This window comes from Mercenaria mercenaria, chromosome 1 (genome assembly GCF_021730395.1).
Source record: "Mercenaria mercenaria strain notata chromosome 1, MADL_Memer_1, whole genome shotgun sequence".
NCBI classification, from domain to species: Eukaryota; Metazoa; Mollusca; class Bivalvia; order Venerida; family Veneridae; genus Mercenaria; species Mercenaria mercenaria.
This window is the reverse complement of record NC_069361.1, coordinates 67,685,041-67,752,818: the sequence shown is the minus strand read 5'-3', so window position 1 is coordinate 67,752,818 and position 67,778 is coordinate 67,685,041. Positions and strand designations below refer to the sequence as shown.

General features: G+C 33.9%; 2 protein-coding genes across 5 annotated transcripts in view; one reads left to right on the top strand and one right to left on the bottom strand.

Annotated features, from left to right (window-relative positions):
* The window catches only part of LOC123535232 (kelch domain-containing protein 3-like), a 24,190-nt gene extending 16,506 nt beyond the window's left edge, over positions 1-7,684 (bottom strand). For 2 of the 3 annotated variants that reach the window (XM_053550031.1, XM_053550048.1), the window contains exons 1-3: positions 7,586-7,684; positions 330-512; positions 1-31 (exon numbers count right to left, since the gene is read on the bottom strand). The exon at positions 1-31 is cut by the window's left edge and continues 158 nt beyond it. In XM_053550031.1, the coding sequence (XP_053406006.1) occupies positions 1-31; positions 330-483 (185 nt within the window). In that variant the 5' untranslated portion in view covers positions 484-512; positions 7,586-7,684. Of the gene's footprint in view, positions 32-329; positions 513-7,517; positions 7,537-7,585 lie in introns of those variants that run through there. The other variant, XM_053550037.1, reaches the window with a different exon arrangement.
* A 19,326-nt stretch (positions 7,685-27,010) lies between these two features.
* On the top strand, positions 27,011-30,707 carry LOC123535222 (hepatocyte nuclear factor 3-beta-like). 2 transcript variants are annotated; one of them, XM_045317798.2, is made up of 2 exons: positions 27,011-27,026; positions 28,524-30,707. In XM_045317798.2, the coding sequence occupies exon 2, from the start codon at positions 28,548-28,550 to the stop codon at positions 29,841-29,843; it is 1,296 nt and encodes a 431-aa protein (XP_045173733.1). In that variant the 5' UTR covers positions 27,011-27,026; positions 28,524-28,547; the 3' UTR covers positions 29,844-30,707. The 2 variants fall into 2 exon arrangements, with proteins under 2 accessions (XP_045173733.1, XP_045173727.1); XM_045317792.2 differs by lacking the exon at positions 27,011-27,026 and adding an exon at positions 28,082-28,184.
* Positions 30,708-67,778: the final 37,071 nt, after the last annotated feature.

Sequence of the window (67,778 nt, the reverse complement as noted above, 5' to 3'; positions counted from 1 at the left end):
GGTACAGGAAGCAACTTCCACCGCAAGGAAACTATAAGAAAGGTGAAAGTCAGTTTAGAAGTTTCCTTATATCAAAATTTAACTATAGTACCGTTATCTAAAGAAGGAAGGACTTAAAGAAATATACCAACATATCCAACAATAATATGCAACAAATTCTTATTTCATGTGCGGCCTTCTAACATAAAAAATAAACAGTAAAATCAGACATTATTTAAAAGATGATATCCCACTAAAAAACATATCTGTTAAAGAATATAATCACAAACCATGAATTTTTCAACTAGCCATTAAACTATGTTTTCATCATATCTAAAAATATATCTTACTGATATCTAGCACATGAACATCTATAGGTAGTCTAGTTTCATAGTCCTCGCCAGTGCAGTATCCTCCAAAACTGTAGATTTTTTCCCCGATGGCGACTGCTGCATGGTTTACTCGTCTTGGACCACCTTCAAGATGAACAGTCCACCTCAGCATCCTGCCTTCACTTCATTCATTACAACAACCTACATCAAACAAGATATTCTGAATTTTATTTTGAGTCATTGTTTTCTTTGGTTTTCAGTCAGAGACACCAACACAGTTCATATATGACAATTTTACATTATAGTGGCAGAGATTCCAGTTGCCCCACTGGGCATTATTTCAGGCAGAAGCATGACCTGGGTAGAACCAAAGTCAAGACCTTCAATAAATCCAAATGGATGGCTTCCTTAAAAGATAACCAAAACAGGGCTCAATCTATGTTGTAACATCAAGGCATGTGATTCAATGCCAATAATCTTAAATATTAAAAAAAAACTTAGTTACTTCAGAAAATCGAAATTAAATGTGAACACAATTATTTTTCCTTAAATCTCAATTTTAAAAAAACAAGAGCTGTCCATAAGACAGCCAAGCTCGACTATTCGAAATATTGTCACAGAAGCAGGAAATTATTACCCAAAATGTTAAATATCAAAAGAGTTTTAAGTTCGAAAGGGGACATAATTTGACCAAAATACATATCAGAGTTATGGGACTTGATGCTATCAACTAGTTTTATAACCCCGAAGAAACAAGTTAAGTTTCAATTCAATATCTGCATTAGTTTTGGGGATAGTAACTTGCATGTAAAACTTTAACAAGAATTTTCTAAGTCCAAAAGGGGGCATAATTTGCTCAAAATACATGTTAAGAGTTATGGAACTTGACCCAGTGAGGTTGGTAATTGACCTAGAAAAAGAATAAATAAGTTTCAAAGCTATATGCATTTTGGTAATAGCTGTATGTACTTGCACGCAAAACTTTAACCAGGATTTTCTAAGTCCAAAAGGGGGCATAATTTGCCCAAAATACATGTCAGAGTTATGGGACTTGGTGCTATCAACTAGTTTTATAACCCCGGAAGACACATGTGAAGTTTCAATTTAATATCTGTAGTAGTTTTGGAGATAGTTACTTGTATGTAAAACTTTAACCAGGATTTTCTAAGTCCAAAAGGGGGCATAATTTGGCCAAAATACATGTCAGAGTTATGGGACTTGACCCAGGGAGGTAGGTAATTGATCTAGAAAAAGAAAAAGTAAGTTTCAAATCTATATGCCTTTTAGTAATAGCTGTATGTACTTGCACGCAAAACTTTAACCAGAATTTTTTAAGTCCAAAAGGGGGCATAATTTGGCCAAAATACATGTCAGAGTTATGGGACTTGACCCAGTGAGGTAGGTAATTGATCTAAAAAAAGAAAAAATAAGTTTCAAATCTATATGCCTTTTAGTAATAGCTGCATGTACTTGCACGCAAAACTTTAACCAGAATTTTCTAAGTCCAAAAGGGGGCATAATTTGGCCAAAATGAAGGTCAGAGTTATGGGACTTGGTGCTATCAACTAGTTTTATAACCCCGAAGACACATGTGAAGTTTCAATTCAATATCTGCATTAGTTTTGGAGATAGTAACTTGCATGTAAAACTTTAACCAGAATTTTCTAAGTCCAAAAGGGGGCATATTTTGCTCAAAATACATGTTAGAGTTATGGAACTTGACCCAGTGAGGTTGGTAATTGACCTAGAAAAAGAATAAATAAGTTTCAAAGCTATATGCCTTTAAATGATAGCTATATGTACTTGCATGCAAAAACTTAACCAAGGTGTGACGCCGACGCCAGGGTGAGTAGAATAGCTAGACTATTCTTCGAATAGTCAAGCTAAAAATTTACCACTGACACTCTGGCCTTGAGCAAGTGGCAACACTTTGAAAAATTTCCCCATCAATCGTTCACAGTCCAATCATACACATTTTAAAATGAAAGATCTTTCTTAAATTGAAACAAGCAAATTCGATGAATTGGTATCCCCCGCCGAAATGGTTTGTGGTGAGGAATGGCAAAAAAATATATCCGGCATAAAGTTAAGGATGTTAATAAGAAGCAAATAATTTCATTAGTCAAAATCAATTTAACAGAAAACAAATGTTTAATTAAAGAGTACATAATAAATGTATGATACTTTGATCCTGACTAAAGAATTTATTTTGAATGGGATATGCTTACTGTAATAAGCTTAGCTTTTAAAATTAAATGCAGTTAACTGAAATGTGAGCTTGAAGTTTAACTGGAACGAAATATTGTCTTTGAGTGGTTTGGCACCAGGTGTTGCTGTTTAACATGTACATTTGAACTTAAAAGAACAGAATGTCCTTAAGAGAACACAGGTAAGATATCTTGAACATGGCTGAGGGCAAGGTTTGTGTAGTCACAACTTAACATGTTGAAGGTTTGAACATTTAAAAAAAAAAAAGGAATGGAAATATATATATGTATATATTTATTTTTTTAGGGGGTAGGGGTGCAGGGGAACGGGAGAGGAAACAAAATTTCACATGTTGATTATAAATATTGGTGGAAAATTAAAAATGAAAAACAAAAAAGGGGTAAAAGGGTGAAGTGGGGGGGGGGGGGGGGGTGCAGAGGATGCATGATCAGTGGTGGGCATGACTGGGTGGGGGAGTGAGGTGGGGGAATGGTACAACTTGCATGTTGATAAATATCATGAGGAAGTTTGAAAAATCAAACATGAATGAAGTATTGCAGCAATACAAAGTCCTACTGGAAGCACCTATTCTTATGCAGTATAACATAATGAATGATATTGTCAATGATGTTAAACATATGTATATTACAATATAATACAATCTGACTAAAGTACATCTCTATTCGCTACGATAGGATCTGGAACGCTATTCATAGCCTCGTTGACGACCATTTCGTAGCAATCGGCTTAACTTACAATTTAGCAATCTACTGTAGCCTTGACTTTGATATTTACAATTTTATGTCGGAATGAGTCAGATAGCGTTAGCTCAGTCGGTAGCCATTGCTAGTATGAGGGTCCCGAGTTCGAGTGGAATAACTGCAACTTCTTACTTTGCATTCTAACAAGTCGTTTATTGGTTAAATAAAATAGCAATATGGAAATCCAAATTACAGAAGACGTATGTAAATGGTGTTCTCAGACTTCGTTAGAAGATCAGTACTTCAGTCAGATTGCATAATATAACAAGCACTTGATTAAATTGCATATATAAAACGTACAGTTGTTTTCATTTGGAATTTTTCTGGCCAATTATACAAAAAGTTATCATAAAAGTTATTTATAGTAACAACAAAGTGAAATTAATCCTAAAAAAAAATCAATAAAAAAAATCTATATAATGTAAGTCCAAAAGAAAATCTTTACCAAGTAGAGATAGATCAAAATACACCTAAATATTGGATGTAACAAGCATGTTGTACCACAGAAAAGTGGTCTCGATTTTTCCCTATGGCCAGTAATAAAAAAGTTACAATATAATCTATTTATAGTAACATCAAAGGGACATAATTCTAAAAAAGTGTGCCTCATGGTGGTGAACATTTGTGCCAAGTTACATCAAAATCTCTCCATGCATGAAGAAAAAATGGTCCGGACAAAGTCATCTTTAAATTTGACCTTTGACCTCTAAGTATGACCTTGACCTTAGACCCAGGGACCTGGTTCTGGCGCAAGACAATTCGTCTCATGATGGTGAACATTTGTGCCAAGTCACATTAAAATCCCTCCATGCATAAAGAAGAAATGCTCCAGACAAAGTCATTCTAGAATTTGACCTTTGACCTCTAAGTATGACCTTGACCTTAGACCTAGGGCCCGGGCTTTGCACACAACATGTTGTCTCATCCAGGGGAATGTGCCAACTGGTATTTAAATCCTGTTTTGCATCACGAAGTTATAGACTCGACAGGAAAAAAATCCGTTTGACCTTTGATCTCAAATTGTGACCTTGACCTTTAAGCTAGGGTTCTGGGTGTTAAGCATGACACGTCGTCTCATCATGGGGAACATTTATGCCAAGTAATACTGTAAGTATATTGATGGATGACAGAGTTCTGGACCAGACAGGAAAAAAACCCTATTGACCTTTGGCCTTTAATTCATTGTGACCTTGACCTTTGAGCTAGGGGTCCCGGTTTAGCGCACGACACGTTGTCTTATCATTGGGAACATTTGTGCCAAGTAATATCAAAATCCTTTCATAGATGGCAGAGTTATGGACCGGACAGGAAAAAAGCCCTATTGACCTTTGACCCCCAATTGTGTCTTTGACCTTTGAGCAAGGGCTCCGGGATTTGCGCATGACACATTGTCTCATCATGGAGAACATCTGTGCCAAGTTATATTGAAATCCCTTAATGAATGACAGAGTTATGGACCGGACACGAAACAGACCCTGTTCATGCCATGTTAACATTTGACTACTAAGTGTGACCTTGACCTTTGAGCTAGGGGTTGTGAAAGATGTGCATGACACATCGTCTTATTATGACGTACAATTGTGCCAATTGATATTAAAATCCCTTCATGGATGGGAGAGCTATGGACCGGACAGGAAAAAAGCCCTGTTGACCTTTGACCTCCAATTGTGACCTTGACCTTTAAGCTAGGGGTCTAGGTTTTGCGCATGACACGTCGTCTCATCATGGGGAACATTTGTGCCAAGTAATGATAAAATCCCTTCATGGATAAAAGAGTTATGGACCGGACGAAATTGCGGACGGACGGAATGACGGAAAAGCGCATTCCTTTAGTCCCGAAACTGGTTTTCAACCAGTAGGGGACTAATAAGAAATGAAAAAAAAAATATTATTTTCTTTTTTTTGGGGGGGTGGGGGGGAGGGGTGTTGGGAGGGGGAGGGGGTGGTGTGACCAAGGCAAGTGGGTGACCAGGTGTGGGTGCTCAACTTCACATGTTTATAATAAATGTTCACAGAAAAGAATGAAAGAAATTTAATGAAATTCTGCCAAATGGTAAGTTTGTTATGTACAAATATGTGGATTTTTAGACAATTAAAGGGCAATAACTCTGAAGTTACAAAAGAAATCCGTACGAAATTGTGTGTGCACAACCACATTATAGTGCTCTAAATTCTGTTAAAGTTTCATAGTTCAAATACATCAAAAGTTATGATGCAGAATATCTATAGATCTATAGTACCCTATATAGTTAACACTAGAAACTTCTAAGGGCCATAACTCTGGTGTTACTTGGGCAATCTGTCTGAAACTTGATGGGCCCCATAACCACCTAGTGGTGAACATGTATATGAAGTTTGTTTGAAAAAAATCTAAAATAAGGAATGATTTTTTTTATTTTTTTTGGGGGGGGATGGGGGGGGGATTGGGAGGGGGAGGGGTGTGATCAAGGTATCGGGGGTACACAACTTCACATGTTTACAATAAATGTTCATGGAAAAGAATGAAAGAAATTTAATGAAATTCTACCAAATGGTAAGTTTGTTATGTACAAATATGTGGATTTTTATACAATTAAAGAGCAATAACTCTTAATTTACAAATAAATCCGAACAAAATTGTGCGTACACAACCACATTATGGTGATCTAAATTCTGTTATTAAAAGTTTCATAGTTCTAGGTCAAATATATCAAAAGTTATGATGAAGAAATTGCCATATTTATAGTACCCTATATAGTTAACACTAGAAACTTCTAAGGGCCATAACTCTGGTGTTACTTGGGCAATCTGACTGAAACTTGACGGGCCGCAAGGACTCATAGTGGTGAACATGTATATGAAGTTTTAAATAAATATTCCCAATCATTTCCTAGATATGGCTCCGGACGGACTGAAAGACGAACGGACAACGCCAAAACTATATCCCTCCGACTTTCGTCGCGGGATAACAAGCCCAGACTGACGTACTCCTGTTTTACACAACTGTAGCTCTTATAAAAACAATTTAACTATCTATCTATCTTCCGTTGACGTCCAATCCCTTGCGGGAACGTAGACGTTTTGCGCGTCAAAATCAAAAAGAGAAAGAATATAGTGATAAAAATTTAGAGTGGAAGAAACTAAAAAAAAAAATTTGGTGATATAAAAAGGTTAAAACTTGAGTTTATCCACTATTCCCAATATTATTAACCAAGAAAATCATAATTATTTTCTAAGTACAAAAAGGGCCAAAATTCTGACAAAATGCATATTAGAGTTATGTTTGTTGGCCTACATAGTCATCAAATGATGATAAAAAAAATTGCAAAGTTTCAAAGCTGTAGCTCTTATAGTTTTTTAGAAAAGGTGGACCTAAATTGGCTAAAACAAAAATTTTAGGCAATTTAGCCAACGACCAACTGATGACAATACAGTGCTTTAGGGTATAGCGGATAGCTAACTAATTTTTCCTGCATTCCAATTCAAAGAAATGAAAATAGTAAGTAGTGCTTTTTTTTCAGTATATCAGACAGAAAACATCTATTCTTCTTAAAACATTCAGCTTTTAATAGAAATTCATGTGTTTTTTTCTCTCCAAGCCAGTGTTTACATATGCCCTGATTTAGGATGTACCGGATAGCTTTGGTCGTTTTTTCCATTATTAGTTTAAAATCCACATCTTAACAAACTTTCCAAGATTTCTTTACTATAAATCAGAATAATAATGTATTCTCTTTTCAAAAACATTCAGCTTTTTAAATTACTATCAAATACTTTTCATTCACTGACATTTTTTACATATACACTGATTTAGTCTATAGGGGATAGCTTTATTTTACATTTGATGACATGTATATGAAAAATAACACAACAAGCAAATATTTAAAATGTATGTCAGAGTGTCGTTTGCATGCCAGTAAAAGAATGATATGAAAATTTATACAATAATTCAAGTATAAATATAAAATTTATCAACCTATCATCTATACCCTAAAATCCGCTATACCCTAAAGCACTGTACTTTGCAGTATTTTTTTTCTGTGGTCAGTAATGCACAGCTTATCAGTTTAATTATCACTGTTTGATGTTCAATGACTTAAGGTATGTGTCTATGTACAGGTCGCTAAATCTTTTTGCATTCAATATAGACAATAATAAATGGGAAAAGCTCTTATTCCCAAATTATATTCTTAGCCAAACAAGTTTAACAACAACAACAACAAATTCATTTTAGAGTTTTTTTCACTGGCATACAAACAAGTGCATATTTTTCGGACATGTAAGCTTCCTTTAATTGTTTATAAATTGGTGAAAATTGATATTAACTTTATCGTCGCTTCTTTGCAAACTGCTGTTTTTTGTTTTTTCTTCTTTCCGTTATAACCGGTGTTGAGACGTAAACTTCACAACGTGATTCGATTAAGCGCGGGTTTATACCACCAAATTATTTAGGCTGACCTCACGGGGTTATAACACACTAAATAGCTGTTCTTTATTCTATAGGTAAATTGACCTATTTCCAATGACCGCAGCACGCATCAGGACCCATTTTAAATGTCTGTAACTTACATTTTCTTGAAGAATATTGTCAGTGCTAAATAAAAATCAAAAGAAAAGTGGGGGTCATGTTTGATGCAAGAAAGATATTTTTCAGTAAAACACACAAACTGCAAAATCAGCTAAAAATGAGACCAAAAATTATAGTGGTGGTGTATGATCTAAGTTTTCATGAAAATTTCTGTAATGTTGTTATTTCATTATGAAAATGCTACCTACATGTCAAGCATAGATCTGTCATGTGATTTTAGCAAAAAAAAAAATGCAAAAGAAAATAAGGAAAATATCTCTACAGAGCAAAAAACTGAGGACTATTTGTATCCGCCATTATGCGACTACCATTTTTTTTCGCGCCATTTTTCTATTTAGTGTCTGTATGCCACGAGTCATACCGAAAATATTCTTTATCGTGTCATACCGATTTTTTTCGTTATTATGACGACTAAACACAGTGTATATCCCTACATAATTATGTACAGTTAATTATTTTTTATTGAATTAAATACACAATCATTATAGAAATCTATGAAAAGTTAGAAACACGGAATTAAGGTATTATAATTAAGTTATTAAGGTATGTAGATTTCAGTATTCTGTGCATTCTTTTCATCAAAAATACAAATCAGAGTTATGGGGATTGTTACCACACATTCAGATGATGATGATGAATATGCATTTTAAGTTTCAAGTCGTTATCTTATATCATACTAAAGTTATATCCAGAAAGCGAAGATTGCCAAACAAACTTTAAGTATGAAAGGGGCATAATTCTGTCAAAAAATACTATTAGAGTTATGGGGATTGTAAACACACATGTAGTTGATGATTATAAAGAAATATATTTAATTTCAAGTCATTATCTTTTACAGTACCAAAGATATGTCTATAAACGAAGCTTTCGAAAAAATTCAACTTGAAAATAATTCCAAGTATAACAACTTGGTGACCTTGACCTTGGGTATAATAAGTCCAGTCCCTGTACATACTTTGTTTGTATGCTGGACAATGTTTATGTGAAGTTATAGTAAGATATAAGCAATAGTAACAAGGACATGACAGAAAAACAAAGGTTGTCGAAAAACTTTTACCTTAAAAGTAACCCAAGTGTAACACCTTGGTGACCTTGACTTATGTATTATGGGCCCAGCCCGTGCGTATAGTTTGTTTGTATGCTGGGCAATGTTTATAGAACTTACAGTAAGCTATTATAAACAATAGTAACAAAGATATGACCGAAAAACAAAGGTTGCCAAAAAACTTTAACCTTAAAAATAACCTAAGTATAACACCTTGATGACCTGACCTTCTGTATTATGGGCCCAGCCCCTGCGCATACTTTGTTTGTATGCTGGACAATGTTAATGTGAAGTTGCAGTAAGATATAAGCAATAGTAACAAAGATACGACAGAAAAACAAAGGTAGCCGAAAAACTTTAACCAAGAAAGAAAGTTTACGCCGACACTGAGCCCGATGCCGACGCAGGGGCGAGTAGAGTAGGGCCGCTATTCTCAGAATAGTGGAGCTACAAAGGGAAATTGTATACACGTAGACAATACAGTAAACTTTTAATTACGTACTTTATCCACGACAGTCAATAGGCAAATTAACTTAGATTGTCGGTAGACTGAAAAAAATGCAAAGCTAAATAAAAAATGAAAATATCTTCGAAGTCTTGACACCTACTGACGAGCTTCAATGAAAATTTATCATCAAAAGTTGAACTGTTATATAAGTTATCCCAGTGACCATCTTGTGAAAACTCTGTGAAGAAAAGCATTGAACAGAGATATTTTTCCAAAGTTGTCTGTTGTCACTATCAAAGCTTTTCATAGTTTATTCAAGGCGTCACTATCATATGAAACAGCCATCAGCCAATTGATGTATGCTCCCCAAATACATCTTAAACACAGACGGTAGGCTAATATTTCCGTATAGGGCATAAAACAACAACAAACAAACAAACACACACACACAAAAAAAGAAAAAACAACAACAATGGAGGGGAATGTAAGTTAGCGTCTAAATTCAATACTGATCAGTTACTAAACCAACTATTATTATATCAAGCTTTAGTCAATTTCAAACTTCAAATCGTTGAACATTTAAGAGTCAATATGGCACTTTGGAATTTATTAGGCTTGTCCAAATAATTCATCTTTCAGCTTTCAAGGGACCTGATCCAAACTTAACCTTTAGACTGCTGGTGGCAAGTAATTTTGCCTTTTCGACCAGTGAAGACCAAGATCAGCCTGCAGGCTGATCAAGGTCTGCACTGTTTGCTATTCAGTCTATAAATCTTTAATGAACACCCCTTTGAATCATAAGTGGTAGTGCCACGTCTGAATGATAGACCAGTCCATTTTAGAAATTTAGCAGGGGTGGAGGTTATATAATTATGTAATTACGAATTGAACTTGCGTATATTGTCAAGACATGAATATACCCTGTACGTTTTAGGAGTTATGTCCCTTTGCCCAGTACTTGTATATAAGTTTTCAAATGAGCTGGCCCAGTCCTGCAGAAACGCACTACTATGAAGGTATATTGTTCATATTGCCAGGATGTATATGTACCGTGCCCGGTGTATGAGTTAGGGCCATCACAAGGATAACATGACTTTGATATGACGTGGCCAAGGATCAAACACCGGCCTCTCGCACTCAAATAAGACATTCTGTATACGGTACGTACAGAGCAATTAAAACAATTCATTTCCTTATGTCCCCAAGCGTTAGTATTCTGAAAATATGAAAGCGGCTGTGTAAGGGGAAGGAAAGGATGTGAAAGAATGGCTAGAAGTTGGTTATTGATTAAAAAACAAAGATGGACACACAAAACAATTCTTCAAGAACTTCTCTCCCTTCTTTTACCATACCCTTCGTTTTATAACAATACCAATACTTGGCTCAGATTAACTGATTTCAGTCAAAGGTCGTCAGATTTTGGAGAAATTGGTCAAACTTTTAATAAAATATTTTTAAACCACTGTCATGGTCAAAAAATTGTCCGAAGGCCCGCGCTTTGTTGAAGGAAAATTTTGATAGTTTTAACGTTTAAGTTTATCCCAGTCCTTTATAGTACTGGTAACCATTCAATCCATTTATAGACATTTGACAAGTAAAGGAGGGTAACTATGTCGAACTTCCAAAGCGTAGAACTGATATTTGTTTCCCTTCAATAAGCCGAAACGACGATTCCACCCGTATGAATTCTTTTTAGGAAAGGTCTAAGAGGACGTCATCCTATTGAGTCAAGATGTTTGGCTCGCTCCGCCCGCAAAACTATATCTCAGTAGTATTAATACTTGCTGAAGTGGTGACCCGTAGAAAATATGCGATATATATAAACTTGTGTCCGTGAAATATTCTAATGCATTTCAACATCTTGCAACTTCTTTTGAGTATGTGTAGAAATTCTTCCTTATTCGACAAAGATCTGATGACTTTCCGGTGCGTCGCGTCATCTTTCGACGTCACCATTTTTACAAGCTGCATGCATGAATCGAGCACTGTTCAACAATTAATGATGTCTGAAAGCATGACGTCAAAAAGATTTAGCGAATATGCGTTGTTATTACAATTTTAATACACAAATATTATATAGTTGCGCTGTAAGGGTTGCGCCGCTCACATGTATCGGACCTCAGTAAAAACTCAAAAACATTTTTGTATAAAAACGTTTCTAAGGCCTTGGAAATAGGCAATGTATACGTCTGTTTAAAAAAATGCAATCGGATACCGATAAAAATTAATTATTCACAGTGTCCACGATTTATTTGGACATCCCTCGTATACAAAGAAAGTGACCATGTCCTCTGGCTGCTGTAATTCTTTAAAACTTGAGCAATGTTAACAAAGGGTCATACAAGCATCATTTGTGTAAAATTATTTCATAATCGAACCAACTCTTTCTGCCAAGATTTTTAAAGTATCCGCTGCAAATATTTTAGGAAAAGTGTCACTGCCATAACTCCCTCCCCCATCCCCCACAACTACCCTGACGGCCATATTTTTGACGAATTTTGTGAATTCATTTCAAAATATAACCAGCAGTGTTGTAACAGGGTCACCAAAGGAACAATAATGTGAAATTATTTTTAAATCAGGCGAATAGTTTCTGACAAGAAGATTTTTAAAGTTTTTCTTTGCCGTTCCCGTTTCAGTTGGATTTCTGCATAGAATATATTTCTTTGAAAAATTCGAAAGAGACCCACCCAAAAAACATGTGAAGTTTGTTGATTTTGATTGCGTGGTTCAGGAGGAGATGTCGTTTGAGAAAAATGTGGATGCATGGACGTACGACGGACGGTGGTCAATAGCTCACCCCGAGCTCTTTGTGCTCAGTTGAGCTAAAACACATACAAATTGCTTTTATTCTGTAAACGTTTTAAAACACTAGTTATTGCATCTGTATAATATAGATCTATTATACAAATTAAATAAAGTATATTGCTGTTTCAATGTAACAAACACTGTATAATGGTCTTTAGCCTATAAATTAATGATACATATAATTACTGTCATCAGACTTTGAAAATTGTTTGTTTGTTTGCTTCCTTTACTTTGCATTACATTACTTCTCTTTCCTTTCTTTTCATTGTTTGTTTGTTGATTCATTGCTTCCTTATTTACTTACTTACACTTACTTACCTACTTACTTGCTTTCTTGCTTGCTCCCTCTTTCCTTTGTTTGATCTCTTCATTGCTTACTTCATTATTACTTCATTACTTACTTACTTACTTCATTACTTACTTACTTACTTACTAGCTTATTTACTTACTTTCTTTCTTTTCCTTCCTCTTTTCTTTGTTTGCTTGGTTAGTTAGTTAGTTTCTTTCTTATTTACTTACTTACATTCTTGCTTGCTTGCTTGCTGCCTTGTCTGCTTGCTTAGTAATTTACTGTCTTACTTACTAGCGTACTAAAACACTTATCCACTTACTTATTTAGCAAGTGAGTGAGTGAGTTACTTACCTACTTCACTTACTATCTTGCTTGCTTGCTTTCATGTCTGCTTTCTTGTTAGTTAGTTAGTTAGTTAGTAAGTAAGTTATTCAGTTACGTTCTTACTTACTAGCTTATTCACTTATTTACTTACTTACCTACACATTCACTCACTCGCTCACTTTCTTGCTTGCAACTTACTTACTTACTTAGTTACTTGTCTGCTTTCTTAGTAAGTTACTTTCTTTTTTACTAGCGTACTTACTTACTCACTCACTCACTTACTAACTTACTTATTTACTCACTCACTTGCTCACTCACTTATCCACTTACATATTTAGTGAGTGAGTGAGTGAATTACTTACTTACTTTACTTACTTTCTTGCCTGATTGCTTCCTTGCCTGCTTGCTTGTTAGTTAGTTAGTAAGTTAGTCAGTTACACTTTTACTTACTTACCTGCTTTCTCACTTACTTACTTACTTACTCACTCACTTACCAAAATTACTTACTTTGCGAGTGAGTGAGTGAGAGAGTGAGTGACGGACTGGCTGGCTTGCTGCCTAGCTGGCTTGCTTGCTCCCTTCCTTGCTTGCTTGCTTCCTTCGTTGCCTGCATGCTTATTTGCTTGTTATTTAGTTAGTAAGTTAGTCATGTACATGTATACTTACTAACCTAATAGCTTGCTTACTTACTTTCCGACCGTCTGACCGACGGACCTACCTGACACACCCATCCACTCACTCATTCACTCACTTCCACACTCACTCACTTCCTCACCCACTCACTCACTCACTCACTCACTCACTCACTCACTTACAATTGAATATTGTAGCAGATTTGCTCGATAAATTATAAGTTAAAAGAATAAGCTTGAATTTCGATTATGTGTCATACCCAAAATTGAAACAGTTTTTAAAAGCAGACGAAAGAAATATTTCAATTTGCACCGAAAGAAAATCGAAATTCGCGATGTAAAATGAAACTTTTATGACGTTTTGGGGAACGCTATTAAAATCCATAACATTTCAATAAAATTAAAAGTACTAATTAGGCCCGATGCTGCCCTATACAACGAGCGGCCAATAAGTGACTCGTACCAGTATATAATAGCCCTTTTATAAGGATGTCAAAAGTTTTGTCTTTCAAGAATAAAATACATTTTATAACCCGCGAAACAGGAACTATGAAAATGAAATACTTTTTTTATGAATGGACGGAGTTAAAGTGTTTCATTCAAAACACAGGTGTTCACGGGTTTAATTAAAAACCCACAATTTAGGAACTGAAAAGTATGTATTAAACATTACGCCCGTTGCCACATAATTGACGGGGTGTGTAAATCATTAATATAACAATTACAAATGATATACAATATAGTTAGAAAATGATTTAAAAGTCAACAAAAATTTCCTTCCCCGTATCGTGTTCTTTTTGCCCTGTGCAGGGAGGCTGGTGGTATTCATCCCTATATATGAGTCAGTAAGGGAACGACAAAGAAATGAGGGTTTTACTTATTTGTTTCAGGACTCAGTCTCCTGTCCAATTTGTTTTTCTCCTTCAGTGCAAAAGCCACAGAAAAAAAGAAACAAAAACAAAAAACATGACTCTGAGGTAAGCATTTTTTCGAAGACACTTCTTAGAGCATTGGGATAGTCGCGTGGTTTCTGTATATAAGAGTAGAAAGTGCTAGGTACAACTTGTTGAACGAAACTTCCGTTAAACGTTGATATCAAATGTATGGGGATCGGACCTTGGAGTAGAGGGAGTATGGAAATTTGATAGAAAATGCGCTGTCATTTTTTCTCTATTGTTTTACAGACGTGATGTCGTAACAATTTTCAGAGTTCAGAGAGTAGGGCTACATTGTGTGCAAGAGCAGAGCATAGCATGTGTTATGACATGGTGCTTGTTCTTATAATCCACGGTAGCCCAAGTTAGTCATTTGGTTATCAAAATGTACGTTTTTATTCTAGTAATACTTGGCGCAACTGATTTTGGGCCGGTTAGAGAAAAACTGATATGATTTAGGTCATCATGAGCATGTTTTTCCTTGAAACAAATTACTTTGACACCGGTTCTTGTCTGCGATCTTTTGATGAACTTTCCGATAAGAAGGCGAGAAAATTAGATTTCAGTAATACCATTGACAACCTCATTGTTGCTTGTAATTTTCATGCCGAAAGTTATTCCTCTCTTCCGGATAATTTTAATAAAGTCTCATGACAAACTTTATTAGACAACAAATAATTGAATGAAATTCCTGACTGGTCAAGTTTTCATTGTAAGTCGAGCCCCTTCAGAATCACTTTAAATGCATTGTCATCGTATCTTGCAACTGTCACCCTACGGGACAAAACGGGATGTTAGTGTGAGATATTGGTAACTTTCTGAATTTGTACCGTTTTGTTGTTATTTCACTAAGTTTGTTCCGCTTCGTTTTTTTTATGACTCTTAAAATTCTGTAGAAAATTTGCATTCACCCGGGTGCTACGGATTTATCTCTCTATAAACACATTTGGGTAAATCCTACGTGCAAAAGGGAGATTTTGAATTGTATATATATACATTTGTAATTGTGTATTTCTCAGTATTACTCGAAGTTAATGTAGACTTAATGAGGTTTAATGAGCTCCAGAATTAACGCAGAAAGACAAAAAATGACCTGTTTCATTTTCTAAAATCAGTTTTATTGTTTAAAAATTGTTAAAACTATGACACATACTCAAATAATGCCGAACCTGTCTTTCGACATCATGCAGGACGTATATTACAGGTTGTTCGAATATCCAGTCTCATTTTTTTTTTCACAGGCATAACCTGGGTATCTTTTATATACTACGAATGTTCGGTCTTAAATGCAGAATGTATATTACTTATGAATACAAGACACACGACGGATACGGAAAAAATATTCAATGGTGGCACTACTTGTGTTATTTGCGATGTTCCATGCATTTGAAAGGAGTTTTAAGCCATATTTGTCTAGAATAACAGTCCATTTTGGCTGATATAAAAGTAGAAATAGGTGTATGTAACGAAAGGGTCATTAAAGCAGTATCTTGATCTGCAATGATGCATTCGGCTCGAGTGGATTTGCCAGAACGGAGCGCCTCGTTGGCTCCAGGCCTGGCGCAAATTCACTGTACTTTTGTAATAACCCCATGAAATACAACCAGAAAATCTGCAAAAAATCTGTCAATGAGTTACCTGATATGACAAACTAAAAAGGACATTCAATGTTAAAAGATTCTGCTAAACAAATCTGAGACTGATACTATTCTGGGTTGCTTTTCATTCTAAAATGTATCTCTTAAACACATTTATTGCCATTTAAAGAGCGACAATTTTCACACGATCGCCGCTTGTCGAAATGAAAATGATAGGCTAATGAAGACATGCCCTCGTTATTTAAAGCAATAAGATTTATGACAGTGCAAGCATCATTTTTCACGGCCGAGTATCTAATCCCAGATGCGTGCATCGATAAGACAAGAGAATCGAAAGAGAACAGCCCTAGATTGTTCCCAAATAAAAATTCCTTATTATTGAATCCTGACATCAAACAATACAAAATAATACACGAACAGCAGTGTATGTTTACTCTAGAAGGCATCGCTTGTATAGGCTTAAGGGTAAAACACATTAAATTTTCAAGTGGCCAAATTAGAGCCCAGAATCTTTATGAGATCGGTAATTAAATTCCAGCAAGGAGCTGATTAATCAAGCGCCCCTCAAGTTGTTGTTCCCCTTGTTGACCACTGCAGTGAGAATCGAGCAGGGCTTTGAAAAAACTTTCTTGAGAAGGTCAGCCCCTAGATATCAAACGTCAACTTTTTCATGTGGGTATGACAGAGTTATTAAAGAAAGCCCCCAGTTTCTTCTGCAGATATTTCCAAATTTTATTCATAACTGTTTTGTCTGATTTTCGACATAATCTTAAGCCGTTAACATTAATAGTTTCCATAAGGACTTTGCATTTTGCGACATGCACTATAATCCTGGTTTATGAGACAGCGCATTGCGGTTGATGACTTTTATTGGCTATAAACTGCTTCACAAGCATCTCGTTATTATTATTCATTCAAAATGAGGAAGAAAAAATGTTATGCAGGCTTTGGTGTTGAGCATGGAACTTTAAGGTATTCATGCATGTTTGTGGAACAGGAAGTTATGTAAATTACGTCATGAGTTTCTTTAATAAAACTTTATTATCTTCTTTAATATGTGTCCGATTTTGAAAATTGTTTTGGTGATATAATTGGTTGGACAATGACTTTCATATTAAATATGTAGATTCAAGGCAATCTTTCATCTTTAATACCGGTAATCACCTGCAGTATTATCCAAAATTGGCTGCTTTCACATTTAGAAAGATGTTGCAAAACGTACTACTTGTACCATCAGTCAGTAAGGTACGTCATGACTTGAAGTACAAGTCGGTAAGGTACGTCATGATTTGGAGTACAAGTCAGTAAGGTACGTTATGACCTTACCTACAAGTCGATAAGGTAACTTAAGACTTAGACTACAAGTCAACAAGGTATGTTATGACTTTGACTACAAGTTGGTAAGGTACTTGATGACTTGGACTACATGTCAGCAGGGTATGTTATGACCTGGACTACAAGTCAACAAGGTATGTTATGACCTGAACTACAAGTCAGCAAGGTACTTTATGACTTGGGCTACAAGTCAGCAAGGTGTGTTATGACCTGGACTACAAGTCAACAAGGTAAGTTATGACTTTGACTACAAGTCAGCAAGGTATGTTATGACCTGGACTACAAGTCAACAAGGTATTTTATGACCTGAACTATAAGTCAGCAAGGTACTTTATGACTTGGGCTACAAGTCAGCAAGGTGTGTTATGACCTGGACTACAAGTCAACAAGGTATGTTATGACCTGAACTACAAGTCAGCAATGTACTTTATGACTTGGACTACAAGTCGGTAAGGTATTTTATGACTTGGACTACAAGTCCAGCAAGGTATGTACTTGGACTAGAAGTCAGCAAGATACTTTATGACTTGGACTACAAGTCAGTAAGGAACGTTATGACCTTGCCTACAAGTCGCTAAGGTAAGTTATGACTTGAACTACACGTCAGCAAGGTACGTTAAGACATGGACTACAAATCAGTAAGGTATGTTATGACCTGGACTACAAGTCGATAAGATACGTTATGACTTGCACCATTAGTCAGTAAGGTACGTTATAACTTTGACTAGAAGTCACAGGTACGTTATGACTTGAACTATATATCAGTTAGGTTCGTTATGATTTGGACTACAAGTCAACGAGAAAAGAAAATAAATCAAACATATATTGTAACATACAACCTGGTAAACCCCCCCCCCCCCCCCCCCCCCCCAAAAAAAAAGTTTGATACAGTTATCTTAAACTGCTTGTTGTTTATGATTTGAAACCAGTCATTTGAATAAATGTGTTTATAATTGATGAATAAACACGACAAATCCCCATTTTATACTTGTTAAGAGGTGTAGCATCTTTACACATTTTGAAGAACCTAAGAAATTCAGTATGTGGCAAATTAATCCTATAAAAATTGACAATGTCACTCGACCGGTTAAATCAACTGTGAACAAAGTGATAAAATAATCAGTATTATAGGCCCCGCAATACAAATCCCATCATTCCTTTTGCAAGAAAACCGTTGTAGAGGCGTGAAATTTCACCGGTTCGCATCAACTTTTGGTGTTAAAAATCAATTAGCCGGAATAAAAGGCATTATACGGCTAATGCGTTTCTCTCGCTCTGTCGCATCGAGAAGGGGCCGCAAACTTGAATGTGCCACCGCATGACAAATCACGATATCTAAAATTTTCGTCTGAAAGCCGGACGGAAAGAAAACTGCAGAAATGTGCCCTTTCAATGGAATGGTAAATAATAAGGAAACACGGAAATTTTATATACTTATATCAAAGTATGATGCCCATTCTATCCGTCCAAGTGCAACATTGAGGGGTATCTAGAGCTTTTTAAGAATTTACGGAATACACCGAGTCTATTTAAATTCAAAATTCAAAGACCCCGTTTCACTCAATTGTCCAAAATATAGGTTGAAATTAACGTAAAATTTGCAATAATGTTACAAAACACACGCATACATCGTTTTTCAACTGACATAAGATTTTAAAAAAAAAAAAAAACATTGCCAAAATACGTTCAGCATACATTAAAGACATTTGCAAATGTAAAATATTTGTTCGCTATAATATCCCAAATCATGTATATTAGTTCCTTTGGGTCAAGACAATGATTGTCTCGATACATTTTGTATTAGTTGTGTATTCATACTCTTTATAAAACAGAAAGTAGCTGATCAAATTATGAATTTTATTTACTAGCCCACGGCCCGGAAGAGGGTCTATTTTCCAACGTTAGTATTTTACAGTTACCTGCAACAACTTTAATGCCATGAGTAAATACAATTTTCTTCTTTCTTCATTTTGGTAAAGATAACGGATGAGATTACATGAATCTGATGACACTTGCCAGAGGGAATCCCCATCTTTGTGTACCTGTATTATTGTCCCGCAAAATCAAAACAGTAAGCTGCTGGCACACATCACCCTGTTAATCCACATGCTTAATTTAGTGGTGTCTGTCCCACCACCCAAATATACAGTTTCCGTTACATTATTCTCGTAAAGAGTGTTGACTTTTGAGCTAATGAAAATGAAAAACAAATACGACATTTAAAATTATGAACTTGTTGACATTTAACGGCAAACGAAACTTTCAGGATGTAACTATAATTTTCGTTAAATCCTGCCCAAAGGGTATTCGACCACCATCGTCCCATGTTGTGGTAAATGGATCTACCACTGCAAGCAGTTTCTCCATAATTACAAAATCAAAGATTTCACAGGTGTGTTCCTTAACACAATTAACTCTTACGCTGGACAAGTATCTAAAGACGGACTCTCCATTCACAAAATCTCCTTTTTCTCAAAGCTATCTCCTAACCGCAGAGTTTACGGACAACCCCTATTTTCGTCTTCTTTTAAGACAAGTTGATTTGTCAAGTACCTGTGATATAATGGTTATTAGTCGACGTGGCCTCACAAGATGTCGTGGTACTAATTCAATAAAATGAAATCCTATACTTTTGGATGTCGTATCCAATTAAAAATACCTTGAAAATAGCTAATTAATAACGATATCATTTCGTTATGTCACGATGCTCATATGAATTTTTTGATTTTTTTTTCAGACGGAAATGATAATGTTATTCGTATCTATTTTCTTTTAGTACATGCAAAGTACACTGTATGTTAGTATGAGGTACAACATACATATATTTTTTTAAATGGCTCAATACCCGAACATTACACAGAGTTTGTCAATATGAAGTATCAACAAAAAGGTTTAAGACCTGCCATGTATATTATATATATCTATATGTCAGACATTATTATTATGTAGATATGCTTAGATCTTTCAATGTTTAATTTATTACTTATTGTTTGTATATTTCATGTACGACGAGAAACTGTGTACAGTTTAAGTCAAATAAAACATTCTTCTTCTTCTTCTTCTTCTTCTATATTGACATTCTACTCCGTACGCACGGTAACTCGTGCGCAACACTTGATTGTGTCGTTACAGTCGTGCGCATGACGCAACATTCAATCTCGTGCACAAGAAATACTAAATATCTTAAATACGACTTAAAAAAGTCATTCACATTTCGTTCCATTTAAGCTGTCTTAAGTACAAACTACATTTGTATGCTGTTTTTATTTTACTTATTTTTTGCAGAGTAACACCGATATCTGAGGTTATGTTTTAGAACAAAAATATTAAATGGATAGCTCAGCCTAAAGAAATGTTAATCGGTGGTCCTCACCTACTTTTGAACAGTATACATCCTTGGTAAAATGCAATAAAATACGCTAAATAAGAAAGATATCAAAACTCCAATCTTCACAACTTTCAAGTTCATTATTCACTGAAAACCAAATCTAAAATTGAAAATGACAGTGGAACGAGATCAGTATAATATGTGACTAATGATACAAGAAAGAAAATACACATACAGTATTTGATTTCACTGCAAAAACCAGGCATTTTGCGATGAATGTATTCAGCAATGATATGTTGATTTATGTGTAGGATTTCATAGGGATAGAATTGTTAATATTCTGATAATGGCCGGTATAAAAGGTAATCGGTAGCTTTAAGTGTGCTTTGATGTTTAAAAATCATTAACACGTAATCTGCACTAATACAGAAAATGTGTTTATTTTTATTTTCAGGATTCAACTCCTTGTGTGGTTCCGGAAAACGGGCAAACGGGCTTTATCCTAGACAAAATCTCACGTATCATATTCAAGATATTGTTGCTGTTGCTGCTGCTGTTGTTATTTTCATTTGTTATTTCAGGTTTCTTCAGCACTTACTCTTTCGACATTTTGCATATGTCTCAGTTTTCCAGTAAATTCAATGTAATTGATGTTGTTAATGCCTCAAATGAATTCCGAGAGTTATGGGTAAAGTATGTGCTCATGGTTTTAACATGTTTACTAAATTCTGCGTTGGATATGAATAAAACAGAAATGGAATACTGCAAAGAAAGAATTCGATATCTTTGTAAAACATTTAGACATAACTAGTCACTTGAGGTAGGGCAATGTTAGTCCGGGTCATCGTGTAAATTGTCATTTATTAAACGAACACGTGCGCAAAATTGTTTCCGGGTGCAAAGAATGGTTTTATACCAGAAAGATACGATAGAAAATTTAGGACATGCTGTAAGCTTATATATATCGTCAAAGTTTACTGACAAAACAAAATACATCGATTTGTTCCAGAATAGAAAATTAGCATATATTTATGTCAAATCATTAGAAATGACTTTCGAAAGTATAGCTGTAAATGTCAGTTTGACAAACGCATGTCCTCAATCAAAGATTTTGCGAAAACTTCAGAATATCAGTCGTCATGGCAACGAAAGCAACGCATACTGGTATTCATGCATACATTTAAACCTCCGCGTACAAAAGAGCTCTTCACATTGATGATGGCGGTTGTAAAAGTCATGAATGTTTCAAATACTTCCAGTGATAGCATTTCAAATCTTTTTTGTATCCAGGTGCAGAATTAAACTGTTCGATTCTCTCGTTGGCTGGGTTTTCGAGGGCCCATGAAGTGTCATATGCAAGTGGTTCAATGCACAGGACCGAGAATGGGGAGTTTGACAGCATGTTCGGTTGACATCGGGCTTCATCGTTCAACGTCATGTGTGGCGTGCATCTGTTTTTCCAGTTTTATTAAGATCCTTCGTGGATCGAGACGCGGGTTGTTTTTCCACGTCGTTTCAAACTATCAAATAAGAATGTTTTAAAATAAGTATATTTTGCAATCAGATGAAGGAAGGATTTTAAATATATAGATGGCACAGACATTTAGATCCCGTACGCATGTGTCGAAGTCTTTACGCCTTCTTTGCTCAGGAAAATTAGTTTACTGAACTATTTACACCTACTGTAGTGACTATGAAATCAATGACGTAAACTGGCGTAGATATTTACGTCCTTGGTGAAATTTAATAGTGTTCCAACATCAAAGGGAATTTCAAGCAAACTATTATATCACCATTAAAATGAAATAAAAACATATAGCATCACTTTCTATAATTGAAGTTGAAAAGCCAATGTTTTTATCTCAAAATAAATGAATTAATTCTTTAAATTACAAAAATATCTCTCCACAAACGTTAAAATGATGGACTGGATTACTAGACAGTTAGGATACCCTTAATTAGGGAGAAAATCGGTTCAATATCAAATTCATTTTACAAGCTGCAATTTAGCTATGATAAAGCACCTTTTCAATAAAACAATAAAATCAAATCCAATCTCGTAAATTGAGCACGAGGATTCAGTGTCATAATCTGTTTCCAGGTAACCGGTGATCCTTGTCACTAGACGACTACTTAATCGAAAATATTGATCATCTCGGGCAGGTGCTTGACAGTTTTATTGAACTTTATTAATTTGCATGAAATTTTATTCATTTATATCACTTCACGTAACTGCGCTACGGGATTGGGCTTATTAGATAATATAATAAATTAATAAAAGTGTACAATCGCACAAAGACTGAATATTCTCATGGAGCAGATAAATCTCGTCAGTGCCGTTTCTTGTGGCGCCGGACACTCACTATATTAAATCGGACAAATGTTGTGTTCGCGGTTTCTAGTGCGAACCCATGCTCAGCATTTTTGTCAATTTTTAGAAAATGTCATACACTGTTCTCCTTTGCCTCTGAAACTCTGCTCTTATATCGTAAAATGTATGTTTATCTCACATATACCCGTAGGAGTATTACCTATGTGATATAGGTGGACAGTTAACCATTTTATGATAAATGTATTTTTTCAGTAAACTTGACCTGATCTATACAAGTTAGAAATTCAGTGTGCCTCCTGATAAGTTAATTCATATAAGTATAATAATTAGTAGAATTTAAAAAATGCACGAGTAAATCAGCCGGAAATCGCACGTGATGACTATAATTCATTGCAATGAGGCGGGAGATGGATTTATTTCAAAAGAATACGCCTCCAGATTTATAAAGCCAGTAATTCTAAATATAAAGTAAAACCCAAACGATTAAGTAGGTTATATGCAGTGTCTGCCAAGTTAAAACAACGACAACAGCATCACTTATCTAGCATTTTTAAAAAGCACTGAAAACGTTTGTTAGACATGGTTTGCGCAAACACTCGTCTAGTATCTAAAATATGTAGAAATATATTTTCTGCGTCAGTCACACAGTAAATTATTTTTCAGGACGTTCTTGTTTTCAAAATTCGGACAACGTGGCGTAAACCTTTAAGGCCTATTTATTTTTATAGCATAGTTGTATTAGCAGCAGTTCCATAACCGTTTTTTTTATTTTTCTATGAAGATTTGTTATAGAGCTGTATAATATATTACAGTATAAAAATCCTCTTATCAAAATGTCCCCAGGGATGCTGAAAAAAAATTCGTTCAGCGTAGGACTATTAAAATTAATTCGCAGATTTTGTGAGTAAAAGTGCATATTTGATCATTAAAATTCAATCGAAGTTTTTTTGCCCTATCAATCATTATTAGACCTGAAAGTGATAGCTGCATGATAGTGTTATGATACGTTATACATCACGCGTGATTTCTCGTGACAATTGTACGCACGTGCCAGTCGTTCAAGGCATTTAAGGGATGCAGAATAATGTCACGTGACTGCCGCTTTGTTGTCGTCTGCGATCGCCGTTTAAAATCTGCAATCAGGTGCCTGCAGTTAGTGTTTTCAACTAATTGATACTTCAAAAGGTGTTAACGCAAATCAAAATACATCTTTCTGACAAATTAGCCTATTTTTTGCGATAGCTCTTTATCCGATTGCATTGATTCAAATGATACGGAATCGGATAAACATTATATAACGAAAATAAAAACCATATTTACTTCCGAATGCAGCACTTTCCATTTTTAAACGGACTTAAACAAAACAGAATCTTACATATTCGGGACTGCGCAGTAAGCTTGGAGTGCCCTACACGCACTCACGCACGCACACGCGCGCGCACGAACACACGCACGCACGAGCGCATGCACGCACACACCACCACCACCACCAGACCCCACACATTACTCCTCAGCTATATTATTTCTAAATTTCGCTACTTCCTTATTTACCCGTGAAACTTCGTTTTAAACAAGGGTCACATAGTACATCTTTTGCACATATTAGCTAACAACAAAAAAGAATATATGTATTAATATTGCATTTTGTTTTCAGGTTAATGTAAAGTAGTCTGCATGAATTGTTAAATCGTGTGAGCGTTTTATTATATAAAGAATCATTTGACGCAATATTACATTACATTTGTGAATACGTTCTAATGGAGTACCTTGCACGATGGCAATGTATATTATAGGCTTCTTTCCGTAACAATTAATTAAATGTAAAGAGAGACAAAATATTGTAGTAACACCGTAAACTTAATAAAACATAAAAAGAAATGAATGACAAAAGAAACCTTCAATGACCAGCAATCCAGTTTCACAACAGATGTTTTATACTACATAAATGAAAGTGGTTTTATTATTAACTAGTTCATTTTCTTCTTATTCATTTACAGCCTTCACTATGTTTTTATTCTGCTAGATTTTACTTATCTGAAAACAAACCCTTTGACACAGCCCGTTTTAATGTTTTCTTTTAGCATTTGTCTAGTGAAATAATGTAATTTTGTCAACAATTTCTTGTATTCGAGTAACTGTTCTTATCGATGTATACACTGTCTATCATTCATTCAGATTTTTATTGTTTGAAAACGTAATTTATTAACAACTGATTTATTTTTATTATCTCCCTTTTAGCATTTGATGATAAAATTTATGCAAGTATTTTAGTGAAAATCACTGTGCCGATGTAAAATTGTCATAAACTTGTCATCCATAAATATGGGACTTACGGGGTAAAAAATCCAACATTCTGTACACCTATTCAAACAAGACATTCCTAAACATCGCATGCATGTACAATAACAACAAAAATCCAAAAACAACAATGTCTTAAAATCCAACAACAAACAACATGCTTTACGGAAGAGCTTGTTCTCAAAGCGAAAGTAAACAGGGTAATCCGATAAATCACTTCTTATTTGTAAGATTGTATTTAAATTAAATCGAGCCACTGTATAATGATGTTATTTCAATATAGAATGGGCACTAGATTGGGCAAATCTATTTAAATAATTATTTACAAAACGTCAAATTGTTTGAATATCATCATGTTTATGTCCCAACTCTCAAATATTTGTTTATTTCAACTATTTAACATGATTTATTAATTTAACATGGGTTTAGATAACAATAAAGTAAAGAAGTTAAAATCGGACGAGCATTTAACAATATTTGTACGGGGAATTATTCAAACATAGTCGTGTGTATCAAGACCTTAATTTTGATAAATGTATGTCAACATAACACAACCAAAATTTCCCAGAGTTTTCAATGGGCCAATGAATAGACAACACACAGTTCTGCATGTTGCATGTATTTGTTAAACTAATTAAAAAGCAACAAACTTGAAATAGCAAACGCGAATGGCGTTCATTCATGAATGATGAAAATGGTCGTAGCAAGTTCATTTCAAATCACATACAATATTTAAGAACTTTGCCTATGTGTTTATTTCGAACGAAAGGGTATTTATATACGTATACGAAACTTATATTTATGGTAACTTATACATTTGAGAACACAACAACAAAATAAAAAAACACGGTTATAGTGTTGTTAAAAATGTACTTTTGTCGTACTTTTCCAACAGATTTAGATAACAAGATGAACGGTTCCAGTAGAGGTCGAGAGGTTCGGAACAAGGGCAGCTGGTTGCACTGTCGTCAAATGTTACGTAATATGAAAATGCCTATTTTAGGCCTGCGTGCACCAAATTCAAGCAAGGATAACGTTAATGTTCTTTAACTTAAAATTTGATGGTATATAACCGACTGGACTCGATGCAAATTTTTTATATATATTTCTGTGCGTAATTCAGTAAAAACTATAGTCTGTAGTAAAACGATGCACTGTCTCTTTCCCCCGTCTTACAGGGGTTAAAACTATCACTTAGATATTTAACTAACGTTAATAATTGCTTAAAATATTATATATTACAGTAAATGGAAGTAGACTATAAGAATTAACCTTGTTTATCAATTAACATGCCCTTAAATATGAAAAAATAATAACTGCACTCTTGATATAAACGAACTATCAACCTGTCCCCGTTTCTGTTCTTTTTTATCATTGTTTGGTTAAATGGATTTTCATTTATCAGACCCCGGTCGTGAGCAATTGTTTTAGTATCCCGCAATTACACTGAAAGTGATACGAGAAATTCTAGAAGATTGAAATCCTACCCGGCACATATTGTACTCCATCTTGTTTAACTGATGTATTTACAATACAGTGCCTGAATACACTATTGTTCTTTAGGAAACTCAAACAAATAAAACCATTTACAGCATAAGCGTCGGAGGACGTGAAATAAAGACTGGAGTAGCGGCGTTTTCAATGAAAACATTGATTTGCACTGCACTCGCAAAAGATGAAATCTCTGTTTTGTCTCTATATATCTCTTCTCATATATTGAATGGTTCTATAAAGTGTTTCATATTATTTTCTATGTATTGTACAGGAACTTGATTAAATAAGGTCGAAAAGCTGTGAAGATAAGGTATTTCTATTTTTTATTTAAGAGTAGATAAACGTGGGTTTTTAATTATTTTTGCTAATAGGGTTTATCGTAAATTCCGTCTAAGCGACTGACACTGTTTTCTCTATTTAGGATTTCTTGTTGAAAGAGTAATAGTACTTTTTAAAAATCCGAATGTAATTACATGACTTTATACGAAATGAAATATTTGATCATGTAAACTCAGAATTGAGAGAAAACCCACGATATGTTCTTTGTTTCGTTTCAGCATGAGGCTTCTGTTGGAAGGTGGCAGGGGTGGGGTGAAGTGGGGAATAGGTTTAAACAAACATGTATATATTTTCTCCTGTTAACATTTATCAAACGCGTTAATCCAAAAACGCTAATTGAAAATGCATTTCAAATTGAATGGGTGATGTATAAGTCTGTGTTCTGTACTTTTAGCACAGTCACCGGACAACAGTTTCCGAGTCCGAGGTTCGCATTGTATCTTGATATAAATTTTATCTGATAAACATAAAGTTGTACAACCATTTTATCTGACTTCATCGGATGGGGATGATAGTAACTATTATGTATAATATTTAAGAATAGATTATACTAGATATTTAAGTAATTTCAGACCACTGTTTTAATAGAGAATGAATCTATCAAACGTATATTGCTTACACATTATTTATGTTTTAAGGAAAAATGGGAAATATGTTTACAACTTGTGTATTTAGAGGTTCTGTGACATAGCAAGGTTTTTCTTACATCTTTAGTTGTTTCAATACGTTATTTTTAGCAATTTTACACAAAATGATGTTTAAAGCTTGCGGTTATACGAAGATTTATAGCAGTTTTACACAAAATGATGTTTAAAGCTTGCGGTTATACGGAGATTTATAACAATATCTTTCTGTTTGTATGAAAATTAAATTAATAGATCTATAAACGGTTTCCAGTTTCCAGTATTCAACTGTCCTCCGACCATTCCCGTTCCTGAAACAAGCAGACGTGCAATTAGTCACCGTGTAAATTTAGAAAATATATAATGAGATATACACCCACGACAAGTCAAAACCTGGGACACAGGACATTAGAACGTGTAAAATGCATATTAGTACATGTATTTCGCAATAAAAGTTTAAGTTCGAAAGAAACTATGTGATAGGCTGTTAAAATTTGGAATTGGCGGTAAGACTGTTTGCATTCAACTTTTTATTTTCATAGGAATCGTAAAAGCAGCAGAATTCGATAACAAACCCAAATACGGCATTGGTGAAGGCGTCAATAAGAGGCGGGACTATAATACGCGCGCACAATCAGCGCGCAGTCCATAACCGAGTGGGCGGGATTACTTTAATCTCACGTTGATTATACCTGTTTTCTTTTCTATCTTAGGTATATTTACCCAGAAACTTGGTTCAACATACTAGTCAAACTTTGTTCAGACAATCGTTTGTGTATCTTTGCGACAATTGAAGGACTTTAACTTGATTTGAGATCTTTGATTTGTGTTTATTTGTGTTGTAGTGCCTAACAGTAAAACTGGCATCGATGTACGACAAACAGCCGACGGGAGCGGAGTATCCGCCGGCGGGGGACTATTTGACGATGTTGTCAAAGTCTACATATGACCCTGTCAAAACAGCATATGATCCGACGGGGTATCCGATGGCTAGTGTAGCGAGCATGAACTCTATGGGAGGTATGAGTGGCATGGGATCGATCGGATCTATGGGCATGAACAATATGAACTATTCATCACAGGCTATCACGGGTATGGGAGCGCCGCATGGATACGGTATGAGCATGGCACCAACCGTCGGCATGCACACCGGAATGTATGGAAGTATGAACACTATGAACACAAATGGGCACATGAGTGGAATGACAAGCCCAGTGCCTATGAATGGAATGTCAGATCCCATCTCTCCAATGCGAATGGACTTAAACAGAGCCCAGGCTATCAACAGAGCACGTGAGAAGACATACCGCCGGAGTTATACGCACGCAAAGCCGCCATACTCGTACATTTCACTCATCACCATGGCTATTCAACAGTCACCAAATAAAATGTGTACGTTGAGTGAAGTATATCAATTCATAATGGACTTATTCCCGTTCTACCGACAAAATCAGCAACGCTGGCAGAATTCTATACGTCATAGTTTGTCGTTCAATGACTGTTTTGTGAAAGTTCCCCGAACGCCCGACAGACCGGGAAAAGGAAGTTACTGGACATTACATCCCGATTCTGGGAATATGTTTGAAAATGGTTGCTATCTAAGACGTCAGAAACGGTTTAAATGTTTAAAGAAGGAAGATCTACGATCAAAAAATGGTTTAGGGGAAGATAGTGGTGACGAAGGGCATTCTGGAGATGAAGGCGATAGTGTTTCACAACCAGGGTCTCCAGAGGACCATCACGCACAAAATCATCAACAACTTCAACAGCCGCCGCCACAACCACCCCCTCAACAACATCACATGGCGGGTCAACTCGAACCTATACCTAGCAAAACAGAACCAAACCCAGTTGGAACACCAACGTCTGGATCAACGCCGGGGCCGGACCTTCGGCAACTCCAACATCAACACCACGACGTGATGTCAATGGGACACGGATACCCAGGTGTGAATCCCGCGCACTCATTTAATCACCCATTCTCAATAAACAGTTTAATTACAGACAATGCGAAAATGGACAAACTTTATGAAATGCATGGGATGTATCCAGGTTATAATAATATGCATCCAATGAACATTCCGACGAAAGTTGAGGGGTCAGGGATGGCTCCCGACGGAGGATATTATAAAACCTATACTCCACACAGTACGGCGAGCCTGTGAAAGCTTAAAATTAACTCTTAGTTGATAGGCAAAAGTGACTTAAATGTGACACACACTTATAGCTGATACCAAAGATGTGTTTTTATCAGGAAATCATGTTATTGTGACCATGTAAGTCGTATTTTTACAGGTTTTACATATATGACCATTTCATCTTAAGATTATAAATTTGAAATTTCAATTTTCTGAAAGATAAGAGTACGCGGATTTTTAACATAAGTTGAATGCTTTAAGCTATATTGCGTCCTCTAGTAGGCCAATTTCAATACGAATCTGTTGTCATGAGCGGGTGAAATATATTTGAAACCTAAGATGTACTACTTTGTTAATGGATCGAATAAACCTGTGTTCATATTTCATCAAAGATTTTACAACGTTTCTCATAAGTTTCCAACTCACAAACAATTAGCCGAAACGCTAGTGAAGGACATTATGCTATGAATAGGACTATGGATTCATTATTTCGCCCCATTATTTATTCGTACTCAACACCACTTAGCTGTCATTTTTGACAAGTTTATTCCAATTTGTACATTTCTTTCTTCAATTTTTCAGTGTTTTTTTCCATGTTAATTTATTTTTAGAGTAGAGTTTTTGCTCAAGATTCTTTTAGAATTGATCAATTAGCGCGGATAATCATTTGTTTTTTTGTTATTTAAAGATAAAATTAATGTAACTCTAGAAATAAGTTACTTTAACATTTCTCTGGCGTTTAAGGCCATTTGCATCTGTTTTCTTTTGTCTTAGATGAAAATCTTTAGTGATTCTATAACTTTGCTTTATTTTATTTTCATACGACATTGTAAAAGATTTAACTGATCTGTCGGTTTATAGATATTAAATATTATAAATTATGAAATTTAACCATTTGTCTTTTCATTTTATTTACTTAACTAACTACCCTTATGTACCTATAATAGAATATTCTGACTTACTTGATGAAATCTTCTACTTACAGATACAGGGATAATGGAATTAATTAAAATAGGCTGCTAAAATTTCACAAGAACGTGTATGCATTTTTATCAAAGATTATGATATTGTTTTCTCAGTTGCATTTCTTTTCCTATTTCCCCACAAAATATATAATTTTCAAAATTGTTTGCGCCCAACAAATTTTATTTGACATTTCTTCATAATAATTTTAAATTAATAAATATTTTTTGCTTCAGAATTTAAATAGTTTCTGACCAAAACATTCACGAAAAAAATATTGTTCATAGCCTTCGAAACTTTGGTCTTAAATAGTATTTTAGTTGTTGTTTATTGTAATATTTTAGCAGCTTCTTTTTAAATAGTTCTACTCGTTCTGTGACACAAATATGGTAAACTCTATGTTTCAAGTTTCAAGTTTATTCATTTAGTCATGGCATATTACATGCATGAGACTATAACAGTATAACATAACAAATAAAACATCAGTGTGTAATGCATTCAGTTGGCTGCTATAAAGTACATAATTGGAATAAGTAATTTTACAATAGTTGCCAATACTTCTCAATGTTTCTTTGAACACAACATTTATATTTATTTCCTCCAGTGATGAAGAGTATATCATCAAATTTAAGGATTGAGATTCTTTGAGGAATGTAAATTTTACTGTATTTTAGAAGTAATAGCTTTCAGTATGTTTAAAAACAGAGTGCAAAAGCAAGGTCGAAACCCAGATTCAATCATAGTTCATTAATTGAATTGTTTATTTATATAAAATTTTAATCCACACAAACATAACACTCGCTTTTAGACAAACTTGCTCTCATGTTTAAGCGATCGGTGTCTCGGAATAAATGTCAAACTGTACTATTCAACAAAATGAATTTTGCAGCTATGAGATAATTCATTAATACATACATGTTTAAATTTAAAGTATAAAAATCCGTATTATCATTAAACACAAAATTGAAATAGGCCAGATAATATAAAGATATTTCAGTTGACGTTGGCATTTATTTCTCTGGCGGTTACACGAAATTTTAGTGAAAAACTAGAGTTATCTAAAACCCTAAAATCTCCAGAAAAAAATATGAATGAAATAAAATCAGCTCTTAGATAATCATGACAATTAAATCTTAATTTCAAAACAAGGCAAAGTTTTATATGCAGTCTAAGTATTATGCTAGCTGAAAATAACCCAGTCTAAAATCTGTCCAGATATCGCGTTGCTACGAGTCGGACACTAGGGTACTCGGAGCTTTAAGATAACAGGCAGATAAAATCATAGTAACCAACCAACGTTGGATTTTAGAGGTGACGGAAATCCCCATTTAGCCTATTTTGCCTTGGCCCCTATCAAGGGCTTAGGGAAGAGATGGCAATTTCATAATTACTAAAGTGTTATAATCCAGTTTCAGAGGGATTCCTGGGATTTGACGTTTTCCGTTATATTACTAGGCATCGGAAATCACTAAAATGTCAAAGATAATATATTTCTGAAATTTGACAATTTTCTTATTTTTTTCTCTCTTTAAAAATATCTCCTTTTGCGAAATATATGCGATTTCAGTACTGTATGATGGAATCCGAATAGGGATATCGAGATCCAGCCGTACAAGGTCTTGGAGGGAACCTTTTTGTATAATTTTGTGCGAAATATTCTCACATAAATGAAAGGCAATGAATAACAAAGTAAATGCATTTAATTTAAAAAAAAGATTGATTTTCTATGCAGTTTCATGCTTAAACACATATCAAAAACAACAATGTACATAATAGTTATTCAAAATAGATATTTTACTACGAAACAGCCTAATCTGCGATATGACGATACAAACTGAGAATGTCTTTATCCCAGAATTCAGGAATTTTAATGCACACCTACAAAATTTCATCAAAATCACCGACAAGTGATTAGTTATAAAACTATTTTGCATTTCCTTTGTGGCTCCTAGTTGCATTACAATTCTAAAACGTTGCTGTAAAAACATTGTATATCTGTCGGGCGCTATCATCCCTTTGCTAATTAATTTAGAAGGGTAATATAAGTGTCATTCCTGTATGGAGTGGTTATTATTATTGTACAATTAAACCAATATTTCCCTAAATGGGATTTTCCTAATCTTCACTGCAACAACAATTACAAAAATCGACAAAAATCTGGATAGAAGTGTAATGTTGTTACAAATCATTGTCGCTTTTCTAAATGGTATTGTAAACTGACAATCGCCGTTTACGATGATGATAAATACCCGTACAAATCTTTTGATTGTCTTAAACTAAACTTTTTACACTAGGATTAGGAGAAAATGGGATTTTGGTGCGTATCAAACATTTAGTTTTGATACTGTCTTTAATCCGATACATTTTTTTTTCCCGACGCGATTTTGTAATGACAGTGATTCTCACAGGTGCGAGTTCTCACGAGACAACTGTCAATATTTCTAAATATGAAGATTATTGTTTGTGCATCTTTTAAATGGTATAGATATCAAAGTTTACAAATATTCTATTTAAACAAAATAACAACATACACATACAATGGATCAATACATCATTTCAATTAATGTTTATAGTATTTTTTGTCGAAAATTTGAATTTGGTTAAAGTTATAGCATGCACTTTCTTATAAAATCTGGTCAAATTTGAAGAAAATATCTTAAACTTTGATATGCAACAGTACAGAAATTTGAAAATCATCAAAACTGTAAGAAAAAAGTTCCCATGAAGACCTCATTCATTTTGTTGAAAAGCGGAATTTGTGAAGAAGAAAGAACGATCGAAAATAACATAATTTGGTATAATAAATTTGCCGTCTTATTTCGGCTCGTATCCTAAATAATAGTTGAAGTATTATTTCAAAAACTGGGGTCTTTTCAATTCAGAAACTTGTGAATTTTCAATGGTTCAATAGTGGAACCAGTGTTGTAAGGTTTTTCGGTCACAATGAAACTATTCACTACTAGGTCCTCACAACAAAATTATTATATTTCATACACAAGATATTCACTGCGTCTACAGTATAATTCTTATTTCAATGCATATTGAATTTTCAAGACTCAAAGGAAATTTGAATGACCTTTGAAACCTTTTTTTCTTTAAATGATTCTCACCTCTACGCAAAAACTAATTACAGACGAAGTGTAAGCGCTATTTTCATATAAATTTTGAACTTTTCAGTAGCCGTCGTGTAAAAAAAACAGGAGCCTGCAATTAAGATTTAAAAGTTAGATCCAAAATGGAACAACTAAAAATGTTATTATATGGAAATAAATTATCCATTATGAAAATAGTGAAAATTAAAATGACTTTATTGAAACATAAATTAATGCGCGTGCACTTCTTTACATCAAAGTTATAGTAATTAAGTTTTTTTGCTAAATATAATCAAAAATTATCTTGTACGTATTATAAACCTTTGATCTTTTAGAATTGTTTTCTTGAATATGCAACAGTCAAGTCATTCCTAAAATCATTATGAGTAAGAAGCCATTGCTCTCAAGACAGAATTTAGATAGAAATAAAATATTTAAAAAAGAACACAGGACAAATGCCTATTCTAGCAATATTTTTTTAGCAAAAACTTAATACCTTCGGTGATCTCTTTCACAAAGTACACACATTATGTGTCATAGGAGTAATTCACTTTCACAATCAACTTTTCCTGACATGTCAGTTCCAGTGAAATAGTTTCATAGCATGTACAGTATAAAAACGCCAATAAGCGATTAAAAGAGTTGCAAGTGCCTTTCTTAAGAGAGCTATGAGACACGAATAAAATCAACACTATTAATATATATCATTTTCACAGCAACACCACTTTGAAACGAAAAACAAAATATGAGCCGCGCCATGAGAAAACCAACATAGTGGCTTTGCGACCAGCATGCATCCAGACCAGCCTGCGTATCCGCGCAGTCTGGCCAGGATCTATCCTGTTCGCTAACAGTTTCTTTAATTTCAAGAGGCTTTGCGCAGGCTGGTCTGGGTCCATGCTGGTCGCACACGCACTATGTTGGTTTTCTCATGGTGCGACTCATATATAGTTATAAAAATAAATAACTCATATCTACTGTATTTCAGTTTTGTTTGGAGGTGCATTCTACGAGTAAAGCAGTCTTTCTTAATTTATTCAATAAAATATAAACTAAGATAAGAAGCGTGTGTGATAGAAAGTCTGTGTTCACCCAAACGGATTTTTTTATCTGTAAAATATGAAGCATTTACAGGGTTCAAATAGGACGGAGACTGTATGGTATTAATCTTAAGGACGTTGCGTAACTAGTCCTATTTTTTTTTACTAGAAAAAAAACTTCCGACAGATGTACAATACAGTATTTTACAAAAATGAATAATTATTCTAAATGCAACGATTTAAGGAAAATATGATGAAATGACGTTCTGTTACACATGAAACTGTACTTCGCAGCATACTGATAAAATGATTAATTTAAAAGTTAATTCCGTTGTGGACAGAACAAAATCCAGTGGTTTCTTTCTATTTTCCGTATTATAAAATTCATATAATCTAAAAACAGTGGGTAAATACACTTAATTGCGTCAAATCCAATCAGTTTTCTTTATTTTCTGGCTTCAACAAAATTGATTTCACATTTCGCTATCGACACGGACAAAAATGAATTTCAACAATGGTCATGATTGGCCTAATGATGGGAAGATATAAATTTTACGAGACAGTGTCCCGTTGAGTATTAACTTCCCTCAAACATCCTAATGTAATCCTAACCATAAACTCACTAATCGCAGGAAAAAATAACGACTGGATATCACGTCACTGTTCACGAGCACATTGTCACGTAGAAAATGGACCTTTATGACAATTCTATGAAAACTCGCACTTTCATGTTGACGAAAATATAATAAATATCTATGTATGTTTCTTTTAGCCCGACGGCTTACAAACTAGAGCTTATATTATACGTAGATATATATACATTTTCCTGCTTCCAAATTCCGATCCTAAATCAAACTTTTAAGTTTCGATGTGCAAGAATGGTAAATGCTGGCCACACCATCACCGTGACAATGAACCCAAAACTGTAGTCCCAGTAGACAAACTTTGAATTCATATGTATATTTCAGAAATAAATGTAAAAAAAAAAACTATTCTTTTTATTATTGAAAATGGGTATACAATTAGACAAAGAGTTTAGCCCATATTAAGTTAATAACCGTAAGCAGGAAGCGTACCTTTAATTACACTCTGGGTCATAAATCATTTTTTCAAATAACTGTGTTTCCATTCCCGAAAAAGCAAATATTTTGAAATTTTAAACTAGGTCAATATTGTGTTGTATTTTCCTTCAATAGATATATAGGAATGGGGTAAACAATTTTATAGCTGTTAACATGTGTCTCAAACCTCTGTTTAATTTAATAGCAAATATAGATAGATAAATTTGTCAATTTAGGAAAGAGATTTTCGATTTTCACTCGCGAATGTATTTGCTTAAGCTTATCTTAAGCGTGTGTCTTTTGCAAACATCATTCAAAATGTGTAACTAAATAAGAGACAAAAAATGCATTTCCGAACATAAGTACAATTTAAACGGTCCACACTGCAAACATAGCTTTTACTATCTAACGCAATTAGAAAGAAAACGTCTAACGGTCTAGTCTGAATGAAGGTGGAAGAGAAGACAACATTTTAGAGCAAAGAGATTCACTTTCATGCGGAAAAAATATGTAGTATAATTATATAAAAGGCAGAAGGCAAAACAAAGGCATTTCTAAATGTCTTTTCAAGAGAAACACGTTCAACCTCAAAGCAACATACAGTTGAACCCACTGGCACCAGACCAGAATGAAAATGCCACTGTACATGTTATGCCATACCCCTAGTTAAACCATGGTTCTTATAGCTTACCAGGGGTAGGGTATAACATGTGCAGTGGCATTTTCTTTCTGGTCTGGTGCCAGTGGTTGAACCTACTGTAGTGTCCACATGTATTAAGCTGTCGCTAGCATTACGCTGCAAGTCAGTTTTCTTCCCAATTTGACATTTTATTCTTATTATATTTTATTCTTATTATCACTTCTCTTAAGCGACCATCTGTCTTTAGCAGCCATATTTTGTCACTCCCCTAAATGGCTGCATAATAAAGATTCTGACCGTTATCATTGTAGTGACATACGCACTGGTAACACCGCAAGTAATGATGCACTGTTCCGAATATCGGCATCGTATACAATATTTTCAACTCAGAGACAAGTAGGGAAAACTGAAAATAGAATCGATTGAAATGTCATTAATTTTTTTAGAATACAGTAAATATAATAGAGTTCCACAAAACTGAAACTTCAAGATAATAATGCTAGAAAAAACTACATGATTGTTATGTATTATTAAAATATGTAAAATATTTAAGTGCTTTGCAAAAATAGAAAAAGCAATTGTCCTGCACATAATTCCATACTGTGCAAATACCGCGTACAGAATTCCAAGGAGTGAATGAAATGTGCAGAATAAAACAACCTGAAAGTGATGGCGTCTTAGGTTTAGAATTAATTCTCTTATTTAAAATTTCCTTAAAATGACAGCTTTTATATGAACATATTTGGTCTTTTTACATACAGAAAACGGAAGAAAAATAGATAGAAATACGGCATGTTATATAGGAGCTTTTGACATTCGAAATATATAAAACAAAAATCAGTAAAGATATAAGATACAATTAAACTCTACTAAAAAATCAAATATGTATACATCTGGTGATTTTAAAAAACGTTATATCGATCTGCGGTCCATTTTATACACTTTTAGCATGTCGAAGAGCATCTCAATTCGGACTTTCAGTGCTTACAGTCGCACGGAAATCTTATAGCTCTTTCACTTGTTGAGATTTGAGCGTATTAGCCATTTGATTGAAAGCTTCTTTTCGCTAAAATGGCAGGTGCATGTAAAAGATGAAAAGAGTACGGAAATATGATGTCTCTTTCGGAGCTATTTTATCTATGATTTAATCCCATCTCCATTAAAAGACACAAATGCTTTTACATAAAGCTTATATGGTGAATGCCAAACAAACACACTCGGGAAAATAAATGTTATATTAGACAGTGATGTGTTGATATTGAGATTGTACATTTGTCATGTATTTAAGTCTAAATTCTATAGAAAGTGAAATATATATATCGGGATCGTGTATGTTGAACAGGCGAACAAATGATGTGGTGAAAAAAAGTAGGACCATAATTTTCTGAGACGTTGGATGGTTTGTTGCAAATGCATAACCCAGCTTTTAGTGTTTTGGCAAGTTGCAAATGTATAATCCGATTTTGGGGTTATTTTTTGGCTAGTTGAAAAATGCATAACCCGATATTTCAGACACACACTGTTTGGCTAGTTGCAATAGAAAACCATATTATTTTAAGATACTGTTCGCTAGTTTCAATACAAACCTCGAATTTTCAGAACTGGCTGTTTAGTTTGTTGCAGAATAGATCGCGATTAATTTATGTAGACATTCGCTAGTTGCAAGGCAAACCCCGAATTTTTAGACACTAGTTGGCTGATTGCAAACAGATCTCTGTTTTACAGATATAGGTTGGATACTTACAAGACAGACATGGAACCTGTTTGGTGAGTTCTCAATTTTTGAGACATAGCTTGCCTAGTTGCAATACACACCCTTTATTTATTTTTAGCTCGGCTGTGAAGAAAGATTATTAAAATTGTATATGAATGGCTCTCGAGAACATATCCTGGATTAAAAAAATCTGTAACTGGTGTCATATGAGGTTTTAAGACACGGATTTGGTAGCTACAATGGCCGTATTAACCTATTAAATAGATACGAAACCATTAAACATTTAAAAAGAAACAACTAACAGTTAATATTGTTGCAGTTTTCATTCTGTAACACCAACAAAATCTGCCATTACAGCAAAGTATAAATTTACACATTTAATTTTTTACTTAAACACTTTTCTCTCAACATTCTCTCTCAACGCGAAAACTAATCAGTTGCCTTTTAACCTCTGTAGACATTCTTTAATTTCAAAATCTAATCTGTTGCATTAAGATCGCTTTTCTGTTTCGAGCATCCGGTATGTCCGAAGAGTATTGACAAAAGGTGACAAAGTTATAATCCAAATTACGTGACAATCACACATTTGACAGTTTGTGCCGTATCTTTTGGGTTACGTGGTCAAGCCTTTTCTCTGATAACAAAAATGGACAAATTGAAATTAAATAAAACTCCAATAAAATGTTGGAGGAAGATTTGAAACTTTAAAAATGCAGTGACACTAAGCCTTTCCATTTAAATCAAAATGTCACATTTGTAACGTTAGTGTGTCTGCAAACAAACTTTTTGTCACTTTTCGTTTCTTAATGGACCCATTCGCGTAATAATCATCGATAGATATGGGTAAAGAATAGGGAAAACTTATTGTTACTTCTTTTCAATGTTTCGCACTATTAGAGTTCCATTGTTACCGACTTGTCCTTTTGATGGTTTCATTATTGTAGTATTGGTGAAGGGAAATGGTCCATTGTTGAAGAAGGCTGAACCTAAATGTGCTTCGATAGCTAAATAAACAATTCTTCTTTTCACACACTTGTTGTAAATTTGGACAATATTAATTGCTCTTAAGTGGGAAAAGTTGCAATTTTTCGACATAGGAAGTGAGATAATTTTGCCTAAAGAAAATGTCATTTTTATCAACGAGATTGGATTAAAAAATCCATGCATTGCCTAAAAGAAGCTGTTGGGTACTTCCTCTTTCAAGGAAGTTCCAATTTCTGGCAATTTCGAATGCAAAATTACATTTGCAGTTTTACATGAAAATCATTTTGTATTGATATAAAGTAATGGAGGAAATCAACTAGGTGTAATTTTAGTAAAATGCTAGCAGACGAAAATACAGGGTACTTTATGAATTTCTTTTTTTATAAAGCAAAAACAGATAAAGAAAGAAAGAAAGAAAGAAAGAGAAAAAACGCGACAGGCTGATTATTCACACAATCTATTAAAGTTCACCTTTTCTCACTTATATTTGTCCTATAGAGAAAAAGATGCAACACACTTGAACACAAACATTTCAAATACAAAGGCAATTCTTTCTTTGTTGCAGAAAATAAGAAAAGGACTTGGCGGCGACGCCTTAATTCAGACCTTTTGGACTATTTCTATTTTTATAAATAACAGTCTATTGAAAAGTCCCAGATATCAATGCAGAATAGACCCATAGAAATCGCAAGTCGATAATATGTTGATAATTTTATTCCCATATTCAAAGAAATTCTATAAGCATTGAAAATGATCGAGTCTCGACTGCTTTGCCCAATATATATGGCAATACCGCATATCTATTTTTCAATGATAACGTCGTTCGGAAACCTAATGGACGCGGAGTATTGATTTGATACAGGCTTTATGATATCGCCGAGCTAGGTAGTTTGTCACATGAAATTTATAAATTGCAATGAAATAAGGTATGTAATAAATAAGACCCATATATCTTTACTATTTCTACTTAATCAGGGGGCATATTGAAGGGTTTATTTTGGGGATTGTTCCATGAATCATAGGGTGCGGTATTTGGTGACAACTTAATCTTTTTTCCAAAGGACTATCAGAACACGAGGACCGGTTTTGATTGCGATGTGAAGAGGCCTCGAAGGATTTCAAAGAGTGCCACTTGTTGAATATGAAGACGCATTATGATAAGCTAAAAGACAAAGAGGGCCTTGCACTATCATGCCATAGTTACTAGAGGCTTTCAGAGACAGTAATCTTCCTCAGCTAGCTAATTACCCCTGTAAAACACTAAATATTGTATTTCCTCCATTAAAATATAGAAAATTTATAGCAACTCAAATAAAACTCAAATTAATTAAATGGTTAAAACGGTTGGGTAAAGAAAGGTTAAAAAGTACCTTTCATGAAATAACTAGTTCCGTAATGCATATAGAGAGAAACATGATGTACTCTGGTAAAACACACAACTGAAGCATTATTGCAAAACGATTCTAGACAGTTTTTCCTTGCCCTACTTTCAAACAAAGAAGTATAGGATACTTTCAACTTGGACTGTTGTCTGGTGACGTAGAACGTTTAGTTGAGTCGGAAAATAAGCGAGGTTTCCAATTAAATCTGCTGATACATACTCTGTTTGTTCTACATTAAATTCCAGGTACTAGAGGCCATAGATCGATCCGTGTAACAATGTGTATCTTGCACCATTTTGAACAAACGGTTTGCAGCCATAGACCGCACCAAAGCACTATTAAAAGTTCCAAAGCAGACCCGTCTCTCAATGTATAAATACACTAAATAGCCAAATTAAATCCCAAAATGGTAGTCATAACTGCGGATTCAAACGATTCTTAGTTTTAATTTTCTTTCATTTGAAAATTGTTGCTGAATTACAAGGCAGGTTTGGAAGGATCATAACCTAAATTTACACTAGGCAATTGGATCACAGAATTATGATTTGGGGTCTCAAGTTTTGCTTTTTTGTGCCACTATGCTCTTCTACTCCTTTTCTTTGTTTTTTATAATTGTGGGCTGCCACTATTTATCACATGTAGAATAAAGCAGTCTGAATTTCATTTTAGGCACTGACTATTTAGTGCATTTATGCGTAAAAGTGAATTATTCCTTCTGGGTTGCTATAAATGTATGTTTGGGCATGTTTTGGAGTTATTTGTGTGTCCTTTGTTCTTACAAGTGACATCAACATCCCCATCAAGATAAATAACACATATTTACGACACAATAACTTTATTTCTACATGCAAAGATTTGGAAACAATAAAATTTTGAAGTCGCCATTTCTTTTGATAATCTTCTCACCTTCTATATTGAAGAGTATTTAAGAGCAGGTAAATGAGTTCACAATAGACCATAACGGATTTATTACTTGGGCAGATTTTGATTACTGTTTTACGACCAAGATTATGCAGTTATAAACATACCCAAGTTCTGAGAAGAAGTGCTTGCCAGTCGATATTATGACTTTGTGAGTGCTCTGTCAACAAATAGTTTAGTTCCCATAAGTTGCATGGCAGCCGGTTATAGCTCGGTTAATCGGACAATAAAAATGTGGGCGGGAAAATAAAAATTCAGACGTCTTTTAACTGATTTTATGATTGAAATGTCATTGCAATAACTGGACAAATATGACTAACTGCATCTGTCTGATTTTCATTTCATTTGTATGTTGCCTTCATTTAATGTGTATTGCCAATATGTGTAATGTCCAGTACAAATGTGTGTAAATGTAAAACACTTATAAATATCAAATGTCAGTGTACATCGCAGCTTTAGCATTTATGACTTGTGTCCATTATTTCGAATTAAAGTATTTTGCCACCCGACGAAGTGCTGTAGTGAACAACACACATTCTACCAGTATTAACACCTAAACAGGTACAAACACAAGAACAACTATAAAAAAAATATGGATAAAATACTTACTACCGGCTACAATGAAGCAAAGCTTGCACTCAGATCATTATTATCTAAGAGATATTTTACCGTAAACATGAAGCGCATACCTAATAATCTGAATTAAACTGGTTTGTAATGCTGGTATATCTCACAAAAAGCCTCTTCTAGGTAACGCCGGAATGGCGGAATATAAATTAGGGAACGTCGCAGAAGACAATCCAGCGTTGGCGGGAAATGGACTTCCGCTACATTATGGATGATTATGGGCTGACCTAAATTTTCAAAGTTTTGTTAAAAACGCACAATTTAATAGACAAACGAGTTAATGTACATCCAACGTAATAGGTGAACCAAACTGATAAAGATTTTTTTTTTATTTATGAACATTGCTTGCTGTTTTACACTTATTGAATTCAATAAAAATGATAGATAAAGAAATATTGTCATAGAACACTTTACGCATTTCTTTGTAAGCCATCTGAACTCTGTCGTTAGGCTTGTTTTGTTGTTGTTTGCGTGGGGTTTTTGTTTGCTGGATCACACCAAAACAACGCAATTTTTCTATATTCTGGCGATGTCAAGGTCATGATTCTATTTTTAGAAATAATGTTTCTAAGACTGTATAATTATACTTCATAAATCATAATCAAGCCCCATATTCTCTTGGCAACATTAAATGACATATTTGTACTTGATTTTATAAGGGAATGCTGCCCCTATTTGTAGCATTTGAGGCTTCGTCTGGTTTAGCCAACACCATCGCGAACTGTGCAAAACAACTTGATACAGCAGGTGCGCATAGCGGAGATGACTGATACATCCGTCGTAACAGATTTGCCATTGTAGACATCACCCAAACCCGACTCCAAGTGACTCACAAAGCATCTGTTTAGTCATCTAAATATCTAAGTTGCAAGAATATGTATAGGCTACCTGGGCATTATGTCGAAAGCCACTTAGAGGAGCGCTGAAAATTTTGCAATTGGTAGCCATTTAACACTATTTTGTATCATTGACAACACCAATGGCTGCAAGCAAAGCTCTACTGGTACCATTGGTCATGCCAATGATAAAAGACTATTATACCATAAAACGTTGCCATTAATGTTGTTGTTATTAAAATCAAACTGTTACTGTTATTTTCATGCATTATCTAAAAAATGAGTTTGTTACACTGAAACTGAGTTTCTTACAAAGTCACACAAAATCGGAAAATAGCATAATATTCTTTTCAAAGCCCGACTGTGTATCTTGAAACAAAATCAGTGTGTACAAATATAAACACAAGTTGTGTTTACAGAATGATTGTGTATAAACAGACGTTCTATGCAAACATTTGCATGTTCAAATAAGATGGTCTCAATTCAAATAACTTTATCAGAGAAATTTTAGTGTCAATCAAATATTACAGGCTTTTCATATTAAACTTTGCATTTGTCTGTGTGAGACATGGATATTTAACACGAGAAATTACTCATATATACCTACATGTGTAACATATATAATTACGGATGTTTACTGTGTTCTAAAAGATGAGTTTTTTGAAATGTATGCCAGCTGTGTATTGGAATAACTTGTCTGTTTGAAATTTGGAGTTAAATTCAGTTGTTTAATTGTGAATAAAAACATTGTATAATATATCAAAGTTATATAAGTTATTTTTCAAATATATTTGGAAAATGATCTGCTTGGTTTAAGTATCTTCATGGTTATAACATGTGTGTGTTATTAATAAATTTAGCTATTCCATAACACACTTTGTTGTTTTACAACATAAATGAAACAACATTTACTAGTACAATATTGTCGTGTCGCCCGTTTGTATGTAGATGTTAGACCTATTTTTTCCAATAATTCATAACTGTCCTAAATACAACGGAATTGATTAATTAAAATTGAAAAAAAAGATAGGTCGACATTTTGCCCTTTGTGCCGCCGTCACGTGATTTTTGTAAGGAGCAGTTTGCACACAGACACCGGCACGTGCGGAACAATATGGCGGACAAAACAAACTGTCAGAATACATGTAATCAATTAGTACAGCAACTGTTTCGTTTCAAATATCAACAAACACATTGTTCAAGAGACGTTCGGGTATTTGGTCATCTGATGTTAACGAGTATTTCAGCCATCTCCTTGATTTGTAGCAATACAAACTAACAGTTGTTAAACAGGCGCACCGTTTCTAAAAATATTATGAAACTGGTCAGCGACACAACATACAAATTAAAGTACAAACGTACTGTACAGTCAATCAATAACGACTAAGGTGTATTGCATTTACAAAATACAACGTTCTTTCCGGCTTTTAACAGCTATTTTTGAATATCCGAAACTAGATAAAGAGTACGTCAGAATTTTTCGATTTTGTCTTCCGTTTTTGAACTTTACCTGTACATTTCAGCCGTATTTTGCCTGTTGTCATGTGAACGTTTCATAAAATCACGAGGCTTTTAGATAATCATAGGAAGTGGACCATTAATAAACGTTCAATATAGTGAGATATGCATGACACAAACTGATAACACATCAATCCGTAACCCAGGTGGGCAATTCACTGCAATGTCATTTTTGTCATTTGCGATTCAATGTTTGTTCATCCTGATGGTTGGGGTACATTTACAAAAAATGCTAACTGTGAGCACACCGTTGTGAGCAATGATTATTTGCATCCAAAATTAATTTTAATGTTCTGAAAATTAAACAGCAGAAAACCCCGCTCAGATGCCCAAGTGGCAGACAATTTGTCAATATATCACAGAGGCAATACATCTTCTGGTACAGGAGAGGTTTTTAACGAAGACTCGTTTTATTATTAAAATGGTTATACGTACCAAAAGTGAAAACAGATGTAGACAACTACCGAAAATAATATATGTTGCTTATATGAGCATGTAGAGCAAACTCAGACACAACTCGACGTGTCGTGGGATTGTTTCAGACCCCAGAGCGGAGAGTTCACCTTGAGAATTTAAAACATCCTTAAGAGCAGTCATAAACCGCCCTTATCAGTTTCCGTGTGTCAGCGCGATTATAAATCTGAGGGACATCAAAAGTTGCGCTGTTTTATCTCTAGTACTCTCTACCGATTTGAAATATTTCCCAATAAAATTTTATTGGAGATTAGAAATTATCATCCCGTAATTTACGGTAAAACCCGTAAACCAGGTGTCAAGCTTCTAGTACCGTAAACCAGTCTTAGGTCTGCATTTGCGTCACATCATGGCGACAATAAAGTTCGGAACGTCACGTACCCAATGTCCGTTATTGGTAATCATGACGCCATATTGAATAACCTCTAATCGCCGTCCTTATAACAGATCAAACATCAGACAAAGATGTGCTATTTGGATTTAAAGATGAAAGGATTGTATTTAGAGGGGTTCAAACCAAAATACTTAACACAGTGTTATCGTTTTAGTGCATATGGACAAAAAATGCATATTAACTCGAATGCGTGAATTCTCTTTCAAAAATACTTTACTTGGGTACCTTTACACTACTTTAGTGACATATTCTAGCATGCACGTGTATTTGGATTATATACAGCAGAAAGATTTCGCATTGGTATAACGTGCAAGCACTTTCAAAAGAAATCTGTTTTTTCCTGAAAGAAAAAGCAATCATGTCTCCCATACTGAAAAGCGACCGGCCTGAAATATTACACAATTACAATCAAACAATTAATTATATTATCCTGTTTTACTGTTAAACCATTGATTTTCATTTCACATTTGTATAGTTTATTGCCACGGTTATTACTGAATGATCCGGGAAACAAACAACTTAGAGCACCGTATCTTGGTCGATCTGTAGGGATAATCAATGAGTCAACTGTCGATAAAAGGAAACGTCGCGGTGTAAACTATTTCCGGGCAGGTGTAAACGACAATTTCTCCCAAATCATCATCATCGTTATCATCCACATCTCATTTGTCAGCCTCCGAGAGATCTGTTTCAGTACTGGAAGCATCAGCGACATCTCTTTGAAAACTGATATGCTTGTATATAAGAAATTAATGGATTTAAAACATTTAGTCTTATCTTTATCATGACCACCGAATGAAACATTACAATTGTCTGACTGGGTCTCTTTAGCACAATGGTAAATCAAATTAATTTCTAATCATTTAATGTGTTTGTCTGTTTGTGTAGATTTTACAACGGATGTTTTTTTCCGTTTCCAGTTACGACAGAATGGTTGATTTCTACATTTTTTAAAAGAACAGTTAATTACACGATGTGTTAATTAGGTGGAAAATGACAGTTAAAATTGTGTGTATCATATGAGAAAGATTTCTGTCCGTGCAGGTGATCCTACTACAGCCAAAATCTAGCGGTTTCCATTGGAACAAAGTGACTGTAATTTAAATGAATAAAAACATCTATTTGGACAGTGAAAGATCTGTTTTTAACATGAAATTTAAGCCTTATTGAACTAAAAGACATTTTTATTTTTTTCTTAAGTACAAAATCACTTGCACTAAATAGATAGTTCCACTATATTTGTACCTGACAAGTGTCTGAAAAATACCTACCTGAGGCAAGAGTTATTGCTCTTTGCACAGATTTTACAAATATCTTAGAAGTTAATCTATTAATGTAAATGAAACTTTCGCAAAGTACAAATCTGAAAGATATTTTTTGTCGACTTGTATGATTAAAAACCCAGTTTCTATTTCTATGTCATTTTTTTTCTCACGTACTATGGCTTGTTAATATGAAAGTGCACTTAATATGTTTTACAATTTCTCATTTTGGGCGTTAACAAAATTACATCATACTATATTCACAATCCGGTCATAAAATCATTTCATGTCTTTTCGAGTAACACTCTTATGTCGGTTTTCAATTTTATTAGTTAAATATTAAACTTTTAACATTGTTTCGAGCCTTAAGATTTAAAAGTTTTAGCTTTAAATGAATTTCAATATACATGTATAAAGTTTTAAATCTTGAAGTACTCAAACTGTTGGGGTTCGTTATGATAACACACGGCAAATTGCCCACAAACTAATCTTAGGATATCTTGACAAATTAGCACACCCGTTTATCGTCGTTCATATATACAAGAGTACATGTACAAATTTGTAGAATTATCAGTGATAGCGTAACCCTGCATCTATAAGATATACTTCAGCATTACTAAGTTTTCCCCAGTGTATAATTGAGTTAGATATGTAAGAAGCCTAGAATTTTATAAGAACGATTTTAATGAAATGAAGTTTGCGGATTTTTAAACCAAAAAAAAAAAAACAAATAAATAAAAAATGGGGGAAATACATTCGTTGATATCTGGCTGGAGATATACTTTTTCCTTAAAGTTATAATATGCGCAAAATTTCATATTTGAAAATATTAACAATTAATAAAACATTAAGTAAATAGGTGTCTGTGTGTATAAACAATACAGAATGTAGGTTTCAAATGCGAGTAATTAGGTACCTATATTCTTTAGCCAAATTAAATATATTTGATGAGGATCCAAGTGTATATTTTAATCACATATTTAAAAGAAAGATGAACACAGTATATCTTTAAACATTTACACACAAGGGGAAGCTATTTTTGTAATTGTTTCATAAGCGTGACCAAAACCTTAGTACCAGCAGTGTCAATGAAAACATTATATGAAGAAAACACATATATCCATATCTTAGTTTTGTCAACCTTTTAAGCAAATATATATAAAAAAATACTGCAAGCTACCCATATCATATGAAATAATGTGGTTCTGTCTAAGCAGAAAAAAAGAAGACCCAATTTTGTTAATCTTTTTTCAAATATTTTAATACAATGTACTATTGTTTTTAACTTAAAATATTGCCAATTTAGTATTATATGTTACAAAGAAACTTTTAATTCTATCATTTGAATATTAAAACGATACATTGAAGGGGAAATCACTTGTTGTCTTCTTCCTTGCAGCGAGAAAAAACTTGAGAAAAAATAATCTACGATTACCATGTATGTTTAAAGCTTAAAAAATAACAAAACGGTATAATGCTTTGTTCATTAACTTAACTCTGCTTGTACAAATAAGTTCTAAACTTTAAAGTATATGCCAAACTGTTCTCTTAGATAACATTGCACTTTTATACTCGTCTGTCAACATGAAATCATATGTTATATATGCCTGGAGTGGTCCTTGAGAATGTCCTCTGATATAAAAGACATATCTTAAACCGTTTTTAGTTTAACATTAAGCCGAGTTTATTGAACTTCATGTAAAATGAAAAAAAAAAGTTGCTAGTGAAGGTCATTCATATTATGCAAGGAATAAATTGAAGTTGGTTTTATCTCTGGTCTGTTGAGCCTGTCCTCCCCAACCCACCATAACTGGAGACTTAATTTGAAAGGTTTTGTTGCTGCAGCTTGTAATCCTGCAAAATGTAACGTAGTTAATGTTGTTTCTTTGCAATACTTATTCAAACAAAACATTGAATACAGAAATACATGTTCTTGACTTTATGTTGCAAAGAAGTACTGACTAATTATACTTAATGAAGTACAGATCTTTGAACATTACAAAATCTTGCGTAATTTGGTAGAAGTGTGGTTAATGTTGTTTCTTTGCAATACTTATTCAAACAAAACATTGAATACAGAAATACATGTTCTTGACTTTATGTTGCAAAAAAGTACTTACTAATTATACTAAATGAAGTACAGATCTTTGAACATTACAAAATCTTGCGTAATTTGGTAGAAGTGTAGTTAATGTTGTTTCTTTGCAATACTTATTCAAACAAAACACTGAATACAGAAATACATGTTCTTGACTTTATGTTGCAAAAAAGTACTTACTAATTATACTAAATGAAGTACAGATCTTTGAACATTATAAAATCTTGCGTAATTTGGTAGAAGTGTAGTTAATGTTGTTTTTTGCAATACTTATTCAAACAAAACTTTGAATACAGAAATACATGTTCTTGACTTTATGTTGCAAAAAAACTTACTAATTATACTAAACGAAGTCAGATCTTTGAACATTACAAATCTTGCGTAATTTGGTAGAATGTATAGTTTTTTACTTCAATACTTTCAACAAAATAAATAAGAAATATATTTTTACAAACCTTATTTAAAATAGTTTACTATTAAGTAAATCGAGGTAAACATCGACTTTGAACGAATCTTGCGTAATTTGGTAGAAGTGTAGTTAATGTTGTTTTTTGCAATACTTATTCAAACAAAACTTTGAATACAGAAATACATGTTCTTGACTTTATGTTGCAAAGAAACACTTACTTATTATACTAAACGAAGTGCAGATCTTTGAACATTACGAAATCTTGCGTAATTTGGTAGAAGTATAGTTTTTTACCTGTACTTTCACCGAAAATAAAATTGTGCAAATATATTCTAACCAACCTTATTTAAAACTAGTTTCAGTTAAGTAAATCGAGGTAAACATTTCCGCTTGGAACGACTATAGCCGGCGTCCCCTTCGAAACCTAACGAGTGAGTGATCACGTACAGGAGGTTCAACTGCACTAAATATTATTCCCTGTGTATTCTGTATAAAATGGACAATGTTCACTGGGCTGTTACACATAGATAGACCCATTTCCAAGCACAAATCCTTACCTCATTTTGAAGAATTATCCTAAGACTGACAAAAATAAAGAGAAAAGTATCATATCATCATTTTCTAAAAGAAATTTTTCTTGTCACAGTTGATTAACGCAAAATCACATCAGAATTACACGATAGTAACCTGCTATTATTACTCGTACTAAACTTTGAGTTTTACTTCGCCAAATACAACGTTCTCTCTCATTTTTACCACCAGAATGTCAAGCATACATCCCGATTACATTTAAACAAAAACTAGACTTCATTTATACCCCTTTGGCCACCTCAAAGTGAAAAATTTGTGTTCAATGACCTGTCCTCCCATACGTGACAGACCTTGACTTGAGATAACCACAGACTATTATCAAAGAGGTATATGTTAAAGAAATAGTTTTGTTCAGATTTCATAGTGGAATTTGTTCTCACATTTTGGTACGAAAAAAAATATGGTAGAAACTGGAAGAAAAAAGAGATAAGAGACTGTATTAGGAGACGTAGAACTAAGTGACAGTATGAGTAGTAATACCAGGTCAGAGGAGAGTAATTTTGATATGATTCTATAGAGGAAAACCCTCTCTGAAATGATATATGACACTTACTTTCCTCTTCATTTTATGTCAGTTTTAAGATAGTTTTTCAAAATGAGGTAAAGATTGTTCTAAAATATCTTAGGCTTAAAGAGTTTCCTGGGTAGGAGTTCCAGTAACTGCGGACAATTTCCCTCAGATTGTTCAAGGACATTTAAAAACACATGCTAGATTGAATTATTTAAAAATGCTTGTTGTATCTTGAGGAAAGTACTCTGTATCAGTTACTTGACTATTCTTTTATTTAAAATTCTACCTTTTGTATTCTCCATGACTCCATTCGTCATTTATAAATGTGAATGTCGTTTCAAAAACTGATCGGCAAACTGCGATTGAGAAACGTGTTTCGACCCTCAGAAAATTGCAATTGAATGGTTGTTTAATTTGCTGACAGACGGTTAAGGGACCCTGTTGTTGTGGGACCCTTTCTGCTGCTTGTATGCCCTTTCTTTAGTTAATTCACAAAATATTTGCTCTGTCACGCACGTGGTTCAGCCCCTGTTTTGACGGGATCGTTTGAAGTGCCCAGTGATATGGGATTCCATGGTCTTTGACGGACGACGTACTATTCTATCATGCAGTTTCCCGTCAGTGAGACACTTTTAAAAAGAGATTATTGTCTTTCTTCCAAAATATGTCATAAAGAATATTCATGTTTTGTTTTAAGTACCTTATTTAGATACAACAAACATTCATACAAAAATTTTGATAAATGGCATTCAAAAATAAAAGAATTATAAAAGAGGAAATATATAAGAATGTATTTATTATTGTGTTTTTCTTAATTTTTTTATTCTTTTTGTTCTGCAATATAGCATTTTAAAACTGGTCATTTCTATGCAAAAATAAATGACATGCTGGTGACTAAAAATGCTTTCCTTTTTATAATGTTACTACATGTAGTGTTTTGGATTAGGCCTTTAAAAGTATGTCGTGGCCCTGCGTTTAAACGTTTGTTTGTTTGTTTGTTTTCTGTTTAGTTGTTGTTTCTTTTTTTTTTTGTTTTTTAATATTTTGTACCATGCATATCAATACTTCAAAATGAACAATTTATATTTCTGAACTACGTATTTAAAGCAGAAATGTTGCTGAACAAAAACATGACAAAATACTAGTAATATGAAAACTGAGCAACCATACACTGCTGCACAAATGTTGAAGTTCGCCGATATAAAAAGTGCGCATGGTCTTTAACTGCATGAAATTCTCGCGCTATAGGCGGGATTCGGATATATTAGATAAACTCCTATATGTTTTCGAACGATGTACAGAAAGAGAAATGATGACAAAATCTAAATTTTAAAAGTCTAAAAAGAATGGACAACAGAACTGATACTACTAAACTAAGATGGTAATAAAATAGGAGTTTATAACCGCAATATATTTACTGTCTCCAAAATAGTTCAAATCAAAGGATAAGAAAAAGCCACAAATCACAAAATGCGACCTCTTGAGAGATTTTCGACTCTAAATTCAAGATTTATACTGTTTATATCCACTTGTGCTCAAATAAACTATTTCGAATTAAAAAGTAGGAAAATAAAAATTGAAATTGAAACAAAGATACAATTATTCTGGTGTCTTTTTCCCTTCTTTAGTCCAGAAATCTCCTCTTTGACTAGAATATTAAAGCCAAGATTTATTTGGTCTTTTATTACTATCTATGAAAACACAGGCTTGAAACGCAAATTGCACTACAAAATAGACTACAATAAACAAATTCTACAAGATATTATATTTGTGTGATTTTTGTTCATGAAAAGGGCTAAGGCTTAGCTGTTTTACATTTCTTGTCAAAGATAATAATATTAGTATTATAACATCATACATGTATTTGAGAAAAAGCTATCAGTTTCTGGTATTGGATAATCACAAATTATTTAGTATTGAAAGTATAAAAAAAACAAGTTATCAACACCTTTAATACATGACCCCTTATATAAATCGACGGTCTATAGTCTGTGCTATTGACCAGTCTACAGTTCAACATGAGTCTGCTGTGCTTAGAAGAAATACATGAAATCTTAAAATATCTTGTAATAAAACTCTTATTGAATGGATAACCGCTTAATAGTCAAAACTATTAGTCGTTGGTCCTGTGGACCTCGGATAAATAGTCTTTTCTATTGACTAGCAAGCCAATCAATAAGTGTATAATATTAGTATTAATTAAATACAAGTAAATTCGATATTTTCAGTTATATAATAATTCAAAATTTGCAAAATATTGATATTTATAGATCAAAACATCTTGTTCAAAACTATCAGAATTTTCATTTCCTTTTTACTCTTTCGTTTACTTTTTCGTTAATTAAAAAAAACTATTTTTCATGGGTTTGTTTCGACAGAAAATTGTCATTAATAATAACTCGCGGAGATGCCAACGGCTGATGTAATGATATCGCTGGAAATATTGATATATATTACCGTCGGGTTTTCTAGTTAATAAGCTATCATTATCATTTCACGTTTGCTTCATTTTTCGAAACCAGTCTGATCCAATCAATGCTCTATGCTTTATTGCTTCAGATCCCAACCTTACAGATATGCAAATAATATGCAAATACGGTAAATCATGATTAAACGTGCAACTACGGCCATCGGATTTTTTTCTGCGGATCAATTTATTCCATGAAAATTATATTCATAAACATTGCTTTTGAAGTTTTATTCGATTTTTCTCCCCCCTTTAATAACAATAAAGGATCAGATCAAAGGGTTGTCGTACATTGTGCTAAGTACCTGACGGACAATAATTATTATGTTGGCTGAGAGAACAGACGAATTACGTTCCAACAGCACAATGTATCAGTTATATTTTTTTTCAAGAGGAACTTACAAATTGACGTCACCTTTTGTAAAATGTAAATTCTGAATTTACGTTCACCGTTGATTCCTACAGAGTTGTTACAAAAATAAATAGATATTTATGAATCCTTTTGAAAATATCCACAATAAGATGAGTTTTTTTGTCCGATAATTTTTTATGTCAATATGATAAACAATAGCAGAGATAGGGGTGAACCCGGACTCCTATTGCCTACTTGAATACAGATGTTACCAATACGAACAAGGCAGTAACGTAGTCCTCATTGCTCTTTTGTCAACCCGTTTACGTTTCAAAAAGTATAATATGAACATGTACTTTCTACGGGCGACTACTAGAAATCATTGCAAGTAAAAAAAAGCTTTAAATTTATAAATTTCGCGAAATACGCTTGGAGTAGATACCTTGTGCGTCTGTAAATTACTTGTGCGCGTAGGAATTATTTCCCAGTATGCAGTTGGAGGAATTGCAGAATCTTGCTTCCCAAATAAATTTGCCATATTTGAAGTTGTTTTCTCTGAAAGACAGCTGTTTCTCTAACTAAACGAAGTCACTTCCCTCATGAAAGATGAAATTCTGTAATTCCTAGACTGGAGAAATAGCTTTATATCCACCGTTATATATGTAAACACAAAGTTCAAATGCAATGACCCCGTGCAAACACGTGCATCAAAGAAAAAAATAATTATAATCATCGAATTAATTAATAAAGAGCTGTATTCCTTGTTTTATATTTGTCCTTTCACCTTAAGTTGTAATTATTTATCAGGTTACAAAATTTGTTTACAAACAGGCCAAAAGTTACAGTATTATCCAAACAGATCATAAAGCACTGAAGCATATTTATCAAAACGTTGTTTCAATATTTACCTTCACCCCACTAAAACCATAGTATCACACGTTACGTGGCCACTTATAAACTATTTCATTGAGAGAATTTCCATCTTACGTAAATATTTAGAGGTTTTTATAGGCCTTACCAGCTCAAATGAAATCAAAGATTCAATATTTGCAATAATAACAGTGAGCTTCGCTATCATTCTATGAGTACATCTAGATACACTTGTACTGTCTGTTTCTATTTGTACGTCTGTTGAACATTGTTTATATATTGATAATATCATATGTAGCTTGTGTAAATTGTCAAATACAACTTCACGCCTGGTGTAAAGTTATTAATAAATCTTTAAGTTGTGTTGACAATATCTTACTTTAGAGGCATTTTAGTGCTGGGTGTACACTTTCTCTTTCGACCAAAAGAGAACGGTGCTTTTTAGTATGTGCAAACAAGGCCAAACAGATCGAGCAAAGGTTTTCGAGCCCATCTAACAGTTAGGATCATGTTGAGGCTTTTCGCCTCTTAAGGCGGGAAAAAGACCGATGCGTCCCAACGCATATCATTTCAGGCAGTGGAGGCCATCGAGGAAGAACCATCAACTTTAATAAGCAATCAATGATTTTGACATTATCTTGGGGAGGACATATAAAACGAAATAGCTTCCTAGTACTGGTTTTACTCACCTACTTCTAAACATAGAAAATGACTGAGCATTTATGTATATATATATATACATTTTTTTACTATTTTTATTACCTCCCTTTAATGAGAAACTGTTTAGGAAAAATGTAAAATCCTTTTTTTTTTAAATTTTTGATACGGGTGTCTTCTTGACATATGTAGGATATATTCCGGTTATTCGTTTCTATTATGTTTATCCTGTCGCCTACCATAGAACAAGGACCAATACTTATGGTTGCGTGACCAAGTACGGAAGAAAAGGGAGGCAATTAATTACATATTTTACTCCCGCTCTTGGGAAAAGAAGTAAATTTATTTATTTATTTTGTTGGGTTTAACGTCGCACCGACACAATTATAGGTCATACGGCCAACTTTGATGGTGGAGGAAGACCCCAGGTGCCCCTCCGTGCATTACGAGCGGGCACCTGGGTAAAACCACTGACTTTCCGTAAGTCAGCTGGATGGCTTCCTCACATGAAGAATTCAACGCCCCAAGTGAGGCTCGAACCCACATCGGTGAGGGGCAAGTGATTTGAAGTCAGCGACCTTAACCACTCGGCCACGGAGTTCCCAAAAGAATTAAAATCACTTGAAGGAACAAATCTCTGAAAACAAAAGTTAAAGAGTTGCAACTAACCATATAACATTGTTACATCAAATTTATTTAAAGGTGTTCTTGTTATTTACTGAAAAGACTCCTTTCTATGATGATGGGATGAACGGACGGACTTCAAAAACATCAACATGGCAGTTTTAGGGAACATTAATAAAAGTATTAATAAATCCTTTTAATTACTGCGCCGAATCTGTGATTGAATTAATAAAAAAAGAAAAGTGAATGAGTTAAATGAGAGCCATGCATTATCTCATCGGATGTCATATAGGGTGGCATTCAATACCAATTAATGCATAAAATGTGTCTAATTTTCCGGGCAATAAACGCCTAGAAGCAATAAACTAGGGGACAATTTGTACCTCGAGTTATTTTCAATGCGCAGCGTCTTGTTTCAAAACCCCAGACACTTGCAGGACAAACGATATGATTTAGAACGAAGGAGGGAGAAGTCATTAATTTTCAATAAAAGCCGACAGGTTTTATTGTTTTTAATTACTTTGCAAAATAAATTAACGTTATTCAAGGTTTGGGGGCTTCCTAAAATTGATCCGAACACTACCTGGTATTTTTTCAAATTATTACATCTACAGCAGATATTTCAGCTACCGTTATTGGTTCATTGCCTCGGTAAAAGGATGTCGTCTGCTGACAACAAGACTCTTTTACTGCCATCAGGGAACTGTCACACTGGTGTAATTAGAGCAGCAGGCGACATGAAACGAACGTGTTGCACGTGTCTGATAAATGCGAGGCAAACGTCTAGTCGGTTTTCGGTCAAGTTATTCCTGTTTTACAAACAAAAATACCACCTTGACTGAAAAGTTAATCTGTATGCACCTAGATAAACGGAATAACTAATCATTATGCCAGTGAAAGTCCGTTTCTTTGAAAATTTGACAGGGTTTTAAGGAATACAAGTAGAATTCAATGCAAGGTAAAAAGTGTAAATCGCTTTGGAAGAAAGTTGGTTGGTTGTTATAGACAATTCCATTTATATACATACAGAGGCCTCTGTGACTAAGAGGTTAAAGTCTCTGACTTTGACCCACTTGCCTTTCCTCTTAGGGTTTAAGCTTTAACTTTCAGCCGGCTTACGGAAGATCATGAGTTGGTTCTACTCAGATACCACACCTGAAACAATGAAAGGAGGGCCACCTGGAGACTCTTCTACCAATAAAGATTAGAAGTCGCCATAAGGCCGGAACTGTGTTGGTTGGTCTTAAATCCAGGCTTTGATATAAGACAACAATGTCAAAAATGATTTGTATGAAGCTGACTGAGTGTCACTGAAATATGCCAGGAATTAGAAATGACGCTGTTTCATAAGAATGAATAATGCAAAGTATTTATATCCCAAGTAAAAACAAACATCACCGATTTAGGAAATAGATATCTTTTAATTTTCATCCATTTGAGAAGACGCAATTTATGGCGGTGAAGATATAGAATTATTTTTTTCTAGAGAAAATGATACAGATTCTCCTTATCTTAATGTGGCGTTCATTAAGCTTCTTCATATCCCATAATACATTTCGATTTTTACGGGAATTAGTTATTTTCTATTAACGGTACAAACATCGATTGTGAAAATTGAAAATCAGATGCTTATCTGAACGGCGATTGGTGAAATTCTAGAATTGCTGGGTAACGGAGAATGATGGGAAGATATCTGGCACCTGCAGGATCCCGGAACCAATCAATATGCTCGCGGAAATATGACACAAGATTCACGGGGAAAAACAGCGGTAAAACAAGAACTATGAAATCGTTGCATTTATTTATAATGTTAAATGACAATCCAGCTTGAATGTGATGTCTAAGTGCTCTAGAATAACAAAAAAAAAAATGATTAGAAAAAAATGTCGTCTGCTTCTGGTTCCTAGACGCTAGGATCTCTTCGCCATTCGTAAATATTTAGAATCTGGCACGATATTATCTATTTGAAATGATAATCGAAGCCTCAAGTTTTTAATTGTTTGTGGGTATTCTATAATTTTTCGTCTAACTTTTACCGCCACTGGCACATAACGGCATCAACAAAAGTACAAACGTGTAAAGAAACAAGCACCCGAAGTACCGACTGATCGGTAAAAATACATTTACATCAGAGTACCAGTGTCCTCTTCACGGCGGCGGTCTCTAAATGATTAGCAATTTACTGTGGTGACAAAAAATATGAAAATGCAATTAACAGCTAATATTCTTAATACATGTCAGTCGTTTTCAAACAGTGTATACGCTCATCTTGACAAATATTGAGACACCTCCCCTTTTTGTTCACTTTTTTAACGTTTAAAGCGTGCTCGTGGTCAAGTGTCCGCGCGCCCAACGTGCGTCCAATTGTACGGTCATTTTATTTCTATAAACACGAGTCAAATAACACTAATTAACGCAAAACATGTTCGTGTCAACTTTTTGTCAGCAGACGACAACAGAACCCACTATCTAGAATTCCTACAGGCATAGTTTTCAAGTGGAGCGCCTTAATATGAAATAATCTAATAGGTTGGTTTAATTTTCAGAAAATATTGTCTCTTTTTGTCCATGTAACCCGCCCCATATGTCCTTTAGGGGCAAAGGTCCTTTTGGCTGATTTATCCAGTAATATGACATCTAAACAAATAGTGAAAATATAAAAAAACGAAGACTTTTTCTTTTGATTATATTAAAAAACTAAAACTATGACATGTTTGAAGATAGCGTCGTTCTGTTTCAGCGGGAAAAAAAGATTTTCATATGCAAAAAAAAATAAACGTAGTATAAGCACAAGGCTTGAATCAAAGAGGCCTCGTCTCGAGATGAAAATCCATACATTGTTTTAATGGTGCTTCCATGTCTAAAGTATAATAATAAAAAACACACTTAATATCATTCAACATCATATTTAACAATCTTGATATGAAATATAGCAAACATTCTTCAGCTTTTCATTAATATTTTACTGCTTGACTCATTCAGTAGATGTTGTTTTTTTTTATTAATGTCTTACTAAGGACACAATTCTTTTATAGGTAAGGACTGTCTAGATCTTACTTAATCAGTGCCTTTTTTACTTTTTATTTGCTGTTGCAAATGAAAAATTCTTTTAAATTCTCTACAAAAATATTAAGGACTTCTTTGCCAATACGACCATAGTTCCGCAACTGTGTTTTAAAAAATAAAATCTAAAAGATAAGACATGCGAAATGTGACATTTTCATTCTAAATTCAGCTAGTGTTCCTATTTCTTAATTCAAACAGTGCTGTAAAATTGCGAAACGCACCTTAACAACAAAATATTTACGGTAACCAGCTAGATTCAAGCAAATTTCGTATATTATTCATTATAGTTTCAATCATGATATGCTTTTGAATATTTTTTTTTCTTTTCATACTCATCTATGATTTATCATCGTATATAATATCATATATATATATATATTTTGCCAGTCGTCCCCGTTTCTGCCACCATTTTGAAAATCATTATTTTTCATCAATACGCATTTTAATAACTCAACGATTTTTAATCACTCCAAAGTATAATTACTCGGACCATAACAACTAATAAGTATTCTCAATGTTTTCACAAAATGGGCTAATCTGACGGTAATATTTGACGCTATATGATGGATCGTACTTCCAGAAACATGACGAAGAGGTAATGGATAATGGGTGGTCGGGGATTCTATGTAAACACACTCTCCCAATTTGGAACACTCAGGCAAGTATTGGATGAGTATTCTGCAAACATAGGAAACTTTTCTGAAATCTACCCATCGAATTTAATTGATTCGGTACGTGACATACACAGGGTTTTCCGACTCTCGTTTGTTTAAACATAATTATGAGGAAAACTTGTGGCTATGTTCCTATGACTTGACATAAGAGTTTGGCACGATTCAATTTCTGGTGCGTCCCTTCGTCGCTGGATTAAAAAATTTTCTTTCCGTTTTTTTTTTCTACTATCCTTGTATCAAGTTTCATGACCATTGGGTTTATTTAGAGAAAAAAAGCTCTCCGCTTTAGAAACAAGTCTTTTTATATGTTCCTAGTAGTACACAGATTTCCATTGGTCCAGACAGGTTTTTGCTTACCTCCAGTAAGACATAAGTTTGAATTTATTTTGATTAGCGCCGCTGGTAACCAGCAAGTGCAGCAAGTAAATGCAAAACATTGCTTAAATGTAGTCGTTTATATTAGAAATTTTGTTGGTCTTGTTGTATATAGATTTACGATTACTTATAAAGTTATAACTCAATACTTCAGAGAGCAGTCAGAAATGTGATTGAAAGTAAAGATGCATTGTTGTTATGATTCGATGTAATTAAGAAGTTTGACTTCCTAATATCATTCTATAGGTAAGTGTCAGAAATATATGCCTATCTGGAGACATAACAGATTGGACTAGAATTTCCAAAAAGCACCCAAAAGGTTAAAATACAAGCAAGTCACCAGTGGCGATACTGGAACACGACTCAATGTTAAGAAAGACTTTTTGATGTATGTTTTCGTGTTACTTATTGCTGATTAATATAATTATATTACAGATCTGTAGCTACTAAGGAATTATTAAAATTAGAAATTTACAAATTCTTTTTTTTTTTTATAATTAGTCACATTTTTTTTATTTCCATACATCTGATCAGTCAATAGAATAGCCATGACATTTTTTTCTCATACTTCCATTCGTCCATGTATTGACCAGACCCAGGGAAAACGAACATATGACTAATTACGCTTTTGTTGACTTAATTTAGTGTCAACAAATGTTGAATAAAACATTAAATGTCAACAAAACTGGTCAAACATAGTGCGTCTATTCAAAGTTCGAACCTGGGCCCCAGTTGCGTAAGGGGCTTTGATCGCCGCAATATCTACGCAGTTTTACCTTCGTTTGTACGGGCTTCGTTACATGATTCTGTTTACTATTAATTTACATCAATCATCGAGCTAATGTACGGCCAATATCTTTATTAACGTTTTGGTCAGTTCAAATATTTGCACGCGTCTTTTGTCCGAGCATTTTAATTTCCTTTGTACGGCGTATATGAAAGTCCTATTGTTTGTCCGACGGTAGAAACTGCGCCATTTACATCAAAATATCAAATTCATTAAATTGTGATAATAAACTTACTTTAGACTTTATTTTCTATGTTTAGCAACAACCAAACCAATGATGAAAAGCTTTAAATAAACGAATAATAATAATAATAATAATGACGATGATGATCAAGATACAATATGATGATGATGATGATGATGATGATGATGACATTTGAAACATAACAGTTATCATTAACAATAATTACAACAACAACAGTGTTGCAGCGTTGTAGTAATTTTTAAGAACTAAAGTTTTAAGAGTTAAAAAGACGCATAAAGACATTTTTACCTCCCTTTTTAAATAGATTTAAAAGGAGGTTCAAGGGCAGATAGTGTGTCTCCTCCTCTTGTAGGATTTAGTGTGTCTCCTCCTCTTGTAGAATTTGAGATACCTTAAAGTAATTACATGCAAAATTTGGTGCTTTCTTCACAAACGGGAACATCTTGGCCTTTTTTGTTTCATTTCTTATTCGTTAATAACTAGTAGCTGTATGATTTTAATTAAGTTAAACTTTTGCTCAAATTTCAGTTGTCGCCAATTGTGTTCAATTTCTTTGAACAGAGGTATATATATTAATTTGCTTAGCACAAGAATATCTTTCTCTGTAAATATATTTTGCGATTAACAAAATAGATAAAGGCACACATCAAATCAGAAAACAAATTTATTCTATCAGCGGAGATTGCAATTAATAAATACGAAATATTTACACCTAGATTTTGAATAAATACGAACAATTATAAATCGTATTTACTATATAAATCAAGAGGAGTTATATTAAATATGATTAAACATTGTTCACTCTGATGTGTAAATTTGCATAGTTTTTAGATAACAAATTTGTATTCCAACTGTAGGAAATATTGAAACATGCTTTGCTACAATTATTTGACTTTGGCTCACTTGTGATACGTTTGTTTTTCTGCCATCAGTGTTTGTTGTTAAATATTTTGGAATCCGTCTGATTAAATGTTTAATTTCGAAAAAGTGTAAATACTTATCCACCCGCTAAAGTTATAACTGCAAATAAATTGTTATTTCTGCTTAAGAGCTAGGTCCATATTTTTAAAAAAGATTTTCGGATATCATCAAATCATAGAAAGAAAGATTCGTTTTACATGAAAACTGAACACATAAAACATGTCTATTCTTCTTTAAAAACAATTGCCAATTAACTAATATATGCTTTGAATTTCGGAAAAGGACAGCATGACGGGGCCATACATCTGGATAATGCAACATCTTTGATTTTTAAAGCCTCACCATTTTCAACCCCCCCCCCCCCACCACCCCCAAAAAAAAAAAAAAAAAAAAAGCTGTAATACATGTCCGTTTTGATACACTTGTTATACTGCAAAATTTGTCTTACATCGTTTTCGGCAATCATGTGTTTGTTTACAAATGACTATTTTTAAAGGGAGGCAACTTTTGGATAATAATTTAAGTATTCAGTAGTACTATATGGCAGATGTTCTCTATACATTTCATTTATAGCGATATAGCGTACCTCGGATATAACGAACACTATTGTGACCCCATCCGGATTTTGCTGTAGTTGTTTCCCTTAGATTTAATTGCAAATGTCAATCTGCATATGCGGACTAATAAAAGGAATTATTAAATCAACGACAAGCTTACTTACTTATTTTTGGAGGTGGCTGGGGGGGGGGGGGGGGGGGGGGGGGGGGGGGGGGGGGGCTCAGACATTATTGTAAACCTGAACATAAGCTTTAAAAGGAGTTATTTTTGTCTTTTACTGGTTCCCCTTTTCCGGAAAATACGATTAAGAAAGAAATGGTGCATTTTCCCATTAAAAACCATCCGTTTTATGAAAATATGAGCGATCAAGAAGGACAAATAGTATGATTTTCTCCAACATTTTTATTATCTCTTTATAGCTATACTATAGGAAAAGGGCCTCCGCGGTCGAGTGATGAGCAGATATATTCGTTACAAACCGAATAGCAGAAAAGGTTAATCAAGTCTGTGTGATATTTTTTAAATAAAATTTACACGAACAATTGTATTCTATTTTTACCTTAAACGATTTCGTTTAGTGTTGTTGTTTTTTTTGCAATAAAAATGTTATTTAGTATGTAACACAGATCGTCTGATAAATATACGCCAGCTCGCATTTTGAGATCGCATTTTGAGCAACCATTCTCCAATCCGCTTTAAAATAAAAGCTGATGGCCAACTGATGACGTAAGTAACAACAAAGTACAAAAAAGCATTTTTAATTATATTATATTTCTATTGGGAAACAAGTTTATAACCTGATACTTACTTTGTCAAATCGATTCATGAAAATCATAAAGGTGCAGGTTAACATTTTGTAACACGACCTAGTTTCCCTTCTTCAAAGTCCTATATTCACCTGAGTAGGCACTGCCTATTAATTAATGTTATTTTAACTATTTTTCAAAAAGTTTGGTCTACAGGTGTTTCGAGGTCATTTACAATGAACCCAATTTAAGAGCCCATGGGCTTCACCTTTTAAGTGACACTTTTCGCCTAAATAATATCTCTCAACATAAAGCCCACACCCTGACACTCTATATTCAATGCTTTTTGTGTAATTTGATGAAAACCCTTGAAACTGAAATGTTGTGGTCATATAACGTCACAGTGTGGTTTCAAAGAACATGGGTCTGTTAAAATCCCTGACCAATGACAATTGTTTTTATTTTGGATAAGTAAGCTGATATTAAATTTCCCATATAACAATTACATTTCTTTACTATCCCATGTACATCGTATAAATTGTCCGAAAATGTTTACTTTAAAGATAGGAAAATATTATCTTTTCAAAACCAAAAGTTTGAAGAACTCTTTAAAACGTGTTCTAATTTTTTCGCACTAATGACCTCTTAATACTACAATATTTTGGTTGTTCTGATTTGTCAAAAACTAGAGTGATTGTCAACAAGTCCATTCATGAACAATTCATTTTACCTGCTGAAACTTTTAATAAGAAACATTCTGTTTGCCACGTACTGTCCATATACGGACAAACTTTCAAAACGCCGTCTAGCAAGACACTAAAATCCCGAAAAGCTGAAAACGTTTAGACATCTCTAATGCTTATTAATGGATATACAAGAAATTCATTTATATAGTAATACATACAATTTTTTAAACCAGGCTTTTAATTTACCACACCAAGTTAAAGACCATCAAGGGATGAATATGAAAGAATAGTGCATAGAGATTAAAGAAGCACTTAGTTCACCCCTCGCGGCATGAAATATAGTCTCAGAATGCAACGTTGCTTTTGGTCAACTCCAAGACTACATGGACGATAACGTCCAATTATTTACTGGAATGCTTGGGTTTAAGACCGGTCACCAAAAGGTTTCGAAACTTGGGTATGAGAGTTTTGAGACCGGTCGCTATACACATGTACCTGGGTCCTTGACGCAAACGGATATTATCAACGCCAAAATGCAGTACGTATTGAATTTCAGGTTGGACGACTTCAATTTTGAGACAATTTCTTCGAATCCTATCATGTCTAAAACAACTGAGTCATATATACAAACAAATGTGTTTGTTGTGACGGCGTTCCACGTAAGGAAGTGGGAAATCAAGACCTAAAAGCGAAAAGCTGAGTTTTATATGTGTATGAACCATTGGTGGGTTTTCAGTTCCGTCTAAGATAACACTGCACGTTTCTCTTTAGACCGGAAAGTTGCAAGATTGCGTTTGTTTTGATTACGTATGAATTAAGTAAGCTTTGTGCAGAACCAATATCGTAGTTAAAAAGAACTGTTTGGTGAGCAAATATATATAATAAGTACTCCAAGAACCTGACACTGTGTAACGGTTGACACCTCGAGGACTAGCAGCAGACGTGAAACAAACACTGTTCGACGCCATTTTAAAAACAAAGCGGTGCTTGACAATTTCACTTCTTTGTAAGAATCACTTTCAGAGTATTTTAGGTGGGATTAGAAAACTTCTAAATTTTCATGAGGTGCCAATATAAAGAGCAAGTGGATTAATCTTTAACCTCAAGATTATCGGCCAAACACTTCATGACGTAATGTTTGCCTATACTTTAGTCAAAAATCTGCCTGACACCCTAACTATCGGTCACAAGAAAATAAATGACACTAGTTCGTTTACAAACATTCGCCTTGTGTATATAAATTTGTGTTTTACTTTTTGTCTCTTATCAACCTACTTACTTGCCTTTTCAAACTTTAGACATTTTTATCACCATCTTAAAACCGTGTTGACGAAATTCCTGCGTCTTTTATGCCGATTTTGACTCTATTCTGATACAAAATGTTATGTAGACGAATGCGTAATTTCATTTAAAGACAGGTTCTGAAATTTAAACGCAAAAAAACTATTCAGAGTGTTTACATCCGTTATCCTTTTGAACATTACAAGATAACTATTAGATTGATTTTGGAAAAAAAACTGTGCACTTTAAAATGTAAAGTGAAAGATCAATTTTAGACGGATTTTTTTGCACATTAATTAAATTTTTGACAGGCGATTATAATGCACACCTGTATGAACTGTTATAAATATTGATTACATTTGGACTTTCTCCCTGCTCGTAACGGGTGGAGTAGAAAGATAGAAATAGAAATGGTTTCTAAAGTGGTCCAATATTTCTGTATGTGTACTTGAAATTTATTGAATTTATCAGAATGAGTGTATGAAATTTATAAAAGTACCTACATAATTTCAGAAGTGCAATGTACTTTTGTTATGCATCCATCATTAACATCAGCCAATTTAAAATAGACGATGGAAAATGAAGCAAAACCATTTAGAGTAGCCGCCTTTACACCACTGTCTTATTTTTGTTATTGCAGCGACCAAAATTGAAATACGGGCCTCTCAAACTTAAGACAAAGAATATTGGATGCCTTGTGTACTTGGTTTGAAGCTGGCAAAATCGGTGTTGAATTTAAAATCAAAGCTAGTTATCTATACTCTGTGGATTTTGTGGATTGTGGTTCGTTCAAAATATGGCCTAATTCATATTTAAGAGTTTGTCAGTCAATCTGTTTAGGGTACATATATCTGTATGTGCAGTTTGTAAATAGAAGTAACAATAAAAGAAAGAAAGAAAAAGAAACATGTCCGGAATTCCAAGCGCTTAAAATAAAGATATAGTTCATATCATTATCTAAACGGCATGTATATCATTAAAGTTTGTGAAAGTGTATAGAAAAATGGCAAAATACTGAGCATGTATGTTTTCAAATAGTTTTTATTTTCAAACGCCAATTTTACATTACTGTGCTATCCATTGGATCACTTTAATTAAAAGCGCCTTTAATTTTTTTCTGTGTGAAATCAAAAATCTGATCGCGGTGGAATTAACAATTTAAAAAGTAATTTGTACGTAGCTTTTCAATGGGTCATTCTTTATTATAACATATTAAAAATGAAGTAGTTTGGTCCATTACGGGCTCAGTTTTTGCGACAATGGGTCTTTCCGGGCGCCGTACAATGGCGCAAAGTGACTCCATATGTTTATAAAATATCAAGATTCAGGACTTCTATTTACATTTTTTGTTTGGATAAAAAGTAAGGGGCGAGTAAAAGCACCCAATCGATCTTTGTGATTCGGAACATCTTCTGGGGCAGGTGCGCAGATGCAGTTTCTCTCAATTTTTGCAGATATGTGGGAAATGGAAATAAATGTTATATAACTTATTGTTTAAATATTGTTCATATAATAATGTTACAGATCGCTTCAAATTCGAAACTATTCATCGGTATAATGTTAGTGGATTTAATATAAACACACATGGTAAATTATCTTAATATACTTTAACGCATCTATAGATATTTTCGCGATTGTAAAAATTTACGGAAAAAATTAATTATTTTCTTTCTAATTATGTAATTCTTTACAATTTTACTATTTCTAAGTTAATAATGAACATATATATAGACCGATGCCTTATTTAACTTTTGTTCTGCTGCATATGCACCAGCTGCGATACGTTAATAAATAAATAAATAAATAAAACACTCAAAGTATGATGAATTCTCAAATTAAATATTACAACAATCTTCGCTTCACTTTAACTACGAACTTGATATATTTTTGTTGAATTAAGAGGATATTTTTGCATATATTTTATGAAATATAAAGTACCTTTAAGAGAAGCGGATGTGCACTTAGGATAAGTTCAATGGGTATATTACAATCAATTGCAGCCATTTTCATCCAGCTGTTAAGCTCCAAGAGTTCGCTTTAAACAAAAGTGTACTTCCGCAATATGACGTGTTTTAATCATGGGATCACGTTATTTTTTAAAAGAAAATGCGAAGCCTTTTTGATATTTTATCTGTGTGGCATCGCTTACATGTCCGTAATAGCTGATAATTAATTATCTACAAACAGAATATTTTTGTCAACATAAAAAACGGTTGAACTATTTTTTGTTTGAAATGAAATTAATACGCCGGTGTAATCTTATCTGCAGCTTGTATATGTAACATGTGTTACATGATGATGCCTTTCATAAGGGCAAAAACTGCGCCGGTGTCCAACCAGTCCTCGCTTTTTGTCCCACTTTGAGTTTTCCGGTGTGAAATTTGAGAAAAGATTTAGAAACTTTTATGCTAGTTTTTTTGCTACCAAAGTTGTAGAATTTAAAACAAAAACGAGATGCAATTAGATATTTTATTCTAGAACATTTATAATAAAGAATCGGAACGTTTTTTTTTCTCTCCATGATTCTAGAATAAATATAGTTGTAAATAAACGATAAAACATTATAATTTATACATATTTATCTAATTGATAAAAGTTCCAAAATATCTGTAAAATGCTAAATGTTACAACAAAAAAATTCAAACAAGAAAATCTTTGCAATTACAAAATACATTTTTTTTTTGGTGTGCTATTTTTCATTTTTCACTGGCCATTAACCGAGTGACAAATATAAGTTATATTTTCTAATACATATATGAAGAAACTGTTGACTTCGGGATATACTGAATTTAATATAAAATTCTATAAAAATATAACATGTAATAATTGAAGGGACAGATACTGAATATCCAATAGAATCGAACATACCATCAACAGCATTTGTAAGTCATTTGAAGGCAGGAATAGCAGAACAATTAATTTGTTCATAAACCTAGATTGTGAGCTTAGTATGTCTACACATTTCACGGGAACTCATTAATACATTGTACTTATAATGGTGTGCGATGTATTTTAATTATTCGGCAAAATTGTTCATATTATCTAATTAGATGTTTTTCTGCAAAATGTCAAAAAAAAAAAGAGAAGAAAAGACTAGCAGCAGTATCATGTGCATATCATATTCGAAAAATAGATCACCCTGCTCTGATTAAAAAGGAATAGGAATTTGTCGCTGA

Excerpts from the sequence above, each read along its gene's own strand:
- LOC123535222 (XM_045317798.2), top strand. The coding sequence starts at position 28,548 with ATGTACGACAAACAGCCGACGGGAGCGGAGTATCCGCCGGCGGGGGAC.